Raw genomic sequence first — 70,467 nt, forward strand, 5'->3', positions numbered from 1 at the left:
TTATGTTAATCTTAAGCTTAAGGAATCATCTGGTTAACATAAGCTTAAGATTGTTTCATGTTCACATATATTGAAGCTACAATGGTTGTCTCATACAGGCAGGCTAGTATGAAACTTAAGCGGTGGTGGCTATGAGATGTTGACGGATTGCAACTGCTTGTTGTACTTTAAGTACAGCAAATTGTCAGCAACTTTTTTAAAGGACATAACTGCTTGGAAGTTCACAACTGAGATATAAACGAGTGTAATTTATGTCATAGAATAAAACCTGAAACTCCCCGAGGCTTATGCTAACTGCAGACCTTATTTTCTGCATAAATCAAAAACCCTTGGGGAAAAAAGCATTGGAAATATGCCGAGGGATCCCATGGCTCAAACTGCTAACTCACTTGTGCGTTTTAGGACTGCAAACTGTGACGCTCTATACTGGCGTGCTTTGGTTGAGACTTTGCAAGGATATACACAGTTGGAGTACTTCAGTAGAAGTAGTTCCTGGAATTGCACAAAAAATAGGGACTGTGGATGTTCGTGAATAACTGTGCTGTTATATTTTGAAAGAGACATTGCTGTTGAGTTTCTCGAGTGTAAATTGGCGCATTAAGTGCCACAAAAGCATTGATATGTTGAGGTCTGTTATATCAGGGTGAGCTGCACTGGATATGTACAAAACTTGTCAAATCTCAAAGAAACTATCTAGATAGGGTACGATCTGGGTAAGTGGAGACCTTATTTTCATTTTTTGGTGAACTGTCCCTTTAAGATGCAAACATTATCAGCAGATCTCTGGATCTCCAGGACCAGGGTGGAGGAAGATGCTTAGAAAGACTGTCAGTGTGGTGTAGTGACTCAAATGCATTTCTGTGGTCTGGGACAGTGTGTGACTCAAGCATTCACAGGAGATGGTTACTTAATGGGTGACGGTATTTGCATCCAGTCCATCCCCTTTGTACTTTTGAAAGTCCTACAATGTTATATTGAAAATGATGTCACCATATAATGGTATGCATTTCCTATTGTTTCTTATTCATTCATGCAGTCCATGCCATGTGACAAAGATACTGCGCTCCTACAAGCCGACAACACGCGTTCCCAGTCCTTTTACAAACCTCGGTTATTTGGCACATTTGGCATCATCTCGCAATTCGCTGGAATTAAAACACCCGCGTGTATAATTTGCTGTGACTGTGTGATGTTAAGTGGAGCTGTTCTCATAACAATATGCAAATGAGGGGCCATTATGCAGATGAGGCTGGCTACTGTGATAAATTAAAAGATGAGACTTATAGTGTTCCCCCAAGCCCTCAGTTGAGATTTGCTTGCCATGTTCCCGCTCCAGCTGAATGAATGAATAAATAAATAAATAAATAATTAAATAAAATACACTGAACAGACAGCTGAGAAGTACCCTTGTATGCAAAGGTGAAATTACATCATCTCTGAAAGGAAGAACAAGAGATTAAAATTTATATATTTTATGGCAGAGCAGTGTTCTGAAATGCCTATCGGCAGAATATCCAGAACAATTAAAAGTGCGGCCGTTTCTGGCTGATACACCACACACATTTACATTTTAGGAATTTATCCAGAGTGACTTCAATTATTTACATAAAACCCATTTACAGAGCAGGATGTTTACTGAAGCTATTCAGGTTAAGTAGCTTGCTCAATGATACAGCGGCAATGTCCCACCTGGGAATCCAGCCTATTGTCACAGAGTTACAAGCACAGCTCTCTAACTGTTATATTACACTGCTAGGACCCAGCTTCTTCCCATGGAGTCAAAGTCAGGACGATGCAGGAACTCACCAAGACAACAAACACTTTACTGAAGAAAGTAAAAGTTTATTGTAATCACACTGGCCGGCGGGAAGGTCACTGAAACGCAACGCAAGTTCACGGTACAGCAACCCACCCCACACTGGTCTTCTAGCCTGGTTTAAATACCCTCTGGGGCCTTGACTGGGTACTATGTCCACCCTATCTGCGATCTCTTTGTTCCCTAATGACATCTGTTTTGTACATAAACAACCTATGCCCTTAATGTTGCCTGATACTGTATGGCATCGCTACTTCCAGGGGAGAAATACTCAGAACTCATCAACACTACTTTGCAATCCACTGGTTCTCTGAGCTCTGTGGAGACCACAAAATCATTCAATGGTCCCTAAAGTCAAGATAATTATCTCAGGATTTCATTACAAACATTTTAGCATTTTTTAAGTAGTATCTATAGATATTGTGATCTCTAGATAAAGTTGTCATAATATAAAAATTTGGAGGTAATTATCTCAGGATCATGTGACAACAAAACCCCAAAATGATTTGCCAATGGCTTCAACAAGGCACCCTAGAAGCAAGTTTGATTATCTTCAGAATTATTTGGAAAAGCCATTATTATTTGGTTAAATGATATTGCATTTTCTAAAATTTTAAAGACGGGGAATTATTTCTGTTACTCAATAATTTGACATGTCATGTTACCCACATTTTAATGAAGACTTATTAAAATAATCACTGTGACTGATATGTTTCTAAAACATACGAGTTGAGGAAAGTACTGAAAGCTCAGAACATAGAAGAATCTGCCAGATAAAGAAGTGACAGGAAATTAAGACACAAAGCACGAAACAAGCTGCGCACTAGGGTAGTCGCTTGTCAGCTGTGCAAATTCACTCGATGCACTTAACGCATGTAAGCCACTCCTCTAGCCTATATCAAGTGAAACTCTCAGACTGGTGCTGCACTAATGTGCTAATGTGATTATCGCGGTTTGCTGAAATCTCCCCAAGTGCACATTTGCAAACTTTGAGAATGGACAGGTCCACAGCCAAGGTCTTTACTTGTAAATACTTTATTTGAAATATTTTTAATCTATTGACACCTGTGAAACTCTAATTTCTTACCATTTAAGAAGAAACATCTATTTTCAGCAGTATTACAGACACAATTTTAAAAAATGTGATTGTACATTTTGACAAGTAATATGATTTCCGTTGGACGTTTTCAGAGATATGCAGGAGTGTATCGAAATTCTCGTTAAAGCATTTCAAAGTTAAAGTATTTCGAATGGATACTTGACTGAGGGTTGACCCTGTGCTGGATGATGCTGCCCATGCCAGAAGACTTTTACAGACATTCCTGTGTGGATTCTATCTGAGCTAACAAAACCAGACATACACTGCAGAGCTCTGCCAAGGCACAGGCTCTGTCCAGGATCTGGTTTTCTGCAGTGGCTCTTCTCCGGCGAGTTCCGTGAGCGTGCCAGTGCGCTACCGTCCGTATGTGAGATAGCGAGGCAGCTGCAGACCAAGGATTCCAGGCACCTGTTCTCTTCACACAAAGGGCCTGGGCGCCCTCCCCAATGTTTTTTCACTCCTTACTGTAGCTCAGACCTAGGGACCTCGTGTGGCTCTCTCAATATAATAGCTATTAAACCCTCCTGTTGTGTTCTGGTCAAATTTGCCAGTTTACAAATGATCTGTGTCAGAAATGTGGTTTCTTTCATCTAATTGCCATAAGGCTTCATAAAATTTTCCACACTAGGCCTCAAATAAAAGCAATGATCTCCATTTTCATGAACTTTTAAGTGTTTTATTCAAATTTTGTACATTTTTGGTGTTTCCAGTCAAATATGGCCAGAAGAATTAATGTGTGAGACTAAATTAAGGTCATCCAGCAGACACACACACACACACACCCAAGCAGCAACCCACAATAGCCAATGAGAGCCAAGCTGCCCAGGAAACAGAATGTTAGTTTTGCTCAAAATTCACATTGGATCACGCTAGTTTCTGTGAGATGCCAAGTTCTGAGAGTCATGACTTATGATCATGCATATAAAGGGTAAGCATGTGATGTTTCGTCTTTGCTAAATCTTTGTTGTGTGCTCTGAAAAAAATCTGTGAAATTTCATTATGTGTGAGGTTTCCCATGTTTTCAATCTTGATTCTGATTTGAAAAGGCCTGTAGTGTGCACCAGGCATACTGGAGTATTATTATTATTTTTTACACCTGTCAAAAATTAGAGGACCAAATAGTTCCAATACTTTACAAAATGTCACATATTTATGTAAGGATCTTCATGTTAATCTGTTGCCATTTTTTGACTGAATAGACATTTTACAATGTTTCTCACCTCTCCTGTGCAATGGTCGACTGCACGTATCTAAAGCCTGTATTGGGTGACAAATGTTTTGATTTTATGAGGGTTCTCTCTCAATAATACTGCATTAGTCAGTCTTGACCAGAAACACAAATGTAATTATGTGACACCATTACCAAAAATTATAAGTGGTTTCTAAACAACTATCCTAGATTGTATTCAAAATGAGTGCTATAATTTTAGAGAAATGAAGTCTCTGAACAAATAATTCCAAAATAAAAGCATAGAACTTGTAATAATTATTGGGAATTAAGTTGATTTGAATGTGTAACACAACATTTGGTGATAATGTATGCTTTATGACTGCTTTATGAGCAGTTAAAATTGACTGCCTGATTCAGGATGGGAACACAAACAACAGAAACACGCACAAACACAACCCGAGGGTTAATGTGTTTCTCTGTATTTGCTTCATCTCTCTCTGTGTCTCTCTTGCTCTTTCTCTTTCGTTTCTCTCTCTCTCGTGCATTGTCCTTGGGAGCTCTCAGCCCTTTGTTCAACAACTTTCACAGCACTTGCTTAATGGGAAGTGGTTTTAAGTGGCCTCTAATTATGGTGCACTTTGACAAGTGCAGTGGGATCGCGCTAGCGGTGGTGACCATAGCCCGCAGTACTCTTCTAGTAAAGTGAAAGACTGGCCTCCCATCTGTTCTTTTCCCCTGAGGAAACTCTAAGTACAGAGAGAGAGAGACAGAGAGAGGGAGAGAGAGAGAGAGAGAGGGAGAGGTGATACAGCTTTCACCATGCAGTTTGAGATGTATTATTATCAATATTTTTATCCTATTGTGTATGTGTGTATGTTCATAAAGTATATTTTCTGATAAGACACAATTAGGTACTACCTTACATAGCTGCTTTATACATTATTTCTTTTTATAGTAGAATCATTTACTGAGGCCTGTCCAAGGTGTATTCCTGCCTCTCGCCCTATGCACGCTGGGATAAACTCCAGCACCTCCGTGAACCTGGCCAGGAAAAGCAGGATGGATGGATGGATGGATGGATAATTTACTGAAGCAGTACAGAGACATGATTCAAACATGCAGCCAAAAGCCTCAGTGCTTGAGAGCACAAGCAACACTTGCTCTGGGTCTCGGTCAGAACATACGAGATAGAGGGTAGCTGGAGATTCGAGTCATTCCTTTACTTCACATCGCAGTGCATTGTGCTGAGAAGGATGGGTTGATTTGGGGCGGGTGGTGCGTGCAGTTCCGCACATACTGTCAAGATGGAGCACAAATATCCATTCTCCTGCAGTACTGGTGAATACTAATCAGGTGAATATATCACTGCCTGATATCTATGCTAAGGTGACAATGTACTGGGCTGGCTGTACCATTACAGCAGAACATTTCCAGCAGCTCCTCATTCCCAGGATGAATATCCTTGTGAGATATAGTACATGGCATTATTATTATTAATGATAATAATAATAATAATAATAATAATACCATTGCTATTATCCAAACTCAATACTCTGAACATTTTTAGATCTGTTGCATTTATAGGACAAAGAACATGGTGAATACAGTTACACTTCTGCCCCTTGATATGCAAGTCTTAAATGCAATAACAGAAGCAAAATGTGTACGTTTCCTGTGTGATGAGTTTCCTGTTTGCACTCTTAATATCTACTTTGCCTCTGCATACCTTCGCATTGCCACCAGTGCAAGGTGTTATAATGGCCTTCTTCTGGTTGGTGTGTGTGCGAGTGTGACCTCTTCAGTTTGGTGTTTTGTGTGTGTGTTCTCTTTGAGGAGTATGTGTTTCAATTTGTTTGCCTGTGTGTGTGTGTATTCAATCAATGCTCAGCGTAGCCTACCCTCAGTCTTCCCTGTCTCAGTCTCACTTGACATGCCTTCTAAAACTCACATTCATTTGAGTTTAGGGGACTGCTTAAAATTTCATAAAGTTCCTTCATCGTAAAAATTGAAAATTCACACACCATGCATTTTTAAGCAGGCTGCTGAATGGGACATGGCGGGATTTTAAGTCTCCCCAGAGGACGGTAATGATGAAAAAAGTCAGTCCTTTCACTGAAAAAAAAATCCTGTGCCAGTCTTCAGCTTAAAGATTAATGCTAATGCAATAAATAACTGACTGTCTTGACAAGAACATCGCCCTACATTGGTGGAATTATGGCATCTTGGGAAAGGACGCGTGGCACGTTCCCGGTTCTGCTTCGCTTCGGCACTTAAACGGCACTGGAGGAAATCGGAATTCGCCGCGGTATCATCGGACGGGAACCGATATAATGCACGTTTCACATCACCTGATAAAAGCCGAGCTAATATATCCGTGCGAGCGATGCCTCTCTGTGAATCCCGTGTCCCAGTGTCACACGGCTATTCCACAAAATGGATCATTCACCGACAAAAAAATCCCCGGTGTGAAAAAGGCCTATGAATAGATTTGTCAAAACTGACAGGAAATGAAATGAACCACTGAAAGAGGTAAGGTTGGGGTAGCTACATTCCCCAAGGAAGAAAAACATTTTGCGCGTCCTATGCTTGATCTTAGAAAATCAGGACAAAACGGTCTGTAAGACAGACGTGACACCCCCAGTAGGAAAACTTAAAAATTTTGGCTCATTTGTATATATTGCAATATTATGATTGAGGATTCATATGAGAAAAATGGTCTGGTACAACAACTGAAATCTCCTCAGTGGTACCATTCAAGAGGTATAGTTTCACATCTTATTGAGCTATCTCGAGAAACCAGGACAGAGCTTTCTCTCATTATTCTCTTCTATCTGCCCTCCCTCCTTCTCTCTCCTCCCGTTTGCTTGCCTGCAGTGCTCTCTCTCTCTCCCTCCACCTTCCTTGTGCCACATTCTTTCACACTCTTTCTCTGTTGCGCACTCTCTCTGTTCTCCCTTCTCCTTCTGATATACACTCTTTCCTCTCTCTAAAAATGATATATACTGTATATAAGTTTGCTTTATCAGAATGACAAATGTATCAATTATATTGACAAAGCATATACATGCACATAAAAATACGAAAACAATACAAAACAAAATCATATTGAATTGAGTGCTTTGTGTGTGTGAGTGTGTGTGTGTGTGTGTGTGGGTCAGCCATTTGTCTCTTTATGGCGCCAACACCAGTCCTCTCCAGAGAAGATAGGAAATTTTAGGGAAATAAGATCCCCTTACTTCCCCATATTTTGATTGATCTATTTTCATTTTGTGGTTCTTTTGAGGCTGGGCACGGGGGGGGGGGGGGGGGGGGGGGGGGCTGGCCTGTGGGGAGGGTGGGGGCACAGTGTGATCCTTCTACCCTGCTCTATTCCTCACAGCTGAGTCAGACCATCTCATCACAACAAATCACAAGGGATTGTAGCATAACATTGACAATTACAGCATTTGTTGACAATTAAAGTATATTTGCTATCGTTCTGTGTTAATGTTGATTATTATTTATTACATATTTATATTCGCTCTTATTATTTAACCCCTGCCAATAGACATTAAGAGGAACATAACACTATTAAATATTAGGCACATATATACAGTACAGTTGATCTATGTGGAAAGGGTAAATGTTCTTTAATGTGTCTGTAAGAAAATGTAGTCTTCAGTCATCAAACCATTACCTCAGCCTTCATTATGTTTAAGGAAGCAGTACAGCTTTGCACTCGGAATCTGTGCTTGCAGACATTTATTCTGGCTTCTCCACTAATGCATTTCTCCTTTTATCTTTTTTTTACATTAAATCCAGCTTAGTTGCAGTTTAATGTGTCCATTGATAGAGGTATATGGTGACGAAAGGCTGGAATCTGCTTTTACCATTTGATTGGTATAGCCATTGGATTGACTGAAACCAAAACCAAGGTCAATGGACTCTTCTGTCTCACAAACCTCAAAACTGATCAGCCTGCCTAAATATAAGTCCAGCACGTAATATAAGCCAGGGAAATATGTAAACATTTATACTTATTCATCCTAACCAGTGTCCCAGTCGGTATGATGGAGCATGTTTTTAAATACTACAGTACAGTGTGTATTGTGTATTGATTTCCTGTTCACTGTGTGTGTGTGTGCGTGAGTGTGTGTGTGTGTGTGTGTGTGTGTGTGTGCTTGCATGCTTGCGCATGTGTGTATGTGTGCTTGCGTTTGTGGTTGGCGGATAATGGATAATGCGATTGTGCTGGCTGCAGCATTAAGCTTGCATCAGACTGACACCTCTGCAGGCCTTTTGCTCGTGGTGGGTCAGCACTATAGCTCTCTGCTCAACATATCTCCTATCGATGTCCTGCTGCAACACATGGCATGTGGCAGGATTTGGTTTTCACACTTAAACTGCAGCTTGTACAGCACATAATGGTACAAGCTGCAGTTTAACAGTGGCCTCTGAGAGAGAGAGAGAGGGGGAGAGAGAAAGAGAGAGAAGGAGAGGGAGAGGGGGGTGGCGGTGCCGATAAAAGAAAGGCAATCAGAGTGTTTTGTCTGTGTTCTTACCACTGTAAATTCTCCCTCCTAATATTGCGTATTTTCTTGTGAATTTCGGTGATATGTATATGCTTATGAAAAAGAACGCATGTGGCATTCTGATTAAGCAAGTTTAAAGTGAGAGAGAGAGAGAGAGAGAGAGAGAGATTGAGTTACTACATGTGGATGGAGTCATGGCCACCTTTTCTTTATAACAGCCTCTGAACAGAGCTCTCCACTGTCATTGAGCAAAGGCTCTACAGCTTTGCGGTACAATTTATTATTTACTGTACACACTTCAGACCCACTGATGTTTTCACTCTACAGAGGTAGTCAGTGTAATAGTCAGTGGAGGCTCTTCACAGAGATGACTGAGGAACCTTGTGGACCCAAGTGAAAATTATAGTTACAGTACTTGTGGTGCAGACGCTAGAAGAAAAAAATATAGAATTTAGCAGACTCCTGGCACAGTTTATAGCATAATATATAGCATTGTTGATAACTGACGACAGATACGGTGGCAATAACAACCTTTTCAATCATACATGTAGTTGTTTTCTTCTCCCTTCTTGCACATTAAATTTTAATTTATATTGTTCTTTATATCAATGTTTACATGTTTAATATTCATCAATATTTCTACACACTCTTATTAAAAAGTTTAAAAAAGAAGTTTAAGTTCCTGATGGAATTTAATCAATGCAAAACAGAACATGGTGGAATCCATAATAGTTTGCTTGCTTTCTGTGAAATCCTTTACCTCCTTCAAGTTGACAAAATCCCATAACCGCTGCTTTCATTCCTAAAGTAAACAATGGAGGCTAATCCTCAGTGGTCACATTGCTTATAGTCAGTCCCCTTTATTGAATTTGCAGAATCCTCTGATCTGCCCTGTGCTTTCTCATTCACGCCAGTCAGATCAAACAGCTGGCAACAGGGATCAAATGCTGGTTTGTTGTTCATATGTGACTGTGTGCCAACTGGTGAAGGTTGCTGAATCATGGCTGCACAATACAGTACAGCCTGAGAGAAGAGTTCAGTGCAGACATAGGAAAGATGTCACATTTTTATGGGTTTGCAGTTTTGCCCTGTAATAGTTCAGTGTATGTGTGCATTTTATTTGGGTAAAGCACAAGACACAATAATATGTGTTGTTTGTGGAATACAAAGATAGGCTCTCACATCTCATCTCAGCTAAGGTAGGACATGTACATTGTGTCAGGGCCATAGAGGGTATTTAAACCAGGATAGAAGGCCAGTGTGTTGAAGGTCACTGCGATGCAAACTTGGGTTGTGTTTCAGTGACCTTCCCACTGACCCAGTGTGATAGCAGTACACTATTATTTTATTTTGTAATGTGATTGTTGTCAGTGAGTTCCTGCAGCATATTGACTGTGACTCCACAGAAAGACACTTTGGTTCCTAAGTTCACCCAGGTATGTATGGCAAAACACCTTTATATACATATCCTAACTTTCATTTTCTTATGAGACAGCTTTATTTAAGGAGACTTTCCAAATGAAAAACATGACAAATATAAATATCATGGGAATTGGATATTTACTAATCTAATGCAAGGTTATACTCATGTGAATACTTAGCACATATGCTGATTTAAGTTGCTAAAAAGATGCATTTCCTAAGAAAAAATTATGAGTTCTTTCTTGAGATAGACATCCCACTCTCTCTGTCTCTCTTTATTTCAACTACCAGATGAAAAATCCAGGTTCACAGAGTAAACGTCCTCCAGAATTGTGCTCCAATCACCTGGATTTATTTACAAGTACAATTCTTCAGCCAGGAGGTATCAATCCATCAATTATCTATACCCGCTTATCCTGGCCAGGGTCGAAACGAGGTGCTGGAGCCTATCCCAGCATGCATTGCGCGAGAAGCAGGATTACACCCTGGACAGGCCACCAATCTATCACAGGGCACATACAGCATTCACTCACACACTCATACCTATGGGCAATTTAGAGTCTTCAATTAGCCTAGCTGCATGTCTTTCGACTGTGGCAGGAAACCAGAGTACCCGGAGGAAACCCACAAGGACACAGGGAGAACATGCAAACTCCACACAGAAAGACCCACGCAGCCAGGAGGTAGAATTAGTGAAATCATGGGTGGAAGAAAGCATGGCAGGACATTCACTTTCTGACCCCTGCACCTCCAACTGCTGGTACTTAATCTGAATTACGTCTGTAATTACTTAAGTAAATATCCAGCTGTATAAATAGATGGTATGTAAAAATATAAACTGACGTGCAAGATGCTCCGGATAAGAGCATCTCCTAAAGGCTGAATATAATGTAATAATGAATATAGGCTACAGCTATAGCTGGATAGTTAGAGGCAATTCAGTTAAATAACTATTTCGTTCCACGGCATAAAGCCGAGGAATTAGACTTTCGTTAGTTAGTTATGCAATGTCCCTTATCCGCCAATTAAGGCACAGTGCATTCAAAATGTCAATTTTATTTCCCTAGCACACGTCCTGCTACAAAAGACAATGAACTGTGATAACAGATGACACGGATTGAGGGCGTCCTTGCTCCGTTAGCTCGGCGTTCGCTTCGCTGGGTCTGCGCGAGATCGAGCACGCGCTCCGAGAGAGAGCGTGTGTGTGTGTGTGTGTGTGTGTGTGAGAGAGAGAGAGAGAGAGAGAGAGAGCAACCAGCCCTGTAATCAAGAAAGAAAGAGAGAACTTACGCAAGAAAGAAACATTGTCATTTTCTCACCTGGCAGCACGAAAAGGATAATCGCATTGCATCGGAGGACCACATTACAACACCGGGCTTTGCCTGGCAGAAACAACAAACAGCCTTTTGGAACTCAGTGGAAACAAAACAAAAAACAAAACAAACAACAAAAAAAATCTGGGGCGCACACTGACAATAAACAACACACTCATCGACAAGTGGACGGCTCTGCAGATGGGATATGGCAAGGAACAGGGACGAAAGGAAATAAGCGAGTGTTCTTTTTGCCCCTTGTGCATTTAAACCTTGCGTTTACGGTAATCTCCATTTTCATAAAACTTTAAGATCAGAAGAAACAATGAAGACTTGAAACTCTTCTCGTGTAACGTTTTGTTAGTTAGCTGGCTAAAAGCTAGCGGTTTTTTCTGTTTAGTGGAGTGTGTCCGGAGTGACGTTGGCTAGCTGTTAGCTAACGTGTTGTTTTGAAAGTTTGGCATTTCTTTTCCCTAAAGAGTGAGAGTGTTACAGTTGGAGTTAAAGGGGAAGGATTGCTTCTTGACTTCGCACCCTCTGCACGTTTTTTTTGTAAATGATGGCCGCTGAGGTCAGCACCGAGGAGACGGGTTCGGTCTCAGCTGGGACGGGGGGTATGAGCGGTGGAGGCCCCGACACGGCCCATTTTTTATATTATACCAAACCGAGGGTGCGGGTCAGCGAATTGGGCTCAGGAGCAAATCAAATCCTCCGCCAGTCACCCAACAACTCTCCCGACTCTCTCCTTGAAATGCCGATGTACCCGGTCCCCGGAGGGGATCTCTCAGGATCAGTCTTGCCCGTCGCTGGGAGTGGCAGCGGTTGTGGACACAGCATTGCCTTTGGGACAAGCTCAGGAGCCGACATCGGAGGATCCTATTCCCCGATTTCAGAGGGATTAAATAGCGGGATGTCCTCGATGGGTCTGGACGGGCCCGCTTACTTTCCACCGTTGCCACCCCCTCCTCCACCGCCAAACGCTTACGGGACTCTCGGCACAGTGGATGAAAACGATGTGTTGGATGGACCAGAATTCGAGGAAGATGAGGTGACATTTCGACTTACTGCCCCGCCCACGAACCAGTAAGGAGGTTTCACTGTATTCTGATGATGACGGTAGTCAATTTATCTTGAATTTGCGTTGAGAATGTGTGAGTACTAGAGTAGCCCAAAGTATGTGTGCCATTTAGACTTCTAACGGCACTATTTTGGAAGTTTCTTTTCAGACTCAACTTGTTGAATACAGCTGACGTCCTGAAATAACAAAATCACATTTTCTTTAAGTGGGGCGGGATGTAGAGTGAAGAGACTAGACAGCTTGGGCACCCCCTCTTAATTCTCCAGTATTCAGTTTTCTGATGCATGCGTAATCCACAATGCCAGTGCCGCATGTGGCAATTTAATTGTAGTGAGATTCGTAGTCAATGGAAATTGATTGAATCTCAGTAAATGAATTACTTCCACAGACCCGAACACGTAACATGGACATATAAAGGGTTGTTTTTCCCTTTCTTCTCGTTATTTATTGATATGATGCTTGTCCACATCTTGTACGAAATGTTGACGGGGCGTTTTTGAATAGCTGGCCAGTTGTGCAGTGAGACGAAGTAATGGAAGCCGACAATGGCCACGAAACGGTGCGGTCAGGCCGTATCGTTTGCTCATGAACGAAAAGCGATACCTTTTATTTCTCTGTGCTGTACGTCTTTGCTTCTGTTTCACGCCGCTGTAAATGCCTGTACGCATATTCCTCGCACAATGTCTCCGTTACGTTCCTCCTTCTCTTTAGTGACATAATCTTGAACAGGCATGACAGAGGTATCGGTCTGTATGCAATGCACTGAGTCTTGAAAGAAGGTTAGATAGAATCAAAGGTACACAGTTCAAATTATCAAGGATAGTTTTAACGTGTATGCAGCCAGCAACTTTGAAGAAAATCTTTGGAGTTGCGGTCCAAAGGGTCATATTCCCTAAGGAATGACCCATTTTTGCTGAAGTTGCAATGCTGTTTCATCAACCTACAACATTCCCCTACTGTAAAGTGAAAAAAAGTCTCTAACTATGGTAAATGGTAAATGGGACTGCATTTATATAGCGCTTTTATCCAAAGCGCTTTCCAATTGATGCCTCTCATTCACCCACTCACACACACACACCAATGGTTAAAGGCTGCCATGCAAGGTACCAATCAGCTCATTGGGAGCAGTTAGGGGTTAGGTGTCTTGCTTAGGGATACTTCGACACAGGGGGATCTAACCGGCAACCCTCCGACTGCCAGACAACCGCTCTTACCTCCTGAGCTATGTCGCCCCCGCTTCTCATTTCTGGTTAGATTTTATCTGGGGCAAATTACAGCAGCAACTGTTAACGCTGCAGTACCCGCTTCAGTGACACTGTCCCTGCTTCGTCTCATCAGAGATCTATACGGTACTGTGCAGGTCCTGATTAATTCTGTTGCCACTGCAAGGCCATTTCGATTACACGGTGGGAATCACGCCATTACATGTTCGTTACAGGTGCGTCACAGAGGGAGGGAGGGAGAGAGAGAAACCCGGTCTCCTTCTGTTTATCAAACTCCTGTCTCAAACAGCGACAAATCACTGCCATAGCTGCGTGCAGAAGAACTTATCCAGGTTGCTGTAGCAGCATTATCTGTTATTTATTTATTTTTCTTTGCAGTTTGGGAGGGGGGGATGCCTGTACCATTTCATGTATATAGGCCTTTGTGATTTATGGCTTCTAGGAAAATAAACTGATTTCGCTGCTCTGCGTCATGCTTCCTGTAAAAGAGAACGGGTAGCCAGCCGAGGTAGGGATTTATATGGCTTTCCCTCTCATCTTATCAGTGGGCTAGCAGCGCCACAGTTGTCAGTTCAGATAAATTTGAGCAGCTCCCTGGCCTTCCCCAACCCGAAGACTTTTCCGATTTGATCTGCCACGGGGCTTATCAGGCAGAGCGAGAGGTTAGCGGGGCTCACGTTTCCGATGCTCAGGCAGCGTGTAGCTAACGTTTGCTCTCCTGCCTACGCCTCTGTGCGTCATGCTGTCATCCTCAGACCCTCTACCACATCCTTGGTCGCCACCATGGTTACACCTCGGTGGGTGAAAGTGAGCGTATTGGGCAAGGCTTGCCTGAGAGCTCAGCTTGTTCTGGGCGGCAGTGTGATATTATGTTCACGGAATTGGGCTTGCGACTCTGAGGTTGGTGGTTCGATTCCCAGCAGCTCCTGCTGTATCCCTGAGCAAGCTACTCGACCTTAATTTGGGGAAATATCCGGCCATATAAATAGATTGTACGTAAAAAAGCAATCTGCGTAATTCTCTCTGGACTGGAACGATCTGCTGAATGCCGACATGTGGTGTGGTTGTTTAGCAACAGAGGGTAAAAATTACATGAAAAATAAAAAAAAACAGGCTAGGAAATGGGCCTACACAGATCTACCTACACAGCCGCCTCACTCTACCACCACCAGCACTGTGTGATCACATGATAAGCTATAAAAAGATGTGGGGGGGAAATTCAGTATTATATAGCCCTATGTGGAGGTAGCCTAGACTGATGGGTTTCCATATGCTGGGCAGGGGACAGACCATAAAAGGCAAAGCTGTGTGTAAAATGTGAGAGGTGTGAGCTGTTTTTCTTCCTCTCAGCATCTGGGGCAAAGGAACGGTTGACATTTCAGACTTTTATTTGCGGAAATTAGACCAATAGTGCATGAGATATGGCTGAGAACAGATAAAAAAACCGCCGTATTTCTCCAGTTTTTTACGGAATACTGTGACCGCTGATCACACCCATACGTGAACAGTTATTCATTTCACTGGTTTTATGGGGGAACTGAATTGAATTTGACAGTTAGCCTAAGTTTTTTTTTTTTGATTGAAAGCATGCCGGTGTGCCTTTTTCAGGAGGGCATGCAGCTGCATTTAAATAGTTCAAAGGGAGAACACAGCTCAGAAATGTGGGATTTAAAAGGGCAGGCAGAGAATCTAAACCAGGCATTTTACCAAATTTGAAAGCACTTGCTTACAGTGAACATTAAGCAGTAAGGTTGAAGGGTCTTAGTGATTGTCAGAGACATAGGCTATGTACCACTAACTCCATAAATAGGCCTTTCCTGGGTGTGATTCTCCTATAGACCCACATCTGCAAAAGTTGGTGGTCACTGATGGTCTGATTTCTGCAGTCTTGGTCCAGTGGACTTGAGTTTTTCTGTCCCTGTCACTTGTGTGAAACCTATTTGCTTGCATTTCCATGTTACAACAGGAAGGGGAAATGATTAACATTTGAAAATGTGCACACATAACTCAAATTTCAATGCAGTCATTGGCTAAAGACTTGCTTTAGTGTGAAACCACAATCATGGATATATTAGCCTACGTTTAAATTCAGATTATTCTTTAATCAAGATGAAGTGTGTAATGGTTAATGACCACTCTACTTAGCCTATATTTACAACATCTTTTCATTAACACAAACTTGTTAGAATTGTGGCTAACAGGATAAGTCTTTGAATTCCACGGCTGTCGAACATTGTCAGCTTATGAGGGGCTGACTTTATAATGCAGACCAGCCAAGCTGGTGTAGTCACATGGCCGGCCTGTGGTAAGGCACACTTGTGTCATAACGCGGCATAATTTGACAGTGCAAACATTAGAAGTGGAGTTATTTAGCCTTTCCTTCTTTATAAGCTGACTTGCCGTCTTTGTTGAAATGTACGGGCCTATAAAGTTGCATTACCTCCAGTAACAATAGGCCGACAGCCTAAAGTAGTCCTCTTCTGCTGTCCTTGTGATTCAGACTGAACGGGAGGTTCCCGTTGAACCCCACGCTCTGCTGGCTCGCCGAGTGACGAGCACTTTTTAGTCTGCGATGAAGCCACGTGTGGTGCACGACCGTTTTTGAAAGGCGCAATCACGGCACGGATCAAATGCGGTCTTCACGGCTCAAATACGGTCTTCATGGCCTTCTTTTATGAGCAGTGCCGACTTTTAACTGGTCACCCAAACACTGGCTCTGATTGAGGCATCTGGAGTCTCAGTGCACCTCCGTCGCCCATTATCCTACATTTAATGACCGTTAATGGTGTTCAGGGGCCTGTTTAAGTATTCTTCATTTGGAGAGTGCCGCTATGACGCTAAGGTCCGTCACCTGAAACAGTGTAGCATTGACCCTGTTTAATGTTGCACCCCTCCATTTAATTAGCTGTGGCGTGCGGATGAGTTTATGACTTTGTTAATGAAGGTGTAGACCAAACTGCAAGCTACTTTAAAACCCTGTGCAAAATTTTGCTTAACCCTCTTAATCTCCGTACTCTTTCAATTAGGGCAAACTATTTTTGGCAAAGTGGAAGGAAGTCAACACACTGAGCTGGCAACATGTGTCAACGCTGCACATTTGTAACGGGGGGTGGGGGGGTGACTTAAATATACATTCTGTGTGTATGATTAGTCCTGGGGAAGTCTTTCTTATGTGGCTCAGTGTAGAAATATTGATCTCTGTTCAGGTTTAAGATAAACTTTATTGTCCCCATGGGGAAATTAGCTTTGGATATAGGCTACATAAAAAAGCAGCTATTTCTAATAACAGCCTAGGATACAGAGCAATACAGTGCACAACACAGCAAATGCCAATGAATGGTAAAGGTGTCCATTCACCTCCAGTATATTGTATGCTATTGTTAGCCTATTTGTTAGCAATGGGACGGCGGGTTTGATATCACTGTTCCCTGGATGTTCAGCAGCTTGATTGACAGGGGTACAAACCAATGCGTGAAGAGATTCAGCTTGCACCTCTGCTCGAGTTAATCTGTTACTTCTTCCTGATTTTATTCTTTGAATTTCTGAATAGAGTACATAAGTAGTACCGGGGGCAACTTTTCCCCTGTCCGTTATGATCTACGAAGACAAAACTGATTCAAGATCAGAACTCTTACTGCGCGATGTGTTATGAATACCCCCCCTGGTTTCCTAGTATGATGGCTGCGACTGTATAATCACTCATAAGATTTATGCAGTGAAAACACGTGTCCTTGTGGGGGACCAGTGTTCTTGAGAGCCCTGCACAGTAGCACTGAGGACCGCGCCTGTGCTACTGCGGTCATGACCCAATTAATACGAGAGTCCTTGCATGCACTGCTGATGTTCTCTGACAGAGAGGGCTGGCTTCAGGAACGGCTCAGATACCCTGGAGAGCGGGTGCTCAGCGGACTAGAGCGTAGATATGGTGCAGTCATTGGCTGGCTGGCACAGTCTCCCGGAAGCAGAAATGCAAACGGTTTCACCAGGAAAGCCTGCATGCGGCTGTCTTTCCTGGCACCGTTATTACCTGCCTGTTCAGCAGAGTTTTCTTTTGATGTTTCTCTGTCTGTGGTTACTCTGTGCACAATGGCCTATTGTTGTATTGCATTTTCATTCAAATAATGAATGGGTTAGTGAAAAACATTTACTGTTTTAAAATAAATTTTAAAAAAAATATAGGATATATGGGCCACTCCCTTTTACAAACTCAATTCTCTCTTCAAACGAACAAGAAAAATAATTGGTAAAAAGAAATGGATAACTAATGTAAATACAGAATGTAAATATGTGATTAAGATGATAAGAGGGATCAAAAGCTGACGTCTAGGTGAAAACAAACTGCGAAAATAAAACACTGATACAGTTTCAGAAATGGTATAATGATTTGAGGTGAGAATTTTGTGATTCACGAGTGCAACCGCAGTTTTGGCAACCGGTCCTTTTGGGGGCAGGACTGAGCCGTTGGTTTTGAGGAACTCTGCGGCGGCAGGTTTTGATTTTCAGTTTGGATTCGCGTTGTTGATCGAGGCGTTCAGGCTGGACCGCTTCAGTAAAAAATACAGCCATATAAACGGGCGACGTGTAAATGTCAGCTCTGTTAGCCCCCCGGTGCTGCCTGCCGAGCAAATGGACAATGACGGATGTCAGGCCTCCAGGAGTTCAGTAAATGAAAGCTGTCCCAGCATCCCCTCTTTCTGTAGTGTTGCTGGGCCCTGTTTCACAATGCAGGATTGATGAGTTAGCTGGGTAACTGCACTCACTAAAATCCGGAACCCTCCCAAATCTGGAACATGGACTGAAGTGAAAAGAGCCGTTCCGGGTTTTACTCAGCACCAGTTATCCAGCTAACTCGGTGATCCTGCTCCATGAAATCCACCTCTCCCAGGACTGTTTTCTCTAGCGCACGCTCTTTGTTTCCCGTGATCGTAATCCCGCGGGTAGCTCCGAGCGCTCTGAGGTAGCGCCTCCTCGGTGTCGGTTTCAGCGCCTCCTCGGGGTCCCGTCGTCGGGAGGCGTCGATGCGCCCGTCGGAGGAGAGCGCAAACGGCTATCCGACCCGCCCACCCGCCGTCTTCGTGGACGTGGCTAAACTTAGCGCCCCGTCAGGCGAGAGCGGCGGGTCACTGCAATCATTCATGATTTCCCCCCCCCCCCACGGCGGCTCTCATTCATAAACAATGGAGTCAACTCGAGGATAAATATTTCGCCACCGCCAACTACGGCGTTAGCGAGATGAGGAAGAGGCGGTTAATGTTCTCCCAAAAAGCCGCGCTCTAGGGAAAAGCAAACGGAAAAGCTTTCGGAACGGCGAGTTTCCACAAAGCGTTAGACGGGATTTGAAGCCGTGAAAAGCTTCACCGGGAAAAAAGTTTGATTGGCCAGGTAAGCGCTCTGCTCTGAAAAGCTCTCGAGTGATGCGCTGACAGAATCCTCTGTGTTGGATTGCTTTTTCGGGGCGCGCGCGATAATCGGAATTCCAAAACAAGGGATTTGCGCTGTGTCACCTTGGAGCCGCCCTTGAGCCAAGTTATAGTTTACTTTGTAATTTTTTTTTGTTTTCTTAGCACGACCTAAGTTGCTTACAAATGTCACATTATTCCACCACGGTGTCATTTACCAAGCAGAATGCGTGCTGTTGCAACTCATGTTAAGTTGCTTGCCCGAGGGTACGGTGTGTCACTTCCGTACGATCGGAATCGAGCCTGCAACCTCCAGATTACATGCCCAGCCCCTTATCCACTGTGCCTCACAGTGCTGTTTGTTGTGGCCTGAAAGTCTTTGTCATAGTGATGCTTTTATAGAGAGTCATTGATTGTGGTTTTCCTTTAAATGTGCCTTTTGGAAACTTGGAAACTTGGGTGGAACTCAATGAAATGAAGCGTTGTGCACGCCTTTATTGTAGTTAAGTAAAAGTGTTAAAAAAAAAAAAATGTGTGAAAAAGGGGGTGGGGTTTGTGTGAGCTTCCCCATGACAGCCTGCAGTCTGGTTGGCCGTTTGGATGGGTCATGTGCGGTGCGTGTTGAAGAGCTGTGGGTGTTCGGCTTGTGCAGGGCATTGATAAGGGCCACTGTTTCCACGCATTTTCTGCACGTTACGCAATGTCCTGTTATCCTGCCCAATAGCAGGCTAGTGGTCCCGCTTGGTTTTCTTCAGCGTATCCTGTTTTCAAGACTATTGAACACTTCACTGTGGTTTCCTTATTTACTCAGCTTTAATGAACTCTTCTTACACACGCACACACACAAACATATGTGCGTATATATATATATATATATATATATATATATATATGTGTGTGTGTGTGTGTGTGCATATGCATATATATTTTTTAATTACATATATATATAGGCTTTAAATTATGTTTGTGTTTTACTGTGTACCTAGCGCTGAGGGAGAAAATGGAATTTAGTCACAGTGCGATTTGCATAACGCACGGTTTACCAGTGAAACGGCGTAGCCTGCTCCCGCCAGGCATGTATGAGCGGTCAGGAGAGGTGCCGTCATTGGCTGAGAGTGCAGGAAAGCCTTCCTGTTCTCAGGGGGGTGGGGGGGGGGCGTGGCTGATTTTTGGCCAGTTCTTCACACGGAGTGCGGGAGGTGGTTTGACAGGTGTGTGCGTACTCAAATAAAAACGAACATGAATAATACACAACCCCCCGAGGTGGCGGACCTCTTCCCCAGCATGCTTTCTCGTGTGATTGAGGGATCTCCACCGCGGATATAGGATCTCATAATAGGGACACCCCCCTGTCCTGCTTCAGGGGGAAATTATAGAGAGGGATGTTCTCTCCTGTGAAGCTATTTGTCCCTTAAGATCATATATAATCATGTTTAATTCATGTGCAAGTTTATTACCTGCTTCACACACACACACACACACACACACACACCATACAGACACGCAGAGACACACACACACACCCCACACAGACACAGACACTCAGACACACACACACAGCATACAGACGCACAGACACGCACATGGGCACATGCACACACCCACACACACAGCATACAGACGCACATAGACACACACACACACACGCACACCACACAGACACACACAGGCGCACACTCACACACCATACACACACACCACACACGTCAGCAGACGGCGCGCCGCGCAGATGCAAAGTTTTGCTAAGCCGGGTTGAGTTCGGCTGCTCCCCCCCCCCCCCCGGCAGAGAGAGAGCAGCAGACTCCGCTCGCTGACCCGGAGCCCCGCGCCGAGCTCAGTATAGCGCAGCGGCGGCTCCCGGGTAGGATGGTGGAGGCGGAGTCAGAGCGCCGCCGGTAACGCCCGGCGGGACGAGGACCCTCACCGCACCGCGGCGACCCGCGCTCCCCCCCCCTCCCTCAGCCCAGACGCGACCTCACCTTCCCAGCGCTCGCCACGCAGGCGGAGATGCAGCAGAGGAATTCCTCGTAAGTCGGGACCCCGATTCCCCCCCCCACCCCCCCCTTCCCCCCTCCACCATTTTCAAAACCGCTGGAAAAGAGATCGAAGAGGATTTTTCCGCCCCATCGTCCTTCGTAGTTTTTTTTATTTTAAAAAATTTTTATAACCCCCACAGCCTCCTCTTCTCTCTCCCCGTCCCGGGAGGGGAGTCGTCGTGGACGCGCTTCTGGAATCGTCCGCTCTTTTGGCTCGCGGGGTCCCCTTTCCGCGGCGCCGCTCCGCTGAAGTTGCGGCTTGCGTCTCGGGGATTTAGAGCGCGCTGTAAAACACCCTGCTTGTCACGGTCCTCCCATGGCCCGAGAGAGCTCCGCTACTGCTCTTCGGTATTGCGTTCCCAGTTGCATGAACGACAGGTAAAGTGCTTTATCGTTATCCTTCCCTGGGAAGTTTCGCGGTTGGATTTTAAAACGTGAAAAGGTGCAAAAAAATGTTCCTGTGGGGTACAGTCGCCGTCAGTACAACAGAGAGCATTTCCTTTTTTTTTTGAGTCTGTGGCAGCCAAGGTGTTTTAAAGGAGCGTGTGGTGGCATGAACACTGTTGCTCGTTGCAGTGACTAAAGCATCTTTGTGTCCCGGGTTAATTAATTTAGTAAAGGTTAATTAGTGTCTTGGTGCTGTCTCCTGGCTTCCTGGCTTTTCTTAGTGATGGCACCCTCTGTACTCCATGTACTCTTCTTTGCAGAGTACCCTTCGAAACACTTCAGATTAACTTAAACCGCTCGTATTTTAATTGGTTATAATGTTTTAGTGGAAAACTTCGCGGGGTTGTGAGTTGGGTTACAGGGCTGCAGTTGTACGCCTGTGCGTTTTTTACTCTTGTAATTGTTACTTGTGGGGAAAGTCGTTTAACGGGAAGATGTCCGCGAGCTCGTGTCCAGCCGGTGACTCCGGGCGGGCGGTCACGGTGTCCCGGCTCGGCGACGATGATGATGACGAAGAGCGACTCGGCGTCCGGGGAGACGGGAGCTGGAGCCGTCTCCTAACGGCGTTACGAAGGCTGAACTGGCAGCTCGATCCCCGCGCCTCTGAGCCGTAGCTCTCTCTCTCTCTCTCTCTAACCGTGCGATCCGCTTGTCTCTCGCCCTCAGCGGCCGATGGCTCCCCTCTACGATCGCCGCGGTCGCTCGAGTTCTTCCTCCTCCTCCTGCAGAAAGCGCTCCGGTGCCCATCCCGTCCCCACGTCTCGCACGCGCGCGAGCGGTCGGAGGAAGAACCCGGCGGTTTGGCAGAGCTCCTGTTTCCTGTGTAGCGTTTCGGGGGTCGGAGATTTCGAGAAGGCGGCGAAAAGCCCTTTTGTGAATAATTTAAAGTTGATCTCCTCGCTGGTTATTTAGAATGAAAAGTAAATCCATTGTAATGCAAAACAATGTCTTGCATACCTAGCCTATCTGCATGTATGTTTTAGCTGTAGTGCTTGTGTTTTTTTTTATAGATAGATGGATTTGTGACAGGGTTGTGATCTGTGTGTAAGCTGCTTGGAAGTGAGCAAGCGGGAGAAACGTTGGCTGGAACGTTTTGTGCAAAGCATCTGGAGCTGATGGAAGAAGCCGCTCGGGTTGTTAGGAAGCCAAATCGTTCCTTTGAGTTGTGGCTTCCTTCCTAATAATCCAAAGAGCTCTCCCGCTTAACTGTTTAAATGTTGCACTTTGTTTTAAGGCTGGATTCAATGCTGGGGGGTTTATGATTCGACAACGCAGTGTCTCCCGTATACAGCTGAGCATCAAAGTCCTTTTCCCCTCTGTGTTGAGATTCACTCATTTCGGCTACTATGGGTTATAATACTACCTCTGGCTTACTTATAATATTACCATTTGATGCAGATTTTTTTTTTCTTCTTACAGTTGTAGTTCATCGCCTAGCCTTACTAATAAGCCAATAGAAAGAGGTTCTAAATGTCAGGCTTGATATCAGGTTCTTAAATCTTTAGAAATAAATGGAATTACAAATCCTTTTTTTTTTTTTTCTTGGTGCGTCTTTCAAAAAGTAGGCTAACTGTCGTCTTGACCGGTCGAAGCGTTTGTAGGCTGCATGTTGAGTCCTTTCCTCACTACCTGCATTTTACTGTTAAATAATCAGCCGTTTGTGACTTTCTGTTGTCAGGCGTACCTGTCCTGCCTTGCTCCCTGTGTGAGATTTACCGGCTCGCGTGGAAACGGAAGAGGTTTATCGCGTCGGTGCGAAACGAACCAGACGGGCGCCGCACGTCGTAGCGCGTCAGCCGTGTTCTGGCCCCGCCACCCCCCCCCCCCCTTTTGATCTTCTGTGTTTCCGCCCTACCTGTTTCCTGCGCACCCTCCACCCCCCAGCGCACCTCACCCCCCCCCATCCCCCGTACACCGCAGCCACAGATTCATCGCGTCGATCGACGGGCTCGGGCGTTTTTTTTTGGGTGACGTGACGCGAGCCCGCGAGCTTGCGGACGCGTGGCTGCCGGGCACGGGTACGGAGGAGCTTCTCGCTCGCCCTCGCGTCGAAGGAAGTGGGGGTGCTTCCCTAGAGCACCGTAGGGGGTGAGGTTTCCTACACCTCTCGGTCTGGGGCTTTTCTGAGATATAGACACAACATATAACTGTGAAAGCAGAGAGGAGGGGGACGGGGGGACGGGGGCAGATGGCTGTTTTGACAGTGCTCGGAAAAAGCTGTCTGGTTTCAGTGCCGACGGAAGACCGTCCCGACCGTGTTCTTCTTCGCCTTTCTTTCTGAAGGTTCTAGAAGGCTTGTTCTAATTGACTTGACAAATGGCCTAATTAGTCCAGGTGGCGGCTGAAAGGAAGGAGCTTGTCGCGAGGGAAACGCGCGTGTGGTCTCCATCCTCACGCCTCATCAGACCGCTTTTGTTTCCTTTTCGTTCGCTGTTCATTGCTGTTGTTTTATTGTCTTTGTTTTTTTTTTTTCGAGCACCTTTCATTTTGTTAGTGCTTCGTGGTTGGTGTGAGATGCGTGTATGTGCGTGTGAGTGTGTGTGTGCACCCTGTCAAACCTACCCCCCCCCCACCCTTTACTAGTAAGAAGCAAACGGTGAGGCCAGAGACATACCCTACCCAAGTAGGCGAACGCAAGTGACAACAGCTGGCCGACGCACTGGCTGTGCATATTCAACGTGCGTCGTTATGTCCGCGTGGGTGTAATAAACCTGAGTCCTCTTGTCCACTTGTGAAAACAGCACAAATCGAAGAAGACGCCTTCAACCTGTTGTTACCTGCTATGATGCCGCTCGCTGCCGAGGCTTAAAACTGCAGCGCGCGCATTTCAGGTGACACATTTTAGAACGCCGCAGAGTGTGAAACCACCTTTGTGTAGCTCAGAGCGTCTTACGCAAGGTAGCCTATGTTTCGGGCCGCAGGCAGAGATTGCGTAACATCAGCAAGTTCAGGCTCTTTCTGTGAATGAACTCTCTCTATTGCTAACGAGAGCCAAGTTTCACTCTTTAAAAATAAGATAGCACTGTGGTAAATGTTCCACGACTCCAGGCTTGCTATGAATGTTATAACTTGCTGAAAGGTTATGGATGATATATGCACGTCATAAGCAGCGGTTCGGAATGCAGAGGCTTGTGGACAGCTCACATGGTGTGGCCGTTTTTTTTTTCTCCTTCCTTCTGGCGCGCGTTGTGGAAGTGAAACCTCGGAGCGCGAAAAGACGCGACCGTCGTCAAGCGCCGTTGCGAAATGAACGCGCGCAGGCAGCCGCTCGATTATTAATTCGGAAATCGTTCTGGTTTCGTTCCTTCTGAGCGAAATCGCACCTCTCCCCCCCAGAGAGCAGGATGTTGTTCGCCTTTCGATGGCACGAAATGGCAGCCCTTTGCCGAACGTCGATGTGTAACGAGGTCTGTGGCAGTTCTGTTGGCCGGGCCGCCTGTCTGACGGAGCCCGCACCTCTGCCGATTGAGCCGACAGTGACGGATTCCTCTACGCTGGTTAATAAGCTCGTTCCTCATCGTTAATTCAAGATGGCGGTAGCATCCACGCTTCTTGCAAAATGGACAGGACAGTGGTCAGCTTATTGTTGCCTTATTCTCATGGTACAGGTAGCCTAAAAACAATGAAAGCTTGTTAAAGTTGGATTGCTTGGATTTCTGCACTGGGATGCAAAGGGTTAACCGTAGTACTGTATTTTGGAGGGGTGGGGGGGGGGCGTGTTGAGAGAAAACTCATCATTATTTGAGATATAGGGCCTATATATAGGACTACACCAGAGACTCTGTTTTTACACCTGTGCCATAGCTGTGTTACTGCAAATTACATGTTGAACACCCTATGCCTCAATGGTTCATAAGATAAACAAAAACACCTCTTTGTGCACATGTAATTATAAGCCACAGTGCCTATTAATCACAGCTACAGTACCTTTTCAATGTCTTCATACTGATCCATGGCAGCTAAACCTCCCCCAACTTAGAGCACAGTTGCAGGTGGTGTTTTTATGCGTTTTTTTAATTTTTTATTAATTAATCAAATTAACGACATGCAAATATAAATGAGAGGCAGTTTCGCGGACAATGCAGGTAGTCACGGCAACATCAGAAAGAAAGGTCCTGTAAATGATGCTCATGAATCAGAAAATGCTCAGCCCCTATTGCCGTGGAAACGCCGTTTGTTTATCTTAGTGCACCAGACCCATTGTGCACAATATGGAGAGCCTGACATGTATGTAGTGAATGCAGTTGATGCCAGTCTTGGCCACCCCTCAAGTCACCCTCCTGCAAGGCTAATCTTTGCTTAGGGCTCACCATTAAGTGTTTCAGTTCAAGACCTGATGTCACAAGGGATTTCTGTCAGGAAGTACAGTTTCTGGCTGAAAAGAGAGAAAAACTGAAGTTATGGAAAAACTGTGACGGCCACTCAACCCTTAACATGTCTTAGCCAGGAGAATGGTCATGGTTGCATCTGAGTTCTTTGCACCTGTAAATGCAGACAGATAAACACGCGCTCTTTCACACGCAAGCGCACGCACACTCACAAGCATGCAGACACACGTGTCGCACCCCTCCAACACACGCGTACGCCCACACATTCACACCCATGCACGTCTGTCCCCTGCACGTGTCTCTTCCTTCCTCCAGTCTTACTCCCTCACATTGAAAACGTACTTTTAGATTCACTTTATCAAAGCTCTGAACATCAGAGTTTGTTCTGGTTCTGGGGCCTTCTCAAATTTTAATTGCCATTATGAGAGAACCTGGTTAATTTAAGAAGTTTTGAATGATTCAGCTTCTGTGCGAAAGCTTTTAACTTTTCTGCTTCACCTCAAACCAAGTTCCAGAGTGACAGTTCTCTTCAAAAATTCTGCTCTGATTTTAAACAGAAATTTCTTGTTTTGTTGCTTGACAAATTTGACAGGACAGTCTTTCATAGTGAAATCTAGACTAAATTTTTTAGTCTCCTGCAAAAATCTGGATTGATAAATGGGTTTGGAGACAGGGGTTGTTGTTTTGGGTTGTGGACTTTCTCCTGTTTTTAGCCAGTGTTTAGTTTCAGTGTTCTTATTTTTAAACTTTTGTGTTAAAGTTATTGAGAATGGCTAGGGAGGATTTATTAAGAACACAGTTTTGCTGTTAAGAGAGACCCGACTTCACCATACACTTCCCAGGGATTGTGTCGCCTTTGGCTTCTGAAGCGTATGAGAGTAATATTTCATCAGCACAATGTTTTATGAATGTCTGCGGAAAGGCCGACCGACCTGGCTGAGGCAGAAGAGAGGTAGACCAAGATGGCTGCTGCTAGAGGAGGAAGGCTGCTATTGATGCACCAGTCTGAAGCGGCACACACTATTTAGGCTAACTGTGACTGAGCAGAAGACTGCGGCCTTGACTCAAAGTCCCGTAACCTTGCTGTAGTCGGTTGATGAAATATGTTGGTGACTAATAAATGGGAAAGTGAGGCTTCATGACCCCCCTAATGGGTAGGGCTGCAATACCATGTGCAGTCAATCACTGATTTGTATAAACCAATCTAATTATAAATGAAAGTGTTGGTGACACAAACTGAGGAAGCAAGTGATAAAACATGATAGCCTTGCCAAGAAAAATGGTTCATGAAGCATCGTACTTCCTTCACTAAGATGAAAGAATCACTTAGTCCAAAGATCTTTATTCCTGGCCCCAGCTCACTTAATTGATCAATTAAAGCAGTGAACTCACTTCACCTTGTTTCTTGGGTCTGAATTGGTTGCTCATGTTAAGGCAAAATAAGAAACCAACAGATCCTGTGGCCCGCCAGGAACGGAAATAAAGATCAGCGACTTAGTCATTATTTGATGAGGGTTGTGTGGTTAGCTGTCCCATGGCCATTGCTGTATGAACCTTACCAGGTTATCTGTGGGGGAATACCTTCCTCTGGTAAAGTAGTGATAGAATATTTCCTGCACGAGCACCTGGTTGCCCTGACTACATGCACAGGTGAGATGATCATTTGGCCGTGCCGTCCCGCAGGTGGTATCATGGGAAGCTGGACCGGACCATCGCGGAGGAGCGTCTGCGCCAGGCCAGGGCGGCAGGAAGTTACCTCATCAGGGAGAGCGACCGCCGGCCCGGCTCCTTCGTCCTGTCCTTCCTCAGCATGACCAACGTGGTCAACCACTTCAGGTGAGCGTCGTCCACGCTAGGGTGCGTTAATTTGCCTATCTCTAGCTGCAGTGGTGTCTGCTTACCGGGTTAAATGCTATCACAAACTGCCATTGCTACTCATCGCTACAGTGAGCAAACACTAGAGGTTGAAAGGTTTTTTTTTCTTAAAATTGGAGTCGATTGCATCCACCCGCATGAAACACTGCAGTTGAAGTGTGCGTGCTCTTCTAATTCCCTCACTTGTGGGGCCCTACAGGGATGGCACACAGTGTTACAGTAAAACTAGCGCCCATTAGAGGAGATGACTGGTCCCATATGCAGTAAGCCAAGGAACCCTGACCAGTGTAAGTTTATCCTACCACTGACAGGAAGACATGGCGTCTAGCCCAGAGGTGGACAGTTCCGGTCCTGGAGGGCCGGTGTGTACGCGGGTTTTTGTCTCCACCAATTACGCTGGCTAAATGAGCTAATTGGCTGAATACACTTACACTGGGTCACTCGTAGATTAGATCACAGTAAAGAATTTCATACAGAGACACAAGAACAGTCTTTGGCGGTCACTCATGCTTATCAAGATATGTAGCTAAAATGTTAGATGGTGTGATTTGGCATGAAGTCTGGAAATTGACATGGCCTTCATTGCTCACCTCTGGTTTAGCTTGAACAGGCTGATAGCATAGCCTGGGCTCTGACTTGCTACGTGTGACTGTACTGCTGAGCCTTCCCTATAGGTTTGAGCCCGTTTTACTGTTCGATCCCCTTTGGATGTGTTCTGCTTTTAATAATGTGTAGTCTGGTTTTAAAAGCCCCTAGGTAGTATCTATTCACATGTCCCGGGCCTCCCCTAGCCTTTAAGGGTCTGCACACAGCACTACTGGGGATGAACATGTTCTCTTTAGTCATTCACCGATATCAGTAGATGAGATTGGATCAGGCGATGTGACGTTGACCTCATGTGGCCTGGATTCACATCCCAGAATTTCTGGCTTGTGAGCAAGAGACAACGACCTGCTGTCTCCTCGGTTACACACATTCAAAATAAAAGCCAAAGCACAAATACCAGAATTTAGTCAACACACAGGACATGGTCCTTGGGAATGCAACAACAGGCGAAATAATGTTTTTCGACCTTTTTTGTGTTCAAAATCTTCTGTATGAGTAGTACCCTTGTCCAAAACAAGTGGGTGCAAACTGATTCATTGTTTGCCCACTGAGCGAGCGAGTGAGAGAGAGGAAGAGTTGGTTTTGGCTCAGACACAAGGCGTAGGTCCAGGCGTGGGATGGCTGAAAAAAGAAAACCACAGAAGAAGACAGAAGGGCTATTGTTAGCGGCGGCGTCTGAGCGCTGGCAGACAGGACGCTGTCCCGCCCACGCGCGTTTTTTCGGCTAAACCCGCATCGGACCCCTTCAGTCACCCGAAAGTGGGGAGGGGTGTCTGCTCTGGCGATTCGGCACAGATGCACGCCACTGGAACAGCCGTTTCTGTGTTTTACTCCCTAATGGCAAGGTCCATAACAGGCTTGGTCGAACCCAGAGCTGTGGGCACCTGATTAGTCATCCCTGTCATTAGTGCCTTAGCGGCTGCTCTACAGATGATAAGGCACTCCCAACACCTTGGCCACTCACTTTTGCTCTCATTTTACCAGAGCGGGAAATCTTTACACATTTCATTACTCGATTTTGGCACTCTTCTGAAATAGACTGTTCCCCAGCACACCCACACTTTCACAGTAGCCGATGACTCGCACAGCTGTGTGATTTTAAATTTAAAAAAAAAAATTTTCTGCCTTTCATTATTCCGTATAATACGTGAAAATATTTGACTTTTGTTTGAGCGGTATTAAGTAGAGACTGTTCCCAATCCCTTTTCCACAGACAGCCCAGGAATGAAATATTTAGTGCAAAGTATCTTTTCCCGGAACAGACCGCATCAAAAGAGGCCTGTCTTATTTCCGATAAACTCCCTATTTCAACTGCAGTCACATCCTCACTCAGTTAAACCTCCGCTAGTGTGAGAAAGTGTATTTTTTTTATTGTTTGTTTAACGCATGCGGGCGGCGTGTGCGTTGCTAGCGGGAGTTTGTGCTTCTGTCCGCAGGATAATCGCCATGTGCGGTGACTATTACATCGGCGGGAGGCGGTTCTCCTCGCTGTCGGACCTGATTGGCTACTACAGCTACGTGTCCTATCTGCTGAAGGGAGAGAAGCTGCTGTCACCTGTGGCTCCACCTGAGGTGAGCGAGAAAGAGAACGAGAGGGGGCGCTTGAGGACAAAGCCGCCCCAATTACCGGAGCTGACGCCAAAGCATCTCGTCTTCACCGTTCTCTCTGTTAATAAGTATGTGTCAGTCCAGGAAACCAAGTCTTGACAATTCTCTGGTAATAACCATAGGTCATTCCTGGGGAATGTGTCTTGGCTGTTCTCCATTAATAACCATGGGTCATGCTTGGGAAACTTGTGTTGATTATTCCCTATTAATAATTAAAGGTCATTCCGGGAAACCTGTCTTGGATATTTTCTATTAATAACTATAGGTCACTTCAGGACACCCTGTGTTAGCTAGTACCCATTCATAATTATAGCTGTAGGTGACATCAGGGCATTGTTTGCGTTTCCTGCACTAAGTCCGTCCTTCTCTCGGTGGAGATGAAAGACCAGGACTTGCCCTGTCCTGTACAGGTTTTGGGGTAATAAGATATTGCACTGTGCTGTGGGGGCAGAGGGAGATCAGCTGTGTTGTGGGGGGGGTTAAAGCTTAGTTCCCAAACTGGGATGCCAGTACCCAGAGGGGTGTGTGGGGTGTCTGCTGGGCCAGTGTGGCAGGGTTCACTATGCTCTTAAAGGGAGGTTTATTTTCTGTTTATTTAATTATTAGTATTATTTGATATTTCTTCAACTTTACTGTATGCTTTTGATTGACCCAGATGGCTTTTTTGTGCCATGAAGGGTATTTACTGAAGTTTCTTGCTGGCTTTGCAATAGCTGGTACAGTACTTATCTCCAGAGGTCGTACGTGTGTATATTACCCCATTATTCTTCCATAAATCATGTTTAATATTATTTTCAGTTGGAACTATTTCAGATTGTACAAGCAGCCTGAGACCACTCCACTCAAGGAAAGAAGTACTGGCACTTTAAAATATTTTGTTCAAGCCACGACAACTAGCCTACTCAAACATTTTAATTTGTCCAACGCCAGCACTAATTGCACAGAATAAGAATCAGAATAATGTGTGCATGGCAGCAGTGGATCTGGCCTGGAGCACAGACCATAAAACACAAACTGAGCTGTGCTGGAACCAGGCTGCTGTCTGAATGCAGCTTTCTACTACTACTACTACTAATAGTAATAATAATAAGAATATTGTTGTTATTATTATTATTATTATTGTTATTATTATTATTATTATTATTATTATTATAGTAGCATTTTGGACAGGTGTGGAGAATAATAGTATTTTCGATTGTACTTCTGAATTATTATTATTATTATTATTATTATTATTATTGCTGCTATTTTAGCATGCTGATTGGTTGATGACACATTGAGTGAAAGGCTCTGTATGTCTGCAGCCCGTGGAGGACAGGAGGAGGGTGAGAGCCATTCTCCCGTACACCAAAGTGCCAGATACGGATGAGATCAGGTGGGTGCAGGGCCGCGCACCTTTGTCTGTTAGAGGACATCCTTGTATCGGTCTTCAGGCTTTTCCTTGCCTCAATATAACGCCTGGACTAAGAGATAAATCAGTTACACTTTGTTAAGCAGTCTGGAGCTCGTGTCAGCGATGTCAGTCTGAAGTTCTCTGTGCACGCATAAACACACACATACGCACATACATACATTTACACGCACACTGCACATACACATGAACATGTGCGTATACAAACCCAGAAATGTCCGGTGTATTCTAAGATGCGGTGTGTGTTGTGAAGTGAAAGGCCGGCTCTGCTTCATGCGGGTTCCTGCTGCTTATCTGTATGAACCTGCTGAAGCATGCGCCGGCTAGGCCTCAGCCTGCAGGAGCCACCTTGAGTCAGAATCGCGGTCTTGCAGGAAGTGATGAAAACAGGCTGCCAAGTGGCCCGTGAACCCGATGACACGCGCTCCGCACGGCCTCTCAAATTATTTATTTCACCGGCTCACAGATATCCAAATCTCAGTTCTGCACGCACGTGTTGTTAATTTAACGCTAACACTCGTCGCTCCCCTCTCCGTCCCCGCCAGTTTCCTCAAAGGGGACATGTTTATCGTTCACAATGAACTGGAGGACGGCTGGATGTGGGTCTCCAACGTCCGCACGGAGGAGCAGGGCCTCATCGTGGAGGACCTGGTGGAGGAGGTGGTGAGTACACGCATCGCCGCTCACGTGCCTTCCACTCTTATTCGCTGGGCATTAAAATGTGGCGTGTGATCAAGTCACGTTCCATGATGGTCAACCAAGTGTCTTCCATACCATCCCGTGTGACCTTCTGCCTGTTCTCTCAAACTTGGTCACATCATTTCTAACATACCCTGGTCAACGTCTAGTCCATACTTGCAGTCTCAAACTCAGATCAGCCCACTATGCAATTCTTGGTGGGCCGAACGTCTTTTACTGGTTTTCACAGGTGAAAATGGTAGTAAAAACCAGACCCTGTTTTTCAGCTGTTTGGCTGTTGTAGGCTGCATATTTGGTGTGAATTCATATTTGGTCACCTGAGAAACGCTATCTGTTTTGCCCTAACCCTTTTAAGAGTAGGTCTTCTGGATTGTTTTTTTTTTTCCTTCAAAATTATAAGTGTTCTAGAACTCCATTGCTTTCAATTACCACTTGTGATTGTTACATCAGCACTAGAGCGTTCAGTTAAGAACATTCTAATTACATATTTGTGGTCTTGCTCCTTAAGGGTTAATGTTGTTCAAACTCTTTTCAGGGACGAGAGGAGGATCCACATGAGGGCAAAGTGTAAGTATTCTGTGGGTATTTCCCCCACTGTTAGTTTACATCTGATTTCATTGCACCCTGTTAAGGAATCTACTGAGCTATTGAATGCTAAGCGGTGAGACTGGTTTTCATTTTTGTGGTTGCAAAAATAATTGGATGCAAGAAAGCTAGTGCTGACAGTGTATTTTTTTGGCTTAGCCCAAGGGTACGTTTCCCTTCCAGATTAGCTCAATGCAGCGCATCAGTACAAATATTTAATTATGAATAGCTGATTAATTTCTAATGAAACAATGCATAATGAATGAAGAATTGTCAGCAAGAAGCAACATTATTGGAAAGGGAGTATTTGTTTGTGGTGGGATCTGAGAAGTTTTATTATCCAGTATTCCTTTAGGCCCCTTGTTTGCAGAAGGCAAAATTGAACAAATAAGTTCTTTAAATGTAATTCATAGGTTCATGACTAATTCAGTCTCCCATGGGCATACTGATTTCACTTTACTAGCTCTCCTGGCTATATGTGTGTGCCTGGGAATGTGTACACGGGAGTCAAGCACTGTAATGCGGTTACACAATTAGACAGGTTAGCAATGAAACTCCCTTATTTACTGTTGTGCCAAGATGACAAAGTGGCACACACACACGCACATTACAAACACAGGGGTACAGTAATTCATACATATGCAAGCATTGACACACACAGGGAGAGATGAACCCATACGCATACAAGCAGCCTGGCACAATTAGACCACACATACACACACACACACACACACACACACACATACGTGCACGCACACGCATACATGCACACATGCGCACATGCACATACACATGAAAAACAAATGCAAAGAAAAAAAGTCATTGTTTGCACATGTAGCTAAGTCGCAACAAAGGTGAGACAAGGACAGTTTTAGTGATTCAGAGACATTAGACAATGTCTGTACTTCAAAGCAGAGGAAAATTAAATCAAGATTTCACAATTGAATAAAAACGAAAGCATAAATGTATCGCAAAAGCATCAAAAGGAATTCAGTTAAAAAAAAAGAATAAACAAAGCAATGTGAGTTTGATTGAGAACAGATGTTTGAGCTTCACTGTAACTGCTGTGAAACGCTGTCTCTTTGCCTCAGTGCCATTTGCTATATAACTGTTGACCCAGAGACATAAAGCGTTGTCAGCTGGTGCAGGCTAACATTTTGCCACATACGCATTCTCCTGAACGTTTCATATTCAACTCTGACGTTTAATATGAATGCATATCCATATTAAACCCCCCACTACCCTGCCTTGCTCATTTTGAATCTTTAAAATGCACGCCCCATCAGGTCCAATCATAACGATGCAGTGCAACAGTACTTCCTGGGCAGGAGATTGGCCTTTTTTATGTCATTTTTTCTCTCTGTTGATGGGGAAACGCAGTTTAGCCTCAGTCTTCTGAGAGAGAGGGTTTTCTGAGCCAGTGAGTGAATGCCATTGGCTAATCAGGAGACGTGACACATGCCAGCCCCTATGTCCTGCCCGCTCCCTCTAACAGCTGCATCTCCTTCTCCATCTCTGTCTCCAGCTGGTATCATGGGAAGATCAACAAGCAGGAGGCTTACAACCTGCTGATGACAGGTACCGCCCATCTACACCCGCTCAGGTCCAATGAGAACAGAGGAAGACACCAAGGGACAGAGCCTATAAGTTCACACTTAGCATTATTAGCCGACAACTGTTGTTTACCGATTCTGGGTGGAAACAAGGAGGTGTCCTTTTTCAGAATGGTAATGCACTTGAAATGAAAGATTAGGTATTGAATATTTACATAAGTAATCCGGGGTTTCTGGAGAGGTCAAGGAAGGTAAAACATATTGGAGAAAAACATCGCTGCAGTAATGTGTTGGCAATGTGTCAAAAATAACACGGACCAGTACTGATTCATTGGAAAAAATAATACAAAGAAAAAAGTGAATGGTGCCCTTTTCAGAGGAGATTACATTAGAGGATGAATCATTTGACCTTTTCTGCATGTGCACTGTTTGACGAATCAAGGGGAGTTTTTTTTTTTTTTTTCTTCCTCCAAGCTTTGTTTTGATCTTTTAGACTAGTGTATCTGGCACGGTGCCAACACGGTGCCCAATGTGCTTCAGAGAAAACATAAGAAATGCAAAGATTTGGCCTCATTCACAAAACTTTTCTTCAATTATTCTTACTTCTTATGTATATATTCTTATGTTCCTACGAAAAACCAGTACGGGATTCATGGCTCGTGCAGACCTTTGTTTTTGTGCATATGCCAAGTGCATGAGATGATGTATGCCGGCTGTTTGTAAATTTTATCCGAAATGTTCCTGGAAACATTCTTACACACGGTTTACGATGGAATGTGATCGTACACGTGTTTCGTGAATGAGGCCCATTCAATGGTGAAAAAAAATAGAAATTTAGATGGAAAGAAGCTTAAAACACTCAAAATACTAAAAGGATCAGAAATAAATTAAAAAGCAGGATTAAACAAATAAAAACAAGGTTGAAGATGAAATTAGAATAAAAGCAGAAAAATCAACTAAAAGCAAATGTAAAAAGATGTTTTTTTCAGTTGACGTATGAAGGACTAGCTGCTGGTGCCTTTGCGCTCTGCAGAGGCAGGCTGTCCCACAGTCTAGGAGCAGAAAAGGAAAAGGACCTTCACCCGTGTGTTTATCCAAGCCTTCTATGTGGTCATGTTTTCATTTTTAACTGCTATATTAAGCATTGACTTCTTAAGCATGAGCCGTCTGCGTGCTATTACATGTGTGTGCATGCGCGTGTGAGTGTGTGCGATCGCGTGCGTGTGTGTGCACACGCAGAGACGATTCTGGAGACTGGGTAGCCCTAGGAAAAAATTCCCATGAGGCCCATAATACCCATGAGGCCTTTCTGACCCACTTTCACTATTATCATGTAACCCAAAGCTCCCCCCCCCCCCCCCCCCCCCCCCCCCCAAATACTCAGAGCCCCAGGCAGTTGCCTATATTACCTGGTCATAAGATTCGCTTGGGAGTGTGTGCGTGTGTTTACCCTTTTGTGACGTTCTCGTCTGTGTTTCTTTGTGCTATGTGTGTAACCTATGACCACGTTGTTTCTGTATTTTAACTTAGTCGGTCAGGTATGCAGCTTCCTGGTTAGGCCCTCGGACAACACCCCCGGGGACTACTCCCTGTTTTTCCGCACCAATGAGAACATCCAAAGGTTCAAAATATGCCCCACCCCCAACAACCAGTACATGATGGGTGGCAGGTACTACAACAGGTAAATGAGTTCAGCATTAGAGTAACATACTACCAGCTTCCTGTCTCTCCAATGTGTGTGATATTAGTGTTTACCTTGTATGCCTTTTGGCATATGATGTGATGTCACTAATTTAGTTCTTTAAAATGGTTTCCTTTCAAAAGGGTTCAGTGTTAAAATATGTCACTGTTAAATTACATCTCTATACATAACATTGAGAGTAATGATTTGGCTGTAGGCCTTTCATTTGTGTAATAGTTTTTTTTTGGAATTTGTGTGAGTTTTGTACAAAATGAGGACTTCTTGAGGAGAAAGTACAGCAGGATCAAGTGGGACTGGAATGTTGTTTGAATAAACCCAGAAAAACTGAATTCACCCGTGGTCTTACCAAAGGTCTTCTGTCTTTTGATCCACAGTGTTGATGACATAATCGACCATTACAAAACGGAGCAGATTGTGGAGGGTTACACCCTAAAAGACGCAGTATCGATCCAGGTAGGGTGTAACATGGCAGATTCAAAGAGTGTAATCCTGTTTAAATGGTTAGGATATTCATTTTCAAGCAGATTTGGTTGTTACGTTACTGTGAACCTGTGTGTTACATTTCCCCAGAACATGTGTGTGCACGTGTGTGTGTGTGCGTGCGTGTGTAATTCATATCTTTTTGAGCATACAGTATATTAGCGGTAGTAATTGTGTGTTTTTACATTTCTTAGCAGCAGGAACAAGTCATCACCGATTTGGTAGACGGCAAAGAAATTTACAACACTATACGACGGAAGACAAAAGATGCATTCTACAAAAATATTGTCAAGAAGGGCTATCTCCTATTTAACAAAGGTAAATTGTGTTGAACGTATCGTATCACTAAAGCACCTGGTCTTGACAAGCACCCTGCAGTGTGTAGACCAGGGGTAGCCAACCCTCGTCCTGAAGTGCCAGTGGCGTTTCTGGTTTTTGTTCAATCCGAGCTTGATCGCATGACTTTGACGAATGATTAAATGTCTGAGCCTTAATATTCCGAACGGTCACATGCGTTCATTAAACACGATTCGTTAAAATGAATCCTCCAGCTATATAGCTACAGGGTTGGATGAAGCAAAAACCAGGACCATCTCTGGCACTCCGGGATCGGGGTTGTGTATCGCGTGTAGAGACACGAGGCGCGCGGTGACGCCTTTCCATGCTCTCCCAGGCAAAGGGAAGCGATGGAAGAGCCTTTACTTCATCCTGGAAGGGAACGACGCGCAGCTCATCTACTTCGAGAGCGAGAAGCGCGCCACCAAGCCCAAGGGTTTGATAGACCTGAGCGTCTGCTTGGTGTACGGCGTACACGACAGTCTGTTTGGCAGGTGGGCAGCTCCGGCCAGGTCTTCTTCTTTCTTTCTTTTTCTTTCTTTCTTCTTTTCTTTCTTACAATCTGACAGACAGACAGACAGAGGCTGTTCCATCTCATTGAAGCAATCCTCATTTCTGTCTTATTTGTCTCCTGTGTGCATTTACTATTTTATATTATTATTGTTGGTGGTGGTGTCGTTACTGTTATTATACTGTTCATGACATGGAGTATAGATTATGGATCTTTTTTTCTTCAGTGGAACTCGCTTTATTCCCCAAGTTGAAAAACCTACTGATATGAAGATATTGGGACGGTTAACTTCAAAGATGGGGGATGTCCGAGTCAGGACGGAGTCAGCGGTTCACCCCGCAGCCGGATGAGGAGTGAATATTTCGTTTGTCTGTTCGCAGGCCAAACTGTTTCCAGATTGTGGTGCAGCACTTCAGTGAAGAGCAGTACATTTTCTACTTCGCAGGAGAGACGCCTGAACAGGCCCAGGTTTGCGCACCTACCATGTCTACTTTCTGCAAAACGGATTAAGCTTATACTCATTTCCCACCGATTGGATTAAGTTTTGAAATTACTGCCAGTGCCACTTTCCTCCGTATGTGATTATGCACTCATTTAAACCCAGGCACGATCCCCCTTAACAAAATCCTCAGATGGCCAGGGTAACATTCAGGTAACGGAGTTATCTATGGTGTCCCGCAGGACTGGATGAAATGCCTGCAAACGTTCTGCAGCAATCTGAGGAAGCCGACGCCGCCAACCACAAACAAGAGACTTCGGCAGGTACGTTAAGGCCGTTGGAAAGCCTGCCGCAGTTAGTCAAATTTGTGTCAAATTTGAATAGAGCAGGCTCCAACTGTCCCCGGGTGCTTCTGTGGAAACAATATGTGAAGCAAAAAATCTTCAGTTTTCTCATTTACTATTTGATTTTATTTTTAAAAATTGTTCTCCTGATACGTGTAATAAGAAGCATGCGGATGTACTGAGTAGTTAAATGAAATACTTGCATCAGGCTTGACAAGCAAAGTTATTAACTGTATTTGCTCGTATTCACGCCTGCGCAAATATAGATGAACGAGACCTCTTAAATGGATGAACATCAAGCAACAGGACTCCTGCATTTATGGCACAGTCTTTTCTTCGGAATCTAAGTCTCCCATTTAAAATTTCACAAATATCTGTCAACAAACATGGATGCAGCCAACCAATTTTAGTTCATCTCTGCCTAGAGAAGACGTCTGTGTCCATGTCTGATCTGGCAGCGAATTCAGCAACGTCGATTAAAGCTTCATTTACTAATAGTGCTCGACGTCGCTGTGGCGTGTTCTATATTCAGTCTAGTTTCAGAGAGTCAAAGGAAGTCGGGGGTGTTGCGCAGTAAATCACTGTGCATCTGCGACCGGTTTGCTAACTGCCGCTCCCGTCCATACCCGCGTAACCAAACCGAGCTTGTTTGCATAGGAACGGGAGTCAACTTTGGTAGTTGCTTCCTGTTTCTAACAGGACTCGTTACTACTGCTCGTCTCTCTCTATTTCACAGCCATACTAAGTGTGAACTTGAGAGACAATGGAGAGACCGTGAGGCCTTGTTCATTTTCCTGTTTATGTCTTCTGTGCCTGTTTGGCAGGTTAGCAGTTTACTCCTGTACGTGGAGGAGGCCCACAAGCTCCCGGTCAAACATTTTAGCTACCCCTACTGCAACATCTACCTGAACAGCGTGCAGGTAGCAAAGACACACCCTCGAGAGGGACAGAACCCTGTGTTCACAGAAAAGTTCATCTTTGAGTGAGTTTCCTTGCCTGTTCTACTATTTTTGTTTTATGCCATGCTCAGCTCAATTAACTCGATATGTATATAGGTCAGCGTTTTGGTTCGTCCATTTTGAATCTTATATTATTGCAAAATGGGTTTTTTTTCAACGTGATATTTTTTCCCCCTTTTCCCAGTGATCTGTCAAGTGATATCAACAGGTTTGAGATCAGCTTGAGCAACAAGACAAAGAAGAGCAAAGAAAGCGATATCTGTGAGTGACGTGTTTGTAACACCTTTATTACCACGGCATTACTTCTTTATAAATCACGTGCAGGAGATTTTTCTCAGCAGGTAGAAGGGAAATTACACCATTACACTATTTCACTTAATGTTTGCCATGTTGTACTTCAAAAAAAGATGATTTATAAAGATGTAATTTCACATGAATGCAGGTGTTGCGCGGACTCAGTGAAGGTTTTAGGAATACATATTTTAGATAAAAAGTGAGCATTTATATTAACATTTGTGTTTTATTTTTATCTTACCTGTTATTCATTTGTTAAAAACAATTTATTGAATATACACTGCCATACTGTGATACATTCCTAAGTGCAGTTCAGTGAGTTGCATCTATGACCAGGTTTCTCTGGAGTTTGCAGTGGTTCTAGCATTTACACTTAATCTGCTCAGACTTAATCTGCCATAACAGCCACACTGCTTTTTATCTTGCATAAAGAAGCTATTCCCACCCACAAATAATTAAGTTCGTTATTGCTAAAAATAAGAAAAACCCACACACTGTACCAGGAGTACAGTGTGTGGGAAGGCAAAGTTTGAGATTTCTCCAAGTGGGTTGTGTGTGTGCATGTGTGTGTGTGTGTGTGAGAGAGAGACCTCTTCAATGTGGTGTTTGATGTCCGTGTCCTCTTTGAGGTGTGTTTGTGTGTCCTCTTTACATTGGTTATATGTTGTGTCTCCCTGTTCTCACGGTGTGTGTGTGTGTGTGGCCTCTTCAGTTTGGTGTTTGATGTGCGTGTCCTCTTTGAGGTGTGTGTGTTTGTGTGAAAGGTGTGTCCTCTTCACATTGGTTATGCGTCGCGTCTCCCTGTTCTCACGGCCACTCCTAAAACGCCCCCACCCCCCCACCCCACCCCTCAGTGTTCATGCGGTGCCAGCTGAACCGCCTGCAGAGAGGCCAGCTGATCGACGAGTGGTTCCCCCTCAGCTCCCACGTCCCCCTCAAGGGCATCGAACCCGGGACCCTGCGGGTGCGGGCCCGCTACTCGGTGGAGAAGATCATGCCGGAGGAGGAGTACAGCGAGTTCAAGGAGGTACGGGTCGAACCGTGCAAGGAGAACCTCCCCCTCCTCCCCCCCTCCGTCCCCCACACACCCGCTCTGATTTATGCGCCCCGTCCCCACCAGCGCCAGGTAAAAGGACACCGTGCCGCTCTTCTAATCCTATTTCCAGTGGCACCGCTCAGAGGAAATGCTCTCAAGGGAAACTGTGAGGTGGATGTTTTACCGGCACTTATGAATTAGACTCACTCAGCACTTGACTCACGCAGCTGAAACTTTCCCTGTGGTTTGTTTTCACAAAACGTCTCAATGAATTAATTTCTATTTGGAGCATGCATCAAATACATACGGAAAGATAGACTATTCATGTCTTTTCGTAGACCTCGGTCTGAGAGTCCTGTAACAACACTACTGTACGTGGTAAAAACCATGACTTGACTTTTGTATCTTAGTGAGTGAAATTGGTGCAATGACAGATCATGGTAATTATTCCCAGAATAAGAGCGTGTAATGTGTGTTCAGTAAGCAGTGACAGTGGTTATTGTGTGTCCTTATCAGGAATTCAGGAAATTGACTCATGCGTCTTACTGGCCTGTGCGTGTGTGTGTGTGTGTGTGTGTGTGTGTGTGTGTGTGTGTATGTGTATGTGTGTCCGTGTGCCTGTGCCTGTGTGTGTGTGTGTGGGTGTGTGTAACTGTGTGTGTGTGAGTCAGCTCATCCTGTTGAAGGAGTTCCATGTGATCTACGCACTGGCCCATGTGTGTGGCCAGGACCGCACTCTGCTAGCCAGCATTCTGCTGAGAATATTCCGGCACGAAAGGGTGGAGGCGCCCCTCCTCAGAACACTAAACGACCGGGAAATTAACATGGAAGGTAAGCCCCTCCCCTTTTGCTCGGAACGCTAAACGAAAGGGAAGTTGACATGGAATGTAAGCCCCTCCCCCTTCCTTTATTTGAACCGTAATGTTATTGGAGTTTTTAAGCAAAGCCACTAGTACATTGGTTAGTAGTTACAAACATAATACAAGATTCGAACAGCACAACAAATTTTCAAAAACGCTGTATGGGCAATTATTTAAATTTAATAAAAGGTCATTGTGCTAATAAGAGAAAGCCAGGCAATTATGTAGCTTTTGTGTTAAAGCTGTAACAACTCTTAATAATACATTCTCTGTGTAATCATTGCTATGAATAATGTTTAGAAATGAATATTTTAAATGATATAAACAACATTGAAAACAGAGCAAGACCCCCGATTTTTTTTTTTTAGTAAAAGGATGTTATTTTCTTAAAAGTGACTTGTCACAGTGGGGATCTCAGTGACTTGCAACAAAGGACTTGGTGGTGACCCTTGCACAGAAAAAATCTGTGTGTGTGACTACACATAAACAAACACGGACTGTAGCATTTATGTATTTCTGTATGGCAGACGTGCTACTCTGGAATGCTAACGTGCTAACCCTGCGTCTGAAAAACTCCCAAGTGGCACCATCAGACACATGAAAGAGACGAGCATTGGACAGTTTGTGTAGTAAAAAATAGATAAGGAAAGGAAAAGACTTGCTCGCAGTGCGTTTCTTTGTATTGGAGGTACTGGTTAAAGGTGTGTGTTCTGTTTACGTTTCTTTTTTACCTTCCGATCAGACGAAGCGACAACGCTTTTCCGTGCCACCACGCTAGCTAGCACGCTCATGGAGCAGTACATGAAGGCCACGGCCACGCCCTTCGTCCACCACGCCCTGAAGGACACCATCCTCAAGGTCATGGAGAGCAAGCAGTCCTGTGAGGTACTCCCGACTGTTCGCGTGTCAGAGAATGTGCACTCTCATCGGTAAAGCCGTGTGGTTCTGTTTCAAAACAGAGCCAGGCTCATTTAATTTGTTCCTCGTTGTCAGTGTTTGGATGCTCTCCTCGTACTCGCCTTGTATAGCAATGTGATGCAGTTTTACGTTTGCTCTGTCTGTGTGGTCTTCTGTTAGCCAACTTTAGTTTAACTGGCTATTTTACATATTTGACCTCCCGGAGACTACAGTTTACTGTCAAAAAAATGAAACATCGCAAATTTGGCTTTGCCGCCAGTGTCAAAACTGTTGGAGTTTTTTTTTTATTGCTCTCTCGAGTGGTTGTTAAAAAAGCACCTGATACAGCTTTGTGAGTCAGCAAAACCCAGGAGAAAAGATGAGTGGTCATGCCAAGCATGTATGAATAAGCCTTGCGAAAGCTATTGAAAGGGTGGTTTCTTGGAAACTGAATTGCAAGTTTCATTTTGAAAACGGCCATGTAGAAATTTGTCATGTGAGTGTATTTGACGGTAAGGTCATTGGTATGAAGGATATTAGTTAAGCTTGGTTGGTATAGATATTACAGGTATTTGTGAAGGTGGGGTTATTCATAAGTACGTTAGTGGTATGGGTGTTGTCTGAGGGTGTTGATACTTGATACTAGGCTCATTATTGTTGTGCGATATTGTTATTAAAGAAAATGGATGTATCTGAGAGGATTGGTACTAAGAATTTTAATGTGATGACACTTTCAGCATTGTCTGCATGGCTTCTCTCTTCAGCTGAATCCCTCTAAACTGGAGAAGAATGAGGATGTGAACCTGAACCTCGCACATCTCCTGAACATCCTGTCAGAGCTTGTGGAGAAAATCTTCATGGCAGCTGAGATCCTCCCACCGTGAGTGGAATATAAATATGAATATAAATATGGAGACTTATATGGGATGTCAATATCTCCACATTTATACTGGATTTCTCGTCTACCATAGCGAGTAGCACCATTTGTAAAATTCAGACATTGATTGTAGACTGTGTAAATCTCTCTTGAAAAATGTACTACATGCTCAACTTCCACCCCCCCCCCACTGTACCTACTTTGCTGTGTGTTTAATTTTGACTGCATTTATGCTAGTTTTGCCCATTTGACGTAAACATATTTTGTAACTATGACTCAAGTTGTGTCAGTCAGAACAAACCACAAAGAAGGATGAAACGCTCATTGGTGGAGTAAACATTTAGCATGTTTACACTCGCCCTCTCTCCCTTCACATTCCAGGACTTTGAGGTTCATTTACGGATGTTTACAGAAATCAGTAAAACAGAAATGGCCTGCAAATACCACAATGAGGACGAGAGTTGTGAGGTAAATCTCTATGGTAGCATGTCTTTCTGCGGTCTGGTCTGAATTATTATATGACTAAGTGGTGATGTTATTTGCAGAAAGTGACTTTTACTTCTTGTATTTTAATATTTTTTTTTTTTTTGATTATTAGCTACTGAACCTCTAAACTCTTGAATGAATATTGATACACCAATATGTCAGCTTGCCTCTTGAGTCTCCATGTGCTGTAACGGTTGTTGTCATATTGATATGATCATATATATTTTTAATTAATTTCCTTGAAAAGTACAGACTTCTGTTACTAAGGAGGTGCTGCTTGGAGTGTGAACGTCTAAGCAGGAGAACTAAAAGCATTTATTGCCATTCGTTACTCTTTTCTTTATTTGTAATGTCTGGGAGCTCACTGGACATCAAAGGTTTTTGTGAATTTTTTTTGTTCTTTGTTCAGTGGTTTCTTTAAATAATTTATGCTGTTTACAATGAACAGCTGCTCGGTGCGATGATATTTTTCTCAATGATACCTGATTTGATTTAAAAGCCTTTACATCCCCATTCATATCAGGATAATGATGTATATTGTGGCATCCATATAGGGACATTTTGCATTGCAAAGCACCTTACACCAAGCCCAGTCAGCCACTTGCTTTTGGACTAGACTGACTTTATTGATTACTGCTGTCTCCTTGTTTAAGCCTTGAAGTCAGTTCTCATGTCTTCAGGGGAAAAAACCGTGACTCAGATATTTTTCCCTCGCTACAGTGGTTTTGTCTTCCTACGATTGATCTGCCCTGCAATCCTCAACCCAAGACTGTTCAACATCATCGCCGGTGAGTGCATGCCTTCTGAAGAATTACACAAACTGCTTTGGAATTTTTTCATGACGCGTGTTTAACGTGCGTTGGGCCTTTGTTAATAAAATGCCAGCGAGAATCAGTCCGAGGTCAGTGGTTTCCGTGATTTTTTTTTTTAAGTTGCAGTTCCGCGTGGCATCAGTACGCAAGCGTCTGTTCTCCCTGTTGATGCTGACTCAGTCAATTTGAACTTTTATTCTGGCGTAGAAAAAAATTGTTTAATGCTTAGTTCTGCTTTTACTCCTCAGAAGCATCAGATGTACCCTCCGGGTGGCTGCATGTCACCCTGGTTCAGAACCCGTGATATAGTATATGTGGTCATGTGTTGTTGCGTTTTTATGTTTGACTGCTTCCTCTGTGGTCTTCACTTCACGGTTCCCACGATCCACAGTTCTGTTCACCGGCGCTGTTTTCTTTGAAAGCGTCGTGCGAGGCTGCGGTGACGGGCGTTTTTTTTTTGTTTTGTTTCGTTGTGACAGACGCCCCCTCGTCAACGGCGAGCCGCACCCTCACGCTGGTTGCCAAGTCGGTCCAGAACCTGGCAAACCTGGTGGAGTTTGGCGCCAAGGTAATGTCAGCATTTACCTGAGAGGAGGGGGGGCGGGGGAGGGGTGTCACATACCTCTTTGTTTTCTCAGCGATTTTATTTATTATCGTAGAATGATTTGTACTGTTTGTCTGGTTACCGTGTGCTGCACTGTTGTGAAATATCCTGTATACTATCTTTCGTTGTTATTTCAACTCCATACCTTTTTTTCCAGTGCTCATACACACAGTTCTTTGAAAGCATAAGTTGGGTAACAGTTTATTAATATAAACCAAGCACGCACAGGAAATTACACCAGTGTTCATAAGACTGATGGTGGGTGGAGATACCTTGTGTTGTAAATCACTGACACGTTCATCACAAGGAAAAGCTCTGTGATTGGTCTGTGTCAGTGTCAGTGATTTATTGGTGGCAGATGGTGGCTCCACCCACTTTTTACTCGGCAAGCTTTGCAGTCCAATCACTAACAAGGGGGGAGAGATGTTTTGTTCTTCGGATATACAAAAGTTTCAATTTGAGATTCCGTGAAAATCCAAATATGTGACTCCCCTAGGACCTCCACTGTTGAACTGGAACAGAGGTCACGGTACGCAGAAATGAAAGAGATTAATGACATGCACACTTGAAAAATAATGGTGTGCTGGTTTAGCCCCGAACCTAGCACAACGTGCTCTCACTGCGAGCTGCAGCCTCTTGCTCCAGTGATTCTGTGACAGTATAACGACAGAGCGATCAAATGCTCGTTGGTGGGAAAAATTTCACAAAACTGTCATGTACGCAAGCCTGTGCTTTTTTTTTACGGTTATAAACGCTCGGTTTGAGCATCCTTTGGCTGGAAGACAGGAGCACGGTTCGTGGTCGCATTCGCAGTTTGGTGGAGAAATGAATCGGGGGAATCTCCAGCGTTAATGAGAAAATAGAGGGCTGGCAGACATTTTCTGCTGAAGTCCTCTCGACTGAGTGGTATTTGAAAAAAAGGGTGTGCCGGGAAGCGGCTGGAGCGCCGCTTCACTGCTGAGGCAGTGCTCGTGTGTCCCTTTCTGTTTGCTGACGGTGCTTTCAGCCAGCCTTGCTTTTGTCCTCTCCGTGTGTGCCTGTGTTATTCACTGCCGTGTCCGTTTCTGTAGGAGCCCTACATGGAAGGAGTCAACCCCTTCATCAAAAACAACAAGCACCGCATGATCATGTTCCTGGATGAGCTGGGGGTTAGTTTCCTTCGAAAAATTCATCCACTCCTCAGAAAAGTTAGAAACGGTGCGACCAGTCGTATTAATACGAAGGTAGAAAGTGACCTGCATCCCCGTTTTGTATAGAGAGGGAGTTTTTTTTTTTTTTTTTTAGCCTTAAAAGCAAGATGGAGATGTCTGAGTTGCTGGTGTTCCTTTGCCCTCCCCAGAATGTTCCGGAACTTCCCGACACTACAGAGCACTTCAGGACCGACCTGTCCCGTGACCTGGCCGCCTTGCACGAGATCTGCGGGACACATTCGGACGAGCTCCGCACGCAGAGCAACGAGAGGGGAGCGCAACAGGTCTGTGTGTGTGTGTGTGTGTGTGTGTGTGTGTGTGTAAGAGAGACAGAGAGAGAGCGAGATTGGTCATGAGCCAAGACAGGTCAACACAGCTTCACTTGAACTCCAAATAAAAATTATGGGGAAGTAAGGAAATCTCACTTCCCCGAAGTAGCGCAAATAAAATCAGAAATTTCCATTCCTCTGGAGAGGATCCAGGTTTCGCAGCTTTGGCACCAGACTGCTGGCGCCCAAGAGAGACAGCTGTTGATCACAAACCGGGGTGTGTGCGTGCGTGCTTGTGTGTGTGCGCACGCGTGCGGGTGTGTGCTTTACCCACGGCAGAGCGCTCCCATGTCGATTTTCGTTAATCGAAAGCGAAATGCGCTAATCCTGAAATGGAAACGCATTTCGCACCGGAGGGGGGTACGAGCCTTATTTCACAGTGAATGGAGAGCGGCTCCAAGCCTGGCTGCTCAGCCCCTGGTCCCAGAGGACCGCGCGGCCCGTGCCTTTTTTCAATTCCGCCAGACATCGGCCTCCCCCCATTCAATTACAGTAATTACACTCCGTTCAGCTCGCTCCGCGTCCCCCCCCCCCCCCCCCCGCTGGAGCCCGACCACCCGCGCAACCCCGAACGCACTTCTGCTTCGCGGCGGGGGGGGGGGGTCCCACTCCCCAGCCCTAATTTTAACACGCCGCGCATTTCAACCTCATTACCGTTTTCTTTGTCTTCGAGCGCTTCGATTTCCGCAAACGTTTTTGATCCGGGTGACCGAGCTCTGGTGAGCGTTCAGGGCTTTCCTGAGCTTTAGGTGTACGTAAGGAGGAGTCTTCCCTCAGAAGGAATCATTTGCTGCAGCGTGTTAGAGAAAACGATAGCATTAGCTGTCTGAGAAGAGAACTCAAGTTTTACAATGAATGTTGAGTGTTTGTTCTTTGTAATATGAGCCGTTCTTATATTTTTTATCTTTGTGATGTAAGCATTAAAAGTATTTCATTAAAAGCAATTAACAGCTCTGTGTGCTGGCAGTTGAGGTTGGGACAAAACCCAGCGGGTCGGAGGTCACAGGTCGGGGGTCGCCTGCTTCACTCGTGGTTGTTTGTGTCGTTTTGGCAGCACGTGTTGAAGAAGCTCCTGGCGGTCTCGGAACTCCTGCAGCAGAAGCAGGCGCACTACGCCAATTCCAACAGCAGCAGGTAGTGAGCCCCCCCCCCCGGCACCGGGAGCCGCACGTCGGACCCTAGCATGCTCCGCCTCCATCACCATGGCAACCCCGCGCCAGCCCCTCCCCCACCTCCCACCTCCATCTCGTCCAAGTACGCCTCCCACCGCATCCCACCCCTTCATCGCCACGGTTAGCTATGCAACGGCTGCAAAAAGCGAAAAGGACAACCCGGAACTGCCTCCCTGCACCAGAGACTGTTAAGACTGCACAGGAAGTGCTTGCTTATTGGTGCACACGCAGCTCTTTGATCTGGGATACACTAGACCCCCTACCCGAAATGTGGGAGGAAGGGGGCAGCTTGGTTCACCTAGTACTTGAGTGTTTTCAGCACATGTTGCCAAAGCATACTCTTAAAAGCAAAAAAAAAAGCAGTAAAAGCAAAACGGTGAACTCAAGGTGAGGAAGGTCAGCTGACAGGAAGTTGGGACCTTCATCTTGCAAATGTTTGCTTTGACACTTTTTATACTGTAATCTGTGATGGATTTGTTTCCAAAAATGTCAGCCTATTTGAGTGCTGAAAGAGTACTGTCATTTCCCCAGTTGTTGTACCTTATTATTTTGTCTTGAGCTCTAAATATGAAAGAGTTCTTTCAAAGAAAAAATAAATAAAACTTGTTTTATATCAAAAAAATAAATTCTCTTGCTGGAATCATGAGTAAAGAAATGGAGATAATTCCCACCCCAGCCTTAATTGTAATTGCTTTTTCCCCTGATTGCTTGGCTCAGACTTCCTTGAAACTTCTCAGTATTTCACGAAACACATAATTGGAGAAAAAAACCTTTAAATGTTTACAGCTGTACATTTTAAATAGTGCGAATTGTATCAGCACTGCTGCATGCACTATTAAACCCTTTTTGTAAAATAGATACTGAGTCATTCTTTTATTATCAATGTAAAAAATACAATAGCCAAAGCTCACATTGAAACTTGACTGCATACAGCTACTCTGCCCCATAACAAGAACGATGACAGGCTACTCAAAGGAACCTTTCAATGAATAATTTCAGCTAATTTATAGCACATTATATAACGTTCCATAATCGTACAATAACTGCATTAGTTTTGATTAAACTAGTATCGGTCAGTATCTTAAGTTACAGCTGGCTGTTTTTAGTTTAGGTAAGATGTTCAGTGAAGACACTGAAAATGAACATCTAAGGCACTGCTCCCCTGAAAATATAGTTCTGAGTCTTGGTGTGGCTACAAATGACACTGACATTCCGATATTTGGGAGTTTTCAGTCCTCAAAGGTACATTTTCTGCCACCTACTGAGAGAATGCAGCTAGTATGATAAAGTAAGAACATTCATAGGACTTCTCAGACTATCCATCCATTATCTATACCCACTTATCCTGAGCAGGGTCGCGGGGCGTTCTGGAGCCCCAACCCAGCGTGCATTGGGCGAGAGGCAGGAATACACCCTGGACAGGCAAAATCAACAAGCGCACATTGCGATACATGTTATATATTCTGGACTAAATAACACAAAGTATATAGTAAACAATTAAAATTAGCTATTTTAAAATACAGTCTGAGATGTCAGAACACAGCTCTATCCATGCCTGCACAACGGAGGGTCTTGCTTTATTAAGCTTCGCTGTAGTGTATTCCAGGTTCACAATTAATATTTACATGTTTTTACAGGAGTATATTCGGGCTCAACAAATGGCAGTAGTTCATTACCATTTTAGCAATTAAATCTTGTGGTCTCAGCTGCACAGCTGTTTATTTAAATTTTGTGCCATTTCTTCATGTTTTAGACATAAGACATATTGTGTATTCATTTTCCACTGAATCTCATTTGTCCATATAAATGTCCTCCAAGCATATTTTCTTTATTCATTTATTTCACTGTGGTTGTTGAACAAACATCATTTCCCATCTGCCTGAATGAAAAAAATACATATTTAAAATTTGTTCACGTTTCAGGCACAAGACTATAGTCTAATATTCCACGGAAATCACTTTTTCATCAGAAATGTCTTTAAAACTTAATCCCCTGAACCCTAAATTAACCTAACCCTTGCTCTAACCTTAAATTATTTCCGAGATTTATATGATGAAAAATGTTTTATTGAAAAACATAGAGAGTAAGCTTAATTATTTAATTATCTTAATTTGTTATTTTCCAAATTACGTCAAATGGCTGCTTCAGGTAAGACTTTTAAGTGGCCAAGTTTCTGAAATTTCATGGAATTCACTAGCTGTGTGTTGAATATACTTTGAATGTTAATTCCTAGTTTTTTATACGTCTTAAGGAAATGTATTGTGTGGACATTAAAAATGAGTTAAACTCCCAAGATGGGAGTATTCAAAGTGTTTCAGACTCCTACACAATTGTTCTGTAACCTTTTAAGAAGCCAGTATGATGAAGAATATTCACAAAACTTCAGAGACAAATCTTTGACCCTTAGTATTTACATGTACATTTTTAAAGAAATGTCTGTAAGCATGGTAAGCCATACAAAAAGCAATGTTTTCACAAAGGCTTTAATATTTATGAATAAACCTACAAAAAACAAATTTAACTAATATTAAGAACATAGACCCTGCTGCCACTGCAAGAAAAATGGAATAAGACAACATATTTGAAAATTTGAACAAAGAAAACTTAATTGGCAGCCAGCCTTAACATTGACCACACAGACAGTCGTTCTCCTCTGCTTTACAAAAGCATTTTCTATTTAAGTGGCACTGATACAGGTCAAATATTTTTGCACTCTCCAAGCAAGCAGCTCTAAGAAACTGCTAATGAACGTGCTCTTGGTTCATTCTTCAGAGAGACTCCAGATCTTCATCAGTCCATTCCTTAAGGAAAAGAATATGTTTTTTATTTGTGGAATTTGGGCATTGGTAACACAACGATTGGACGAACCCATCACATGCTTACTGATGTGAACCAATCATTGTGTTCAAGCAAGTGATTGACGGCTGCCAGTAGCCCCACCCACTGTGGGGCTGATGAAACCTCACTCTGCCATGGCTAGCGGCGAGCACTCACCTCCTCTGCGACGTGGTGATGTTTGGTGACATGGTCGTCGTCTTCATACCCCCTCTTCCTTTTTCTGCAAGAGAGAAAGAAGAGTTTTTGGGAGTTATTTCTCTGAGCCAGAGCGATTGTAAAACAGGTCTTAATCTTGTGCTGGAGATCACAGGGTCGGTTGGCTTTATGTTTGCGTGCTAAATTCACCGACTCGTTCAGACCCAAGGAACCAAGTGAGGCGAGTTTACCATGCAATCAGCTAACACAACTGAGGAACTAAAGTGTCCCATTGAAAACTAGCCGATCCTGTGGCTCTCCAGGATCAGAGTCAGGACTCCTGACACAAAGGCCTGAGGTTCTACCTACGGAAGGAAACGAGGTGATGGCCAAATGAATCCTGTGAACTAGCTGTACCTCGCGGGGTTACAGACTGACAACCCCAGCTTAATCGCTAATGTCTCTCCTCATCTCCATGCATTCTGGCCCAAAACCAAAAACACCTGTAAATACTTCACACACAGGTACATTATAACATACATGCCTCAACCCTAACACTTTCCATATCCCTTACCGTAATCACCACCACATTAATAAATAAGACTTACCGCAAACAGGTTGGGAAAAAAACTGTGACCTCAATATGTGATTTTTGGCTGGACCGCAACAGCGGGGCCAGCCCTACAAACGCAAATGTCTGTGAGTGACTGAGTGATGAAGTTACACCATGAAGAGTGTTCGGTCCAGCCATACACTAGGTTTTGACCTGGTTTTGACCCGGTCTTGTTCCATTGAGGGTGTTGAGAAGCAAACGAATGTCGGTAAACGCAGAGTCAGCACACCACCTCCATCCCACCTCCACAGCGGAAAAAGCAGTGAGCGGGGACTGTCGTATTTCACACCGTTTTCTGCACGATACACAAGTTATTTTGAGACTGTGTGTGGGGGTGGGGTGTTAGGTACAGTGCTATTCACGAAAAAAAAAAAAAAGCATCAACGCCAGAAGATAACTGATACATTATTTGGGGGAAAAAGCACCTGAAAAAACTTTGTAAACATTGAGAGAGAGCTTTAAGTGCAATTTAAGCAGAAGTATTTCGTGAGAAAGGGGGTCCCACAAAAGGCACGTTTTCGGACAGCGGTGCAGACGGGGTAGAGGGCTTGCCTGCTCGCGCCGGGGCAAGCCCAAACACCGTCCCACACGCCTCTCAGAAATTCCTAGAGTGCCAGTTCCAGCTGTGAGGTAATATTCACAGCCTATGAGACTCACACCGCCGTACACCCAAAATACCAGATAAAGGGGCTTAGTCTACAGCCGGCATCACAACTATGAACCCCCAAATCCGGTATGGCCAAACTTTGGTCCTGGAGAAATCATTGAGTGTGTTGTTTTTTTTATGTTTGTTGTTACGTTGCACTTACTTGTAATATTAATTGCTTTATTTGCTCATTTAACTGATCTCACCTGGTTTCTTTGCTATATATTGGTAGCTTATTTTAGGGTGCAAACAAAAACCAGCAGGCTCTCTGGGGCCAGGGTGGAGGGATCCCATCCCTCACCGCAGTGGGACAGTCTCAGGGAAGGGGTCACTTCGCTCTGAACACCAATCCCGATTGGCTGTTTCCAGAGCTCCTCTGTGATGTAACACCTCGTGTTTATGTCTCGTTTCAGAACGGAGTGCACCATAGTGTCCGTCATCAGCACCATCCAGGTCATGTGACCCATCGTGCCAAAGATGATCAAGGGACAGAAAACCAGACTGGAATTCTGCACAAACAACCTCTTATTGACCATTTACAACTTGCTGAGATCATCTGCTTTAACCAGCTGCCCCCTCCACGTTAACAAATGGATCATATTTCACACAAAACAATTAGCTTGCCAGTACTTTCAGCTGGCCATTCACCAAACCGGTTCAGGCTGGTGCCTGACACGAGGGTAAAATGGAATTGCCCCACGCAAGATTTGAACCTGCAACCCAGTTCACTACCTGCTGCTCCACATTCAATTTAAAAACCTTGCCGAGGACCTAGAAACAAGCATCAGAAAGGACACCCAAGAATTGGGCCTCATAACCGGGTCAGTTCATTCAAGTTCCACTCTTGCAAAACCAGCTCACGCTCGCACTCTGATCCCACTCTTTAAAGCTCAGACCAGCCCAGCCCAGCCGACGGAGACGTTCCCACTGAAAACTCCTAGGACACCACAGTCATCTCATCCAGCCAGGTCCACAGCCCCGGGGCACCCTAAAGACAATTCAGACGGCTGAGGTTTTGCGACAGCGAACGGGCGATAAAAAGAATCAGGGAAACGCATCGTCACCTTTGAATACGACACCAGCCTTAAATGACGTTTTCTATCACCACTCGGCCCATTGTACAGTACCGCTCTCCGATGTTTCGCCTGATCCGACCCGTCGAGACACCGCTCAAAGAGCTGTCGGATCATCTTTTACACCGCTTTGCTTGTTGATATGACGTAATTACGTAGGACTGCACAAATGATTTATTTTGTGCTGTGTGTTAGCACCCCTTTTTCAGAAGTTTGTAGTTGAAGTTTTTCCCTCTTTATTAGATGCATGTGTGGTTAACGCCCGATAGGTCCATCATGGAGGTCCTGAGCGTGGTGAACGTGGTTCACTGACAAAACTAGAGAACCACAGATATCTTCCTGCTGCGTACGAGAGGACTGGTGGAAAGAGAGATCAGTTTTGCCGCTGCACGTATATATATATATATATATATATCTGCGAGGCTTCTATACGTTTGCCCTGGTCTTTTCCTTAATGACACAATGTCTTTCCAAACAAAGCGGTTGCTGAATTTGGAAGCGCTGCAAAGAACACGTACCTCACAGCACGCGGTAAAATTCGACGACCAGGAAATGCTCCGACGTTATTTACCTCTAAGCAAACTGATGGATGAGCTCAAGGCATTTCTTTTCTTTACTTTGTATAGTTTACTTTTATTTTTCTAAATAGAACAGTGTCACGTGAATGGATCTTAGATACGTTAGGAGGTTTGATTGAAAATGTATTTTCAAAACTAGCAAAAATAAAGAGCAAAAAAAAAAAAAAAAACTTCAGTATTATGTTACATCTTCAATGCCATTTCACTGCTCCGGGGAATGCTATACAATGAAGGCAGATAGTTGTGTACTTCAGACTAGACAGGGCCATGTTCAAACAGACAAATGAGCTGGTAGTAGCTCCTGTCCATGAGAGTACAAATCCAGCATCATTTCATAAAAATCTCTTAACCTTTTGAAGAGTGTGTATTTTGTAATGATTTTTTTCAATTCTGTGTTCTAGAACTCCATTGCTTTCGATCACCAGCAGTGACCGTCACATCAGCATTAGAACGTTTGGTAAAGAACACAACTTAAAAGGTTGAAATGACTCGACCGGATGATGGTTATGGTTATTAGCCCTGCTGAATTGAAAGAGCTCGGGCACTGACGTGTCAGGACAGTGATGGCTTTGTAACGGCTCAGAACAGCAGCTGTACAGGACAGGAGTGTGTAAATACTCACGAGTTTGTGTTCGTAACGAAATCCGCGTGGATCCGCTCCAGCTTCTGTTTGCAAGCGACGACGTCCTGCAGGTTCGGGGGCTCGTATTTCTTAACGTGGTTTTTTATCCCTAAAAAATAAACACAAAGAACGCAAGCGCAATCGATTACCAGAATCTAGAAACGTAAGTGAATCCCCACGAAGCAAATGTGACATGTTGACTTGTCCAGTTTTTTTATAAATGCTTCACGAATGACCAATTAAAGTCTTGCGAATGCTTTGCGGAGGCCGTGAGACTTGCGCCCTCAAAATGTAACCCAGGAGTGAAACAACGTCATTCAGGAACTTACAAATGCATGACCACATGCAGTACTGTGACAAAGTATTTGACCCCTTCCCGATTTCCTCTATTACTGTGCATTTGTCACACCGAATGGTTTCAGATCCTAATATAACATTAGACAAAGGGAGTAAAACACAAAACACATTTTTTGATTGCTTTCATTTATTTCATGAAAGAAGTCATTGAACACCCATATCACCCACGTGAAAAAATAATTGCTCCCTTAAACGTAACTGGTTGCACCATCTTTAGCAAGCAATAACTGCAACCAAACGCTTCCTATAATTTGATATCAGTCGTTCACATCGCTGTGGAGGAATTATAAGCCTACTCTTCTTTGCAGGACTGCTTTATTCTGGCAAATTGGTGATTTTTGAGCATGAACTGCTTGTTCCTGCCACAGCACCTCTATTGGGTTCAAGTGAGGACCTTGACTAAGCCACTCCAAAACTTTAATTTTGTCTCTTTTCAGCCATTCAGATGTGGACTTGCTTTCGTGTTTTGGATCATTGTCTTGCTGCATAACCTAATTACGCTTCAGTTTCAGCTCACAAACAGACAGATCAGACCGACTTCTTAAGAACTTTCTGGTACAGAGCAGAATTCATGGTTTCATCAATAGCGCCAAGTCATCCAGGTCCTGAGGCAGCAAAGCATTCCCACAGCATCACACTACCAGACCCACTGTTTGACTGTTCATGTGATGTTCTTACTGTGAAATATTGTATTTGCTTTATGCCAGACATAATGAGACCCGTGTCATCTAGAAATTTCCACTTTTGACCCTTCTGTCCATAGAACATTATCTCAAAAGGCTTGGGGATCACCAGGCAATTTTTTTGTTGCAAATGTGCAACGAGCATTGATGTTTCTTTTGTTTAGCGGTGGTTTCTGCCCCGCTACCCATGAGGTCCACTTTAGCCCAGTCTTTTTTATTATTGTGGAGTCATGAACGCTGGCCTGGCGCTGAGGCTAGAGAGGCCTGCAGTTCGTTGGATGTTCTTCTGGGATTTTTTGTGACTTCCTGGATGAGTTGTCACTGCGCCCTTTGAGAAATTTTGGCAGGCCATTCACCACTGTTCCAAGTGTTCTCCATTTGGAGGTAATGACTCTCACTGTGGTTCGGTGGTTGGAGTCCCAGGGCCTTAGAAATAGCTTTGTACCCCTTTCCAGTCCGATTTTAACTATTTTTTTTCCCCTCATCTCTTCTGGATTCGCACTAATCGTGGCATAGAGTGCTTGTAGAAACTTTGTGGTTACTATTTCACTCAGATAGGTAGGTTCAGATTCAAAAGGGCTGGCTGTAATCAAGCCTGGCAGTGTTCATTCAGCTGAATCTATTTATCAATTACATTTGGTTAATTGGGTAACGAAGAGGGGAAATAGCATTTTTCACATGGGTGATATGGGTATTTTATGACTTTAACATTAAATAAATGAACGTAATCAGAACTTGCCATGTAGCACAATAAACAGTTCATATTTTCATCCTGCATTTTTTCTTTTTTTTTAACACAGTAGGCTACTTGGTCAGAAAGAAATTTGCTTCTGTTCTTTGAAAGTTAGTCTTAACAAAGACAACGCCTGCCCCCTGGTGGCCACACATGGTTAAACAGCAGAGAACACTCACGTCTCATGGAATCAATCATCTTTGAAAGGGTTTCCTTGTCCTCCTTCAGCCCCATGCATTCTGTCAGATAGCTGCAGTGAAAATGGAATTGCTTTGACACGCCACACCAATTAAACATTTTCCCGCCATCTGGCCTCCTTCAGAAACAATCCGCTCCGATCAATTACAATAAATCAGACCCTCACATATTTCTAACACGAACACCAATTTTGCAGACATCTGTTGTCAGTCTTGCCATCATTTATACACATTAACCCGAAAGCTATTTATAATCCAGTCTAATAAAGGTGAACAGTCAATTTATGGAATAAGATAACTGTTCAACTGCACAAACAGGCACGGATTCAGTCTACCTCCGTGCCAATCCTGTAACTGTAACTATCAAAATTGGGCAAAGGTTAGGTGTACGTTACAAATACATTGCTGCAAAATTTTCAATTAATTTCAGCAAACAACACAACTAATGCTGGGTAAGAAAAGAGTAACAGAAGAAAAGTGGAATCGAAATCACAGAAAGAGACGAGAATCGAGCGCGCTGCGGCTAGACTGAACCCACCTCTCCATGTTGAGCCCGGCCCGGGAGGCGCTGTTGAGCACGGCCGTCAGGGCGATCTGCGACGGCGAGAACAGGAGGCCCGCGTCCGTCATGGTGGCCCGGTTCAGGAAGTCGTCCGCCGTCTTGCGCAGAACCTCCGGGTTCTCCAGCGTCACGTACCTCGTCTGGGGAAAGAGGACGGGGCCCGGCTCGCAATTATGACATCATAATGCCCCACGTGACTGATGTGCACGGTGCACACTGCTACAGGACAAATAGGCTGCGTTTGAAATTGCATACTATGTACTACATACTGATTTTATTTTAAATTGAGTACACGTAGTATGGCAGTATGCTATTTCGAACGCAGCCATACTGACTGGCCTGCATACTGCTGAACACCCACATATAGCAAAGTGCCTACGGTATGCTTCCGGAAATATATTTCGACAGTAAATAAGACCTAAATGTCCAAACCTGCAGCACAAGCACACATGCTAATAGAACAGCGTGATATATCGCTGATACTTTAGAAGTTTCATTTCATGCGCTATATAGTTTTGAAGGATATCGTGCGTGTGGGAGCGCGCCGTACGCATAAATCTGAAAGGCGGCTAGCGTTCCTGGCTCGCCCGCAGTGTTTTCCCTTTATCCAGCGCTAATCCGCGCGGCTGCCACAGAGAGAAACCTCCGCGGCCACACTCCCGTGGTTTCACGCGCCATTGCCCGCACAAACGCACATCGGCTGACAGGTTAGCTTCCTTAACAAAGTGTGCGGAACGCTGACGGTGAAACAACGTGGCAACATGCAGCGACTGCGACTGGAAAATCCACGCAAGTTTAAGGAGTTATTAGCCACCAGGCTAAACAATGACCCTTTGTTAATAACTGTTCTTTTCTGGAAGGAAAGGAATTTTATGGAAAGACACCGAAATAAAGAACTTGGGTTTTTGTTTAGCTTAGCTTTCCCAAATTGTGCATTTCTTGCTTCTGGTATGATAAAACACTTCCGCTAAAGACATGTGTTTAATTACATTTTTATGTGAGTCTGCTGACACTCAAAGAGGACATACATCTGCTATTTAAAGCTGTGAATAAAAAAGACATGAATTAGAGAGAAAGAGAGAGAGAGAGAGAAATAAAAATGTCATGACGTGATTCCTGTGAGTCCCGTCTGCCAGTATCACCTTGAGGTCGATGAGGAAGCCCTCCATGGGCCTATAGGGGTTGTGCACCACCAGGTGGAAGTTGAGCTGCTGGATGAGGAGGAGCTCGTACTCCAGGATCTGCTCCAGGGCCTTCTCCTGCCCGGCCGGGTTCTCCTGCAGGTTCCCCACGAACTGAGAGCTCGACACGTTGAACTCATCCACCTTGCAGGCCAGGTACGTACAGGTCAGCCTGTCAGAATGGAGGGCAGAGAGGGCGAGAGAAGAGAGAGACTTCACAATGCTGAAGAGTACTTAAGAATGAAGGTACTACACATACCTTTTAATCTCACATTTTTCATACTTGAGTATGATCTCCTTCCCTTCCCAATTTGGACTGCCAATCACTGTCAATCTCCACACTAGTACAAGGATGAGTGCTGGTAAAGTGTGCTAGTCAGCTGTGTACACAAAATTTTTCGAACAAGCCACACACCCACTGCGAGAGGAGAGCTAGTGCCAAATGTATGAGTTTGCAGCTTGATATACCATATCAAGCCCAAAAAAGTTAGATGAGACCGTTTAATTTATATTCAGTTCCGGGGTGCTTCCGTTACAGACTCAGTTATGAATTCTACATTATTTTCCGGTGCTGGGAAAGATTAAACTTTGACATATGATTCAACAGTAGCGGACACCACTCACAGCAAAAAATAAATAAATCTTTTTTGACCTACATGATGGTCCTAGGATGATATTCCATTAAGGAATTGTTCAGGTAAAATCTTCGAAAATACATATTCGCTGTGCCCTAAAGAGAAGAAAGGTTGTTAGCATTAGCACTGAACAGGTAATTACTAACTAATTCACAACTTTTGTGATTTATTTATTATGGTGTTGATCACAAATGTATGGTTAGAATGTTCTTGAGCTTAAGATTCTAACACCGATGTAACAATCACTACTGATAAATGAATGCAACTGAGCTATAAAACACCGATTTAGAATTTTAAAAAGTCATTCTAAAAAAACATCTCTTCAAAGGGTTAAAATGACGCCAGCAATTACAAAAAGAAGGTCGTTTAATTTAGAGAAATCTACCAATGTCATTCATGTGTGCCAAATTTTGATGAAAAAAAGAATAGCAGGATAAATACCACAACAGACTTGGGCATGATGGGTTTGAAAGCAGCGCAGAAGTCGAGAAGCCGCTTCTCGTAGTGTCTGAACAGAACATCTTCCTCAAGGGGATCCAGAAGGAAGGATTCATTCACCCCAGCCTAGAAGACGGACAGCGATGAACGAAGTGCCGGTCTGATTTCACAACCATAATGATCTTTGTATATAAATACTGTTTGCCTGCAGTTTGCTAATGGACAACCCTGAACTACAGTAATGGTTTTCTTCCATCTACAGACTGGTACTCATACTGCTACCACCATATACCAGTGAAGCTGCTGGAGATCAGCCTGGTGGAACCAGCTGGTCTAGCATGACCAATTTGATCTACCAGCATGATCATCACCTTACTAGTTCTACTCAGTTTGGCCAGCACAGCCAGCTTCACTATCATCTCGACCAAGCTGGCCTACCAGCTGCATAAAATCAGCACCGCCCAACTTGGACTGGCAATATACTGGTCTTTCCAGCAGGGCACAATAATCCCATGGGGAAAATTGAAAAATGTTAGGTCACACAATACTAATCACTGAAGTAGACTGCTTTATTTAGTTTCACTATACCCCTGCGTGGGATTGTTTTTAAATCGGCTAGGTAAAGGCATTTTCTCATTTAACCGTGCATGCTGTGTTTTACCTTCCCGCTACTAAGGATTTTTTCACGACACTTCTGGTTGGCCTGGTATCTCAGTCTTTCCAAAGTCTCCTCCTTGTCAAATGTCCAGTATTTCTTCTGCGAACTGTTGTGATACATGCTGGAACCTGTTATGATACACAAAGTCATCTACCGTAGATAGCAAGCTCCTACATGCAAATACAGGTTCACAACAGTAACATTATATCCTAATTTAGTGTCCGTGCACCAGCAAGCAGGTTAAGACAAACACGCAAATACGTCTTCAGCAGCACCTGTCAGTTAGCTAGGTAGCAGTAACTGTGGTACCCACAGGCGGCGTTTTGTGTTTAGTTAGCTAGCTAGCTAATCCCCCATCCTAGCCAGTGTCTCGCGTTCCGTGCAGGCATGCACAGCTGAGATCATTCGTCTATGCTGGAATGCATATTTGTCAGGTACAACTAAATTAAACAACTTTTATTTTATGTAGCAAGCTATCAAGCGCCAATGCATCCATTTGCCAAAGCTGGCTAAGTTAACACGGAAACGTTTACTACCTTTGCAGTTCTTTTAATTCCAAGTACTTTTTCAGTGACTGCACTTTGATATTTTTGTTTTGCCCTCAACCTTTGTTTCGACAGTGCAACACAATAATATACTTTTCTCTGCCCGACAGATAATTCTAGCAATACTATTAATTCTAAGGTTAATAACACATTCGATCTCCGTGCACACTAGTGCTTATTTGTCCAGCATTTCGATAGACAGCTAGGGTCCGTCCTTTACTGATGACGAGACACACAGTTACCGTAATCTACAGAAAAAAGCGCAATAAATGGCAGTTTATGACTGACAAGTTCAGAGATACTGTTCATGTACGTTGTTTTTTAAAAAATGTGAGTGTTGCAGCTTATACATTTCTACCCGTGTGAATCACAGAGAACTTACCCTGAAATGTTATTATTCTTAGTAAAGCACATACTAAATAAATGACAACTCTATCAATTTACCCATTTGCTATTTGCTTTTGCACTTGAAGACATTCAGAGCGTTAACGCAAAGCTATTATCATTAATGTACATTGATTTATATCAGCTACTCTAACCACATTCAGTATCCAGTACATATGTGTATCAGCCCATATAATACTTACAGCGCTGGAAATGTAATGTTGTGAAAGCTGTAAAGCATAATTATTATTATTATTATTTTTTGCATTTAGTCAAACTTAAGCTTCTTTATGAACACAAATAACCTAATATGAAACAACGTGTCTCACATTATGCAATTCAGTTTCAATGGAGAGGGACAGTGGCACAGTCAAATTGATTGATAGCTAAAAGCTTACTGGTAGAAAAAAGCTTACATCATAAAGCAAATGAGTCCTGAGATTCACTGTTTAATACCAAGATTTCCTCTTTTCCTCTTTGAACTGTTCATTTCTGCTATTTGTGTAACTGCTGCCGTATCGGCAACGCTGTGTGGCTGTTTTGCGTATTTGCGCCCTGCTGGAAACAAAGACCACACGCGCTATTACTATTACATTTTTAAAATGATTTTTACACATGCAGATGGAGCAGATTTGCGGGGCAGCGAACGCTGTAATCAGGAGCGGGTGGCGGGGGTGTGTGTGACGCACGTTCGTTTAAAAGGGCGACCTTGGCGCGTGGCGCTCCTTTCCCGGCGCAGTTATGTGCCTGGCGGTATGAAAGCACCATCAGCTGGCTCCAGGAAGGTGGAGATCCATTTTAATGATGCCTGTTTCCTCCTTCTCACCCAACACCATCACAGTTCCTGCCCTTGTAAGGGGGAAGGAAAACTCTCTCTCTGTCTGTCTGTCTCTCTCTCTCTCTCTCACACACACACACACACACACACTCCTCATCCAATGAGCCTTTAATTGGTATTTTGACAGGCAGGTGTAATCAACATGGTCTCTGCCTCTGTCATTCCACGGCAGCAGGGAAAGAGGCTGGGAGACACAGAGAGACATCACCCCCAAATCCCCTACCCCTCCCCCTTACCCTCCTTCACCTTAGACGCAGACCACAGAGGAAAGAGAACAAGGACAGAGAGAGAACATGAGGTCAAGTAAAATGATGAGTACCGAGAGAAAAAGAGAGAAAGAGAGAGACAGAGAGCGAGAGACTGTAGGCAAACTGGCTTCCCTGCAATTTGCAGAATCTTTATCGGTTGAACTCGACTGGGAAATCTTCACAGTTCCCTCTCAAAGGCAAGGTGAGGGAGAGGGAAGAGGAGTCTGGTGTAAATTGGACACCAGTCCACTGCTGTTCAGGAGACCATCAACGACCTTTGGCATCGCTGGCATGCCAATGGCTAATTTAAACTTGACTTTTTTTCTTTTTTTTTCTTTTTTTTTTGTCCAAACTTGTCTTGGTTTCTCTTACACAGAGCAGCACAGCAAACGACAGAATACATGGGCACAGACCACAGCCCACATCGCGCCATCGATAGAAAATGAGCAGCAATTTGTTGTACAAGCATGCAAAAATATTTGCATATATTTTTTTTTGTACTTTTTCTGCGGTAGGTTTATATTACTGGTAACAGCATACAGGCAGAATCTGTCATTTGTGATGTAGTGTTTTTGCTAGCTCCTCCTGTCTCCCCATGTGACCTGCTTCAGAAATCTTTTTTTATTTTTTTTTCAATTTACTTTGATTCTCCAAAACGACAAACTCCAGATAAAAATGGAGGCATGATGTCGGGGTTGTGCAGTTTAATTTAGCCCTGCACACAGGGTTGCCACTTTCACAATGAAAAAGCAACTGTGCTCTGAATTCGCACAAATTAAGACTGTCTATCCTTTTTGTTGACAGTGTGATGTTTGTGTGATATGTGGTATATTTGGAGCTGTCATCTTCCATCCTATTTCCAGATAAAACACATCAGACACGTCAATTAGACAGTTTTCAAAGCGGCTTCAGTCCTTGGGTCGTCTGGTTTGATTTTTATCCCATGTCTCATCAATCATAGTTTTCATTGGTATAAAATGTTATGGAAGGAGATATAAGTGTTATCACAAATGCAATTTAAGGACATTGCTGTAGAAATGGTTAGATCAATATTCCACAAGCAGGTGAGCTTTCAAAAGGGGGGAAGGGTGGGGGGGGGGGATGACAGCAATTGGGTCAAATGTTTACTGTAACAGCAAGACATAGGAATTACCAACCCCCATCCCCCTCCCCTCAACATCTAGCAGTAGTTTCGTACGACCTAATTTGCATAAACATGAGTAATTTATGAATAATAAATGGTCCTTGCATTCAGCGGGAATCATTAATTTGCATATCACCATGGCACTACAGTTTTAGTTCCTGTGTGCCGTGTTATCGCGAAGCGCTCAAAACCTGCATAAACCGGAATCAAAGAAAACGTTAAAAAACAGGTAAGTGTTTATTTCTTTTCTCTGTCTGAATATCTCCCCTCCCCCTTTCTCTTTCTCTCTTCCTTTCTCTGTCTCCCTCTTTCTCTTTCTCCAGCTCTCCGTTGGTGTATTTGTGCAATGAATATTTCAGCTGTTTTTTTTACTGAGATTTGCAGATCAGGTCTGAATGGTGGGCAGCAGTCAGCATGGAGATGGCTGTCAGTATATGAGCTAAATATGAATACAATGCATTGCATGCCTCTTTTCTGTTTGAATTGCATAAACATGAAGTGCTACTGAATAATTGATGAGTGGCATATGTATGTATATGTATATTTGTGTGTGTGCGTGTGTGTATGTGAGGAAAATATATGTATATACATACATATATATATATATGTGTGTGTGTGTGTGCACACCCATTGTGTCTGTGTGTGGTGTATGTGTGTGTGTTAGGGGGAGAGAGAATGCATGTACATTTACATGTTACACGTACAGTAGCCATCTTTGTCATTGTTTATCAGGCAGACCCTTTCAGAATCTGATTTGTCTGAATTAGCCTTGAAACCAAGCTACAGGGATGCTGCTGGGGTGGGGAGACCAGATGTTGCAGTCACACCAGAACTGTTCACGTGCGCTGCCTTCACCTGGAAAATGGCAGTTTGCAGTTTCTGTTTTTTTTTCTGTTCCTTTTTTCCACGGAGGCTCTGATTATGCATGTACCGCACCTCTGAAACTCCAGCTATCGGTGGGATTGTGTTAAGCACAGGTTGGGGGGAGGTTGGGGCGGCGGGGGGGGGGGGGGGGGGGGGGCGTTATTTGGAAAATGTAGATGTCGGTTGTGAGTGCATGCGGACAGCAGTCCACACCCCCCCCTCCCCCATCCTCGATAAGAGCCCTCCCTCGAATGCGCTCTGCACCTTTTTTTCCAGTCATTTGCATTATTTATTTATCTCCCAGAAACAGCACCCCTGTGCTAGTTCTATCTGTGGACCGGTAGCGCTGGCTTGTGCATGACAGAGACTTTGTGGGGGGGGGGGGGGGCAGGATATTTCCTGGAAGGGAACCTGGCATGAACCAAGCCTTGTTATTGGTTTCCATTTTGAGTGCGATCCCCCTGTATCCCTCGCGTGCAAATGGACATGCGGGGTTGTTAAATTAACCTGTGCTTCTCTCATGCGGACGCTTTGGGTTCTTCAGTGGCGGCAATTGACGAATTGGTTGACGAATCCCATTATTTGTTGAGATCTAGTTGATGTGAGTGATAGGGATGGTGGGAATGGGGGGGGGGGACTTTGTCCAATAGGCGTTTCCTGTACAGATTCAGTTTTTTTTACCCCTTTAAAACCCCCTGGTAATGGTGTAAAAATGGGCAAGATGGCATCTGGCATCCACTGTTGGAACAAAGCTTGTATTTCACGTAGTGAAATACAGTTCCCCACTCAGAAACATCTGTTCACCTCTACTCTCCTGCTGTGCTGATTTTTACTTTAATTTAGTATCCTTGTTTCTGCCTTTGCACAGGTAGCAAAAATATACTTCCTGTGTTATTTTTTATTGTTTAATTTTTTTAATGTTATTGTTTTCCATCGTGGTGAGGCTGTCACTCTGGTGAACATGAACGTAAAAGACGTTTCCATCTTTAGAGGCTGCACTGATTGATGGGCAAGTGCGCCTCGCTGGTGGGGCTTACAGTGGGCGATGCCTGGGACTTTACATGAAAAGCTGTGGGGGAGAGTGTGAGAGAGGCGGGGTGAGAGACAGAATCAGAGTGCATTGTGGTCTCTGACTAAGAGGCTTCCTGATGCAGCTTGACAGAAGGCTTGTGATGGGAGATCATGTACCCAAAAGTGTTATATTGGCACATCGGTGAAGAAGAAATCCAGATCATATTATTGAGTCACTGGTTGAGTTAGACTATGTATAGTGTGCATATACTGGATACATAGACCTGCATAGAGCAGATATCCAATGTACCTATTTTTCTATCATTGATTTACAACAGTAGAATAATAATATTTAGGCTATGCATTTGCTGTCCTCTCGATTGCTGTTTCTTTTTTCAATGTAATGCTTTCAAGACAATATTGATTATTTTGTTTCTCGGTACTTATGGTCTGTTAGTGTATTGACACAAAGGTGTTTAGTAAATTGCACCCCAAGGGTAGGTTTATTATATTTCAGGACTTGCTTAGTATTATAAATGTTTTTGATTGAAATAATGTTTTCTCGGGTAAAACTGGGTAAGCTTTGGTGGGCTACATATGGCAAGCACAGAGTAGCATTGTAGAGATGATGTTGTTGAAGAAGAAGAAGATGATGATGATGATGATGATGCTGATGCTGATATCAGATATGGTCTAGAAGTTGCTGCTACTCCTGCTGCTGTTGCTGCTCCTACTGTGGCTGCTGTGATGATGATGATGATGGTGATTGATGATAATGATGATGATGATGATGATGAAGACAAAAATGATGCTGATGATGATGTTGATGACAAATTAAGTTCATGATTAGGATGATGTTGATGAGGGTATGTGTCCATCACCAGATTTCAAATTTGTACAGAATATTTTTTACTATTAGCATCATATCTTTATTTTTAAATTTTATCTTTAAAATTTGTATATAAAAACAAACAAACAAAAAAAACTAGTGACTTCCTTCCATTCATTTTTTTGGCAGTTGCAATGTGATATGTGGGTTGGATTTTTCCTATGTCTGCATGTCATTATTTCTCTATCTTGCTATCTGTCATTGGTTGTTATGGAGACCAGAGCAGGCTGTTGTGATGTCAGACGGACCTCCAAGGGCAAGCCCCTGCCAGTACCCATGAGTTTAGGCGACAGTCAAGTCAGGTGGCTTGGTATTCATTTCATAGCATTAACAGTGGCACCGCACAATACTGTATGTTTGAGGACTGTTTCATCTATCAGTCACAGGGCTTTGTCTGTGCTGGCGTCATCAGAGCCTCGGCTGTTTATGAAACGTTCACCCACCAATATGGCCGGCAGCTGGAATGACACTGTCCCCTGGCAGAGCAAAATGGCTTCCTCGCCGACAAATCGGAAACGTGCTGAACGCTGCCGAAAGCTCCGTTTCCTCACGTGAAAACAAATAAACGAACCCGGCTCACGGTAGCACGTTAGAAAGGGGTAGCTGTGATTCTGTGATGCGACCGTATGCAGATTGGGGCAGAAGGGTTTTCAAAAGCCCATATTTGCAAAGCCTCAGTAGCCTAATAGGCTGCATTGTGTTGCCCACCCCACCCCCCATCCCCCCCCTAGTTCTTCTTGGACTACTGTGAGAGAACAGGAGTCGCTGGTCTTGGGGGCGGAGCTTGGTGGGGGGATGGGGGGGGGGGTGGTATTTGCATAAAAAGCCTTGTCTGGAAGACAGGGACTGGAAGCCTTTCAGACTGGCACTAAGCCACACCCCCACCCCCCCCCCCTCCCGAAGCCGGCTAAGAGCTCCCCTTTAATTGATCTTTGTGTCTGCGTCTGCTCCATCCGCAGGCACTCATTTGCATGTCTGGTGGCAGAAAAAAACCCCCACAGCTGTACAGAACGCTGTTAATTGATAAAACGGTGGACCAATCTTACGCGGTGCGCATACTAAACAGCACAATGGCCAGCCTCTTTTCTCCTCTCTGAAAAACAGATGAAGGAAAAGGAGGAGGGAACTATTATTATTATTATTATTATTATTATTATTATTGTTGTTGTTGTTGTTGTTGTTGTTGTTGTTGTTGTTACTATTATTATTGTATATGCATGAATGATTCATTAATTCACAAACACACATACAATTCTTTGTTGTGTAAAAGAAAGAGAATCAGCAACACTTCCGATTACAATTAGAACATTTAAAATGGACAATTATTTGGCATTTATTATATGTTTATTTATGTGTTTTATTCACGAGAAGCCAATGAAAGAATGCATAAAAATGTATTCAGGAGAAGTGCTCAGTATGATCATTCTTATTTCTCCTTCATGAAGAGGAGGAGCATGATTTGTTAGAGGAAATACATTCTTGAACAGGCAAGGACATGACAATTGTTTTCAAAAGAATATTTGACCTTTAAATCGTTTCCCTCTAGGGTGCGTGGTCAATAGGGGATTGGTTTAAGAGGAGTATTTTAATAATTCAATTTTTCACTTTCCAAGACATTTCAAAGTAATGATAGAAAATTCTAATTCGTGGACCGAAGGTGACGTCTTTAATTCGCTGTCCCATGCTCTGAACACTGCTTTATGTGCGAATTGGCCTTGATTAAATTATTCCTTTGACCTGCCGACTGATCATGTGAACGTTTTACGCATTGTGTAGCTGTTTTCGTACAGGACGTGTGACCAGGGTGAAGTGCTGTATTTATGCTAATTGCGGGTGGCTTGATTTGTTGGTTCACTTAGGATTTATGCAAAGGTGTGAGTCGAGGGTTACGTAAAATAATTTGTGCATGATTTCAAAATTTTGACGTCTTTTTGACGTGTGCATATAGAAGATATCCCAGGGAAAAGTGAATGAATGTCACAATTTTTATTTTATTTTGTAAAACCCCCACCTGAAATTTATTCTGTTATGTCCACATAATATGTGCATGTGTGTATATGCGTGTGTGTGTATGTGCAGAGAGAGAGAGAGAAAGAGATGTAAAAGTACAGCCATTCAAGTGAAACTTCAATCCTTCACAGTACACAGCTCCAGCAAACGGCCCTTTATATCAATGTGCCATGTCCATACCTCTAAATAGGTCTGAGAGAAATAGATATATGTATACCAGCCACTGAGTAATGTATGGTGTGAGTAATGCATAGTGTGAGTAATGTGTGGTGTGAGTAATGCGTGGTGTGAGTAATGTATAGTGTGAGTAATGCATAGTGTGAGTAATGCGTGGTGTGAGTAATGTATAGTGTGAATGATGTATGGTGTGAATAATGTATGGTGTGAGTAATGCATAGTGTGAGTAATGTATGTTGTGAGTAATGTATAGTCAGAGTAATGCATGGTGTGAGTAATGCATAGTGTGAGTAATGTATGGTGTGAGCAATGTATAGTCTGAGTAATGTATGGTGTGAGTAATGTATAGTCAGAGTAATGCATGGTGTGAGAAATGTATAGTCAGAGTAATGCATGGTGTGAGTAATGTATAGTCTGAGTAATGCATGGTGTGAGTAATGTATAGTCAGAGTAATGTATGGTGTGAGTACTGTATAGTCTGAGTAATGCTTGGCGTGAGTAATGTGTCGGTCAGCAGTTGTGTCAATATTTATATATATATATATATATTTTATATATATAGTGTGCACAAATCCGTAGAATTTTCATGCAGCTTGTCACAATAGGTTTTCTACCTATTACCCTCCCAAGTTGTACACCTGTTAGAGAGCAGGACAAAAGCAAAGTGACAGTTAGCTGGGGGAAAATATTCAAACACTGAGGTTGTTGGAGGCATCCACCCTCATTTGGCACAGGCATCAGAGGTGGCAAGGAGTACCTGCTACTTTCCTGAGGAAACAAGGATCAAGGGAACCCCCTTTACCTTGCATACCAGGTCTCCTGTCAAATTTTGTGTCAGAACACAGTTTCACATGCTATAATATCAAATCCCTCAGTGTGCTTCCAGGTAACCTCTGAACTCCGAACTGACATGTTCATTTGTGAAGTCCTCCCAGCTGAAAAGGTCACACACACACGCACGCATGCACGCACGCACGCACTCACACACACACACACACACACACACACACACACTCACACATGTTAGGTACTGCTATGATTGTGAGGACTTCCGGCTGATTTCCATTGACTACATTCATTCCATAACCTCTAACCCTAACCCTAACCGTAACCCTAACCATAACCTAATTCTAACCCTAACCCTAAGTCCTAACCTTAAAACAGCTTCTTGAAATTGTGAGGACCAGCAAAAGGTCTTAACAAAGGGTAATTTTCCTCATCTTTCTATTCTTGTGAGGACATTTGATTCTCACAAAGATAGTGTTACATGTCCACACAAACACACACACACACACACACACACACTCACACACACATTCTTCTAAAACAACTATGACCTCTCACCCTCATTGTGCAGTACTTCAGTTCAGTCTGGCAGTTTAAATATGAACTTAATTATTAAATCAGTTATGAAAGGGGCATTTTTTTCTGGTTCTGCTGTAGACTGCAAAATGCTACATATTATATAGGCAATGGAAACCTTGTCCAATGGCAGGTGCTCCCCGGTAACTTGCTTTATAAAGGTCCCCATTTCAGAGTTTAGAAATCATTCTGCATATGAGCTTGAAACGCGATAGCCAAAAGCAGTGGTTAGAATACGCTTCAACACTTGACCTCAGAAATATGCTGAAAATGGTTAGCGCCGCAGACAGCTCCCTCCTAGCCCCTTGAGAATGAATTGGACCTCTTACATAAAGTGCCTGTGGGTCAGGGGTCGACTGACACAAGCCTCAGCCCTGTGGAGGATCTGCAGAACAGCAAGAAATGAAATGACACAGAGACAAGCAGAAACGAAGGTCTGTTATATAAAAAGAAAACTTTATTTTAAAAAAAAAAAAAAAAACACACAATGGCGACAGTGCTCAGCAACCGACTGCAGGGTTTGGCGCTGGAGACATCTGATTAGCACGTGCTAACGATGGGCGCCTGTCGGCGTTCGTCTCCTCTTGTCCGTCCTGACCACTCTTTCATGATCACTGCTAGTTATTTCCTCAGTCACTTTTTTTATCTAGTCAGGCTCGCCGACGTGGTGTCTTTAATCTTTCAACAAACAACACATCCCTTCTGTTTTCTTTCTTTTTTTCCCGCTCATGCTGTGTACGAACAAGAGATGTTGTGCGATCAAAAAGCATCATTATCGAGGAATCTGGAAAACAAATCCTGTTTTTTTTTTTCCCTTTTAGTTTTCATTTTCTGTTCTTTTTGTTTTTGCCTTTTTTGTTCAGACCGCATGGTATGGTCCTTATTAGGCAAGCAAACACATAGAAACCATTTAAAAATCAAAAATATTTTTAAAGTATAAATCTAAAAATGTATGGATATATTATTTTCAAAATATAAAATTAATGCGTATGTAAAATATTCACAAATATTCTATTGCTGAAAGACAGTAGTTAAATATTGGATTCACTTTCTTATTTCAGAAATTCCAATGTTCCTTGTGAAAGTTTTTCAAAAAATATATTTTATTTCCTTTACTGTTTTTAAATTGGGACCTATTCATGGTAAAAAGAAAAGAAAAAAAATTTATTTTCCAAATAATTTGTAAGCAGCGTGTACGATTCAGTACATGGAAGCACAACACATTGCATGAATGCACAATTAGTCTTCAGTCACAACGGGTAAGTGGCTGTTAAAGGTACAGTAAATGTAAAAAGGCATGTTTATACCGATTATTTACATATTCAAACCTATATGTTTATATACCTTCACATTTTAATTTGGTGTATATTTTACAAATTTTTTAAACCAGTGCCAATATACTGTAATATTCCTCTTTCTTGTTTTTTTTTCCTTGAAAATACTAAACTGTGAATGATATCAAATGAACATTCAAGCACACGCACACGCACACGCACACGCAAACACACACACAAAGACATACATGCACACACCAACAC

General features: G+C 43.7%; 2 protein-coding genes across 5 annotated transcripts; one reads left to right on the top strand and one right to left on the bottom strand.

The window, feature by feature from the left end:
* The first annotated feature begins 11,221 nt into the window (after window positions 1-11,221).
* Window positions 11,222-53,521, top strand: rasa1a (RAS p21 protein activator (GTPase activating protein) 1a). Of its 4 annotated transcripts, none has more exons than XM_035378780.1 (26): window positions 11,222-12,415; window positions 27,527-27,679; window positions 29,761-29,896; window positions 31,237-31,307; window positions 31,889-32,006; window positions 32,578-32,609; window positions 34,153-34,205; window positions 35,711-35,861; window positions 36,257-36,335; window positions 36,560-36,680; window positions 37,036-37,192; window positions 37,590-37,677; window positions 37,891-37,971; window positions 38,817-38,974; window positions 39,136-39,212; window positions 40,100-40,272; window positions 40,953-41,112; window positions 41,884-42,026; window positions 42,803-42,918; window positions 43,297-43,383; window positions 44,122-44,189; window positions 44,693-44,781; window positions 45,888-45,965; window positions 46,157-46,291; window positions 47,391-47,470; window positions 52,154-53,521. In XM_035378780.1, the coding sequence occupies exons 1-26, from the start codon at window positions 11,889-11,891 to the stop codon at window positions 52,200-52,202; spliced, it is 3,180 nt and encodes a 1,059-aa protein (XP_035234671.1). In that variant the 5' UTR covers window positions 11,222-11,888; the 3' UTR covers window positions 52,203-53,521. The 4 variants fall into 4 exon arrangements, with proteins under 4 accessions (XP_035234671.1, XP_035234670.1, XP_035234672.1 ...); XM_035378779.1 differs by having other exon boundaries at window positions 11,223-12,415; window positions 36,557-36,680; window positions 52,154-53,520; XM_035378782.1 differs by having other exon boundaries at window positions 12,259-12,380; window positions 36,557-36,680; window positions 52,154-53,520.
* Window positions 48,573-60,215, bottom strand: ccnh (cyclin H). Its single transcript, XM_035378784.1, has 10 exons — window positions 59,994-60,215; window positions 59,461-59,585; window positions 58,803-58,925; window positions 58,383-58,456; window positions 57,688-57,898; window positions 56,522-56,685; window positions 55,966-56,036; window positions 54,014-54,122; window positions 50,503-50,566; window positions 48,573-50,309 (listed from the first exon to the last, which is right to left on the bottom strand). The coding sequence occupies exons 2-10, from the start codon at window positions 59,575-59,577 to the stop codon at window positions 50,277-50,279; spliced, it is 966 nt and encodes a 321-aa protein (XP_035234675.1). The 5' UTR covers window positions 59,578-59,585; window positions 59,994-60,215; the 3' UTR covers window positions 48,573-50,276.
* Window positions 60,216-70,467: the final 10,252 nt, after the last annotated feature.

Source organism: Anguilla anguilla, chromosome 10 (assembly GCF_013347855.1).
Source record: "Anguilla anguilla isolate fAngAng1 chromosome 10, fAngAng1.pri, whole genome shotgun sequence".
NCBI lineage: Eukaryota > Metazoa > Chordata > Actinopteri > Anguilliformes > Anguillidae > Anguilla > Anguilla anguilla.

Bases quoted from the DNA above. Each gene is read 5' to 3' on its own strand.
- rasa1a (XM_035378779.1), top strand. From the start codon at position 11,889: ATGATGGCCGCTGAGGTCAGCACCGAGGAGACGGGTTCGGTCTCAGCT. The intron at 40,273-40,952 runs GTACGGGTCGAA...TGTGTGAGTCAG, and splicing joins AGTACAGCGAGTTCAAGGAG to CTCATCCTGTTGAAGGAGTT. The intron at 44,190-44,692 runs GTGAGTGCATGC...TCGTTGTGACAG, and splicing joins ACTGTTCAACATCATCGCCG to ACGCCCCCTCGTCAACGGCG.
- ccnh (XM_035378784.1), bottom strand. From the start codon at position 59,577: ATGTATCACAACAGTTCGCAGAAGAAATACTGGACATTTGACAAGGAG. The intron at 57,899-58,382 runs GTAGGTCAAAAA...CCATTCTGACAG, and splicing joins TATCATCCTAGGACCATCAT to GCTGACCTGTACGTACCTGG. The intron at 56,037-56,521 runs GTGGGTTCAGTC...TTTTCACTGCAG, and splicing joins GCCGGGCTCAACATGGAGAG to CTATCTGACAGAATGCATGG.